Source organism: Convolutriloba macropyga, chromosome 12 (genome assembly GCF_964194025.1).
Source record: "Convolutriloba macropyga chromosome 12, txConMacr16.3, whole genome shotgun sequence".
NCBI lineage: Eukaryota > Metazoa > Xenacoelomorpha > Acoela > Convolutidae > Convolutriloba > Convolutriloba macropyga.
In genome coordinates this window covers 21598610-21670698 of record NC_134479.1, presented here as the reverse complement: position 1 = coordinate 21670698, position 72089 = coordinate 21598610, and the positions used below count along the sequence as shown (strand labels likewise).

At 34.6% G+C, this 72089-nt stretch overlaps 6 protein-coding genes across 6 annotated transcripts in view; all 6 read right to left on the bottom strand.

Annotated features, from left to right (window-relative positions):
- The window catches only part of LOC142350420 (uncharacterized), a 14201-nt gene extending 3494 nt beyond the window's left edge, over positions 1-10707 (bottom strand). Inside the window, exons 1-3 of the mRNA XM_075402267.1 lie at positions 10656-10707; positions 7591-7770; positions 7333-7456 (exon numbers count right to left, since the gene is read on the bottom strand). Coding sequence (XP_075258382.1) covers positions 7333-7456; positions 7591-7770; positions 10656-10707 — 356 coding nt within the window. The remainder of the gene's footprint in view (positions 1-7332; positions 7457-7590; positions 7771-10655) is intronic.
- Positions 10708-18512: 7805 nt separating this feature from the next.
- On the bottom strand, positions 18513-21064 carry LOC142350419 (uncharacterized). Its single transcript, XM_075402266.1, has 3 exons — positions 20738-21064; positions 18829-19109; positions 18513-18665 (listed from the first exon to the last, which is right to left on the bottom strand). The coding sequence occupies exons 1-3, from the start codon at positions 20985-20987 to the stop codon at positions 18513-18515; spliced, it is 684 nt and encodes a 227-aa protein (XP_075258381.1). The 5' UTR covers positions 20988-21064.
- A 5863-nt stretch (positions 21065-26927) lies between these two features.
- Positions 26928-33702, bottom strand: LOC142350418 (NDP-glycosyltransferase YjiC-like). Its single transcript, XM_075402265.1, has 3 exons — positions 32362-33702; positions 28456-28799; positions 26928-27053 (listed from the first exon to the last, which is right to left on the bottom strand). Exons 1-3 carry the CDS (start codon positions 33476-33478, stop codon positions 26928-26930), a joined length of 1587 nt encoding a protein of 528 aa, XP_075258380.1. The 5' UTR covers positions 33479-33702.
- An 8970-nt stretch (positions 33703-42672) lies between these two features.
- LOC142350256 (NDP-glycosyltransferase YjiC-like) lies at positions 42673-47519 on the bottom strand. The gene is made up of 2 exons (XM_075402031.1): positions 46089-47519; positions 42673-43309 (listed from the first exon to the last, which is right to left on the bottom strand). Exons 1-2 carry the CDS (start codon positions 47203-47205, stop codon positions 42843-42845), a joined length of 1584 nt encoding a protein of 527 aa, XP_075258146.1. The 5' UTR covers positions 47206-47519; the 3' UTR covers positions 42673-42842.
- Positions 47520-51217: 3698 nt separating this feature from the next.
- Positions 51218-61945, bottom strand: LOC142351081 (putative UDP-glucosyltransferase YojK). The gene is made up of 2 exons (XM_075403167.1): positions 60245-61945; positions 51218-51839 (listed from the first exon to the last, which is right to left on the bottom strand). The coding sequence occupies exons 1-2, from the start codon at positions 61362-61364 to the stop codon at positions 51373-51375; spliced, it is 1587 nt and encodes a 528-aa protein (XP_075259282.1). The 5' UTR covers positions 61365-61945; the 3' UTR covers positions 51218-51372.
- An 8075-nt stretch (positions 61946-70020) lies between these two features.
- The window catches only part of LOC142350346 (uncharacterized), a 21580-nt gene continuing 19511 nt past the window's right edge, over positions 70021-72089 (bottom strand). Inside the window, exon 2 of the mRNA XM_075402183.1 lies at positions 70021-70664. Coding sequence (XP_075258298.1) covers positions 70198-70664 — 467 coding nt within the window. The 3' untranslated portion in view covers positions 70021-70197. The remainder of the gene's footprint in view (positions 70665-72089) is intronic.

Below are 72089 nucleotides of genomic sequence, written 5' to 3'. Positions count from 1 at the left end.
TTCAAAAACATTTTAATAACGTTTTTAGTTTAAATTAACTGTTTCTCGACTTCGATACTTCTTTTACTACGAAATTACACGTCATATTTGTTAGTTATATAAAGTTGTATATTTTAAAGGACTTTTGTTTTCCTTTTAATTATAACGTTTTTCGGTGGGTCCCATTGGTTTTGAAATATTGCGCAATTGAACATTTTAATTGCTCTTGGTGATAAGTTTATGGTTTTAAAGGCTTTACTGCCATTTTGATCAGAATTTCTTTTTGCGGGTGTTTGTTATTTCCAAGACTCCTGACTTAGTCTCAATAATGAGGTGCTCGAATGGTTTTCTAATGTGTTCTATCTTAATTGCTCTCTTTTTGTTGAATTTTTCTGTCTGTTAAGACTTTTGATAAATTTTGGTTTCAAAATTATATTCGGAATTTGAGCTTCGCCATTGTTAATAATTTTTTTTTGGTCAAGTTCTGCCTTATATTCTGTAGAGGCAGGTCACAACCTGTTTCTAGTGAGCAATAATTTAATTAATAACTGTTTTTTTAACCAATTGTTTCTCGGCTTTGTTACTACTGTTACTACGAAATTTCATAACATGCTTGAGATTTGTATAAATTTGCACATTTTAAAGGACTTGTTTTCTTTTTAAATCAGAATGTTAGTGGTAGGTTCCATTGGCTTTGGGATACTGCGAAATTGAACATTTTTTGCTATTAGTGATAAGTTTATGGTTTTAACGACTTCACTGCCCTTTTTGCCCAAAGTTTATATTTTCGGGTATTTGTCCTTTTTTTTGTAGTCGTATGAAGTACACTGGATAATGGCAGGTCTCAATTACTTCCCATGGAGATATAAATGTACACTTTATTGATTTTTTATGTCTAATGGCAATAATCACATTGAAATTAATTGTTTTCACTCTTATTAAAGTTCAGATGAGAACCAGATGATGATTTAGAGCTCTTGCAGATAACATCTTATAAAAATTGTGTCTTGAACACTGTGCTGTCGTAAAACTATTTGTGAAGTTTTGGCTTCCTCCTGTAAATTTTATTTTGTATTCTCGTGAATTAGTTTCAATAATGATAGGTCCAATTAGCTTTCTGAGGTTTTGCATCTCCATCGGTCTCTTTTTGTTGAAATCATTTTGTTCGAAAGTCTGTTTTAACTTTTGAAAAAAAAATGTTTTCAAAAACATATTTATAACGTTTTTTTGTTTAAACCAATTGCTTCTCGACTTTGATGCTTCTGTTACTATGAAATTACATAACATGTTTGAGACTTTTACAAATTTGCAATTTTTATTGTACGTTTGTTTTCTTTTTAACTATAACTTTATTGGTGGGTCCCATTGGTTTTGAAATATTGCGCAATTGAAACTTTTTATTGCTCTTAGTAACAATTTAGGGTTTAACGGCTTCACTGCCATTTCGAGCAAAGATTCATTTTGGGGATATTTGTTATTTCCTAGACTCGTGACCTAGTGTCAGCAATGACATGCCCAATTGGTTTTCTAATGTGTTGTATCTTAATCGGTCTTTTTCTGTTGAAATCTTATGTCCCTTGATAATCTTTTTTCAAAAACATATTTGCATTTTGAGCTTCGCCATTGTTTTAAATTTTTTTGGTCGAGTGATTGCTTATTTTCTGTAGAGGCAGGTCACAACCTGTTTCTAGTGAGCATTAATTTAATTAATAACTGTTCTTTTAACAAATTTTTTTGCGGCTTTGTTACTACTGTTACTACGAAATTTCATAACATGCTTGAGATTTGTATATATTTGCACATTTTAAAGGACTTGTTTTCTTTTTAAATCAGAATGTTATTGGTAGGTTCATTTTGCTTCGAGATATTGCGAAAATGAACATTTTTTTGCTATTAATGACAAGTTTATGGTTTTAACAACTTCACTGCCCTTTTTGCCCAACGTTTATATTTGCGAGTATTGGTCCTTCTTTTTGTAGTCGTATGACGTAAACTGGATAATGGCAGGTCTCAATTACTTCCCATAAAGATATAAATGAACACTTTATTGATTTTTTTTATATCAAATGACAATAATCACTTAGAAATTAACAGTTTTCACCCTTATTAATGTTCAGATGAGAACCAGATGATGATTTAGAGCTCCTGCAGATAACATTTTAAGAAAATAGTGTCTTGAACACTGTGGTGTCGTAAAATTATTTGTGAAGTTTCGGCTTCTTCCTGTATTTGCTATTTAGTAGTCGCGTGACTTAGTTTCATTAATGACAAGTCCAATTAGCTTTCTGAGGTGTTGCATCCTAATCGGTCTCTTTTTGTTGAAATCAGATTTCTGTTTTTGTCTTTTGAAAAAAAAACAATTATTTTCAAAAACATATTTATAACGTTTTTGTTCAAACTAATTGCTTCTCGACTTTGATGCTTCTGTTACTATGAAATTACATAACATGTTCGAGAGTTTTACAAATTTGTTCATTTTATTGTACGTTTGTTTTCTTTTTACTTATAACATTATTGAGAGGTCCCATTGGTTTTGAAATATTGCGCAATTGAACATTTAATTTGCTCTTAGTAACAATTTATGGTTTTAACGGCTTCACTGCCATTTCGAGCAAAGATTCATTTTGAGATATTTGTTGTTTCCTAGACTCATGACCTAGTCTCAGTAAAGTCATGCACAATTGGTTTTCTAATGTTTTCTATCTTAATTGGTCTCTTTTTGTTGAAATCTTACGTTTGTTAAGACTTTTGATATATTTTGTTTTCAAAAACATATTTGGAATTTGAGCTTCGCCATTGTTTATGAAAATTTTTTGGTCGCGTTGTGGCTTATATTTCGTAGAGGCAGGACACAACCTGCTTCTAGTGAGCAATAATTTAATTAATAACTTTTTTTTAACCAATTGTTTCTCGGCTTTTTTACTACGAAATTTCATAACATGCTTGAGATTTGTATAAATTTGCACATTTTAAAGGACTTGTTTTCTTTTTAAATCAGAATGTCATGGTAGGTTCCATTGGAAAATTGAACATTTTTTTGCTATTACTGACAAGTTTATGGTTTTTACAACTTCACTGCCCTTTTTGCCCAAAGTTTTTTTTTTGCTGGTATTTGCCCTTCTTTTTGTAATCGTATGACGTACGCTGGATATTGGCCCTCTCAATTACTTCTCATGGAGATATAAATGAACACTTTATTGATTTTTTATATCAAATGACAATAATCACTTTGAAATTAACTGTTTTCACACTTATTAATGTTCAGATGAGAACTAGATGATGATTTAAAGCTCTTGCAGATAACATATTATAAAAATAGTGTCTTGAACACTGTGGTGTCGTAAAAATATTTGTGAAGTTTCGGCTTCCTCCTGTAAATTTTATTTTGTATTCGCGTGAATTAGTTTCAATACTGATAGGTCCAATTAGCTTTCTGAGGTTTTGCATCTCAATCGGTCTCTTTTTGTTGAAATCATTTTGTTCACAAGTCTGTTTTAACTTTTGAAAAAAAAAAGTTTTCAAAAACATATTTAAAACGTTTTTTGTTTAAACCAATTGCTTCTCGACTTTGATGCTTCTGTTACTATGAAATTACAAAACACGTTTGCGAATTTTACAAGTTTGCAAATTTTAATGTACGTTTGTTTTCTTTTTAACTATAACTTTATTGGTATGTCCCGTTGGTTTTGAAATATTGCGCAATTGAAAATTTTAATTGCTCTTAGTAACAATTTAGGGTTTAACGGCGTCACTGCCATTTCGAGCACAGATTCCTTTTGCTGATAATTGTTCTTTTCTAGACTCGTGACCTAGTCTCAGTAATGACATGCCCAATTGGTTTTCTAATGTGTTCTATCTTAATCAGTCTCTTTTTGTTGAAATCTTATGTCTGTTAAGACCTTTGATAAATTTGTTTTCAAAATCATATTTGGAATTTGAGCTTCGCCATTGTTTTTAAATATTTTTTTGGTTGAGTTGTATCTTATATTCTGTAGAGACAGGTCACAACCTGTTTCTAGTGTGCATTAATTTAATTAATAACTGTTCTTTTAACAAATTTTTTTGCGGCTTTGTTACTACTGTTACTACGAAATTTTGATAACATGCTTGAGATTTGTATATATTAGCACATTTTAACGGACTTGTTTTCTTTTTAAATCAGAATGTTATTGGTAGGTTCCATTGGCTTCCAGATGTTGCGAAATTGAACATTGTTTGCTATTAGTGACAAGCTTATGGTTTTAACAATGTCACTGCCCTTTTTGCCCAAAGTTTATTTTTGCGGGTAATTGTACTTCTTTTTGTAGTTGTATGACGTACACTTCATAATGGCAGGTCTCAATTACTTCCCATGGAGATATAAATGATCACTTTTTTGATTTTGTTTATATCTAATGACAATAATCACTATGAAAATTGAAAACTGTTTTCACGAATACGCAGTTTTTTGCTCCTTTTTGCCGAACTGTTACCCAGTCGCATTGAATCAACAATTCAGGTCTCATATCTTTTCTTTTGAAGTATAAGTTGAATTTGTTTTGTTTAGGTCGGTGCAAAGTTGTTTTTGTTATGATGTTTTTTTAATATAGTCATCGAGTTTTGGTCGTAATTAATGTTTGTTATTTGATTTTTTGTCTTTTCCAGTTGTCTTATTAAGGAAAAGTTTCGTCGGCCCTCTAGCGTGGTCTTATTGTATTCCATTAGTGGTTTTTTGAACGATATGTATGTTTTTGAAAATGTTCTATCGGTTCATCATTTGGTAGCCGGTTAAGACAAGAATGTGGATGAGCGGGGTCGGAACATTATTTGCGTACGCACCTTATCGAGCCCCCTTGTTTCATTTTGGTCTATTTGACACTATTTTGGTTGTAAGATACAGTATGTGCCAAAGAATTATTCTTCTTGGTAATTAGTTCCAGATATAACCAAACTTGATCAAATATTAAACAAGTTCGGTTGCTGTAGTTAGTTAATTCCATACACGCACCTTACATGGTCATTGTCCAAAAAATCAAGTATCTATGCCTGATTTTGGACGAGCATTTGCGCCAACCGTATTTTGAGGTTAGATTTATGATCGTGTGTCAAAACGAATTGAACTAGGTTTTTTTAGTTTCAATTTGCTTCAAATTGGATTTACGTGCATCCTAATTTTTATAAAGCGTGTTTTTGGGAATAGCTTCATAATTTATTGTGTCAATTAGACCGAAATGAAGAAAAAAACATGTAGTGATTAATTTCAAAAAAATTCCGGCTAAGATTCCGACAAATAGCAGCTTTGCGATTATACATATAATTGTTCACAAGAACAATTAATCATTCGGTTTGGATGTCAAATGTTTGTAAATAAAATTTGGGTATGATATAATTTCAGGCAAAATTTTTGTTCAAAGTTGTGCAAATTTTTGTATTTATCCGTAAGGACTTGCAACAAAATATAAATGGCTTCCACGATAAGAGTAACTCAATTCCACGTTTTGTGTAACTATATTCCTACACATAGAATGATATTTGAATTGTAAAAATTGCGGACAGAGCTTTTTTCACTCGAGTCCTCAAAACACAAAGTTTATAGAAACTGCTTTTTTCAGACATATTTGTCAAGAAATGGCACGTGGTCGTCGAAAATAGCTTACAAATTGAAAGAAATTAGTCGAGAAATCCGGCATTAAGCACGTCATTGTAACCCACACACACACACACACACACACACACTACTGTTTATCAAGTGCGACAGAAATGTGCTACTTTTACGTACATTTCCCTGTAGTTGTCAACAGGCTCTGTACACTATTAAGCGAAAATGTTATACTTCCATAGATCAAATTTTAATGACTTTTCGGCATATGAATTGATGGTTACAGTTTTGATTTTTTAAAGCATTCTTTCCTCTACAATTAATATTCCTTCTTTTTTGTATAGAAAAAGGTTTAGTACAGTTTGAAATTTTGAAAGTTTTATTTCATGGTAAATTTTCAAAATGAACAAAATATTTTTCGGTTTGAAATTTAGTTCAGGTTGAAAATTTTTTTACAGTTCTTTATATGATTGTGGGTTGTATTCTTTTTAACAAAACACGCTTGTTTTTTGTTAAATTTTGAAATAATTTATTTGATTTGAACCTCCTTTTACGAGCATTCTACGCTCCTGATTTTTATGCCTTCGTCAGTTTTTGCGGATAGATTTTAATTTTAATTTTGATCCGTTTTATAAAAAATATCTATAAACTCAATGCCTCAATTTAGAGTCCCGTGTTATCCAATTCCACGAGTACTTAGAAACTCTCGTTGTTCAGTCAGTATCAGTTGTCTTTAGCTTGTTTGAGATGATAAGTGGCTGCTCAAGTTGAAGTCCTCGTTCAAAATGACTTTTGAAAATACCAAGACGTGTTTAATTATGAAATTATCTAAGCAGACCGAAGTCACCTCTGATCCAGACGTTGGATTGCTTGCGCTTCGAGAAAAACCGATCTTTAAGCCTATGAGGCAAACTTTGAAAGATTTAATGATGGCTTTCTTCTTCGCTTCCAAATAACAACATTAAATTGCTAGTCTTTGATGAATTATGACTCTGCTTCACTGATTCCAATCGTTCTAAAAAAATTGCGAAAAATTTAGTTTTACCATATTTTTTGCGCATTTTCATTCATTTTGATAGGCATTCCAATTTTTGTTTTTGTATCAGAAATTTTACTTCTCTTTCGATTATAAAAATTGTTGTGACGTAATTTTTTATATTCAAAATAAGTTCATTTTCTAGAGGCGGAGTATTTGATTTTAGAACAGGCGCCATTTCCGAATAAAAAATTTTGACCCGAAGCGCACGGCCATGATAAGCAAATCCAAAAAAAAATAATTGAGACGAATTCTATAAAAAAACTGCTATTTATGCGTGAAAATATTGAGTTTAAATAAAAATAATGTCAAGAAAACTTCCTAAAGAGGAACTTTGTTTTTGTCAAAGGTCGGACATCTCAAAGAATTCCCCAGCGGCCAGCCCAGCCTTGCCAAGCAGGGGTCCCAGACCGAAATTCGTTATGTTCAGACCAAAGTGAACGCAACAGGGTCATCGTGCGTTCATTATTACACGGTCTTGAAACATTAATGAACGCTGGAAAATCGGGGCATAGGGAATCCACAAAAGTCTGGTCTGAACTTTTTTTCTGGGATTTCAGGCTGGGTGTTGTTATTTATTTTACATTACATAATTTCGAAAGCAAGGCAAGTTTTAGTATGTTTTCGTGTGTATCAGGTTACTATAAGTTTTTTGAGGAAAGTTTTCACTAAAGTCAGCCAAATTTCCCTTAAAGTCTGATCAAAAAAATTTAGCAGAAAACATATTTAGTGACGTCACCGGTCGCATGGTAGGAGCTTTGTTGCGTCGGCTTTCCAAGTTAAACAATCGTCATCGCTCGCACAGGTCTCCGGAATGTTGTATTCCTCAAGTCTTGGAATTGCGTTTACACTCTCATCCAAAACTAAACAAACAAATTAATGAAAATGTATAATTTTCTAGAGATCAATCCCTGTTTAGCAACCGAAAAAAAAAACAAAAAGAAAATTGTACATAGGTTCGGAGTATATCTTACTAATATATTGAAATATATCTTACTTCTTTCTAGTTCTTCGTGTGAACGTAGAATTCCCCCAACTGTTGTTGACTGACTCAAAAAATCCAAATCAGAGGGAACATCTGGCTCAAATGTGAGAGCCGCACCCACATCTTTAAAACCCAGACGTGCGGCATCCTCGTAAAGATGGTACGTCCAAATGTACTGAACAAAGCCTCCAACTTCAAAAAGGGTGCAATCTTGTTAGAGCAGTAAAAAATTTTGACCGTTGTTTTGTCTTCCGTGATCAATATTTTTTTTGAGTCAATTGCAATAATCATAAGCCAGTATAGAATAAAGAAAGAAAGAAAGAAAGAAAGAAAAAAGAAAGAAAGAAAAAAGAAAGCAAGAAAGAAAGAAAGAAAGAAAGAAAGAAAGAAAGAAAGAAAAAAGAAAGAAAGAAAGAAAAGAAAGAAAGAAAGAAAGAAAAAGAAAGAAAGAAAGAAAGAAAGAAAGAAATAAAGAAAGAAAGAAAGGAAAGAAAGAAAGAAGGAAAAAAAGAAAACAGATAGATTTTATGTCAAAAATAAATTTTGACTTCAACCAATTTTTCGTTTTTGCTATCATGATGAATAATTTTTAACACGAATTCTGTATTTGAAAATATTAAATCACCTAATTAACGAGATTATTTGAAGTTCTGATGGACAAATTTTAGACCCAAAGAAAAAGATTTGTGGCAGTGTCGCATCTGATTTTAGCAGAACAATCCCCAATGCCCAAATTTTAATTGTTTGTTACTTCTATCATCAAAAAAGGATGGTTGGGTCTGAAAAATAACGCCGCATTCCAGTTGAGTCATGACTAGTGACTCCAAAAATATTTCTTTTTAAACGAATCATTGAAATACGCAAAAAAATTTTGCATTTAATGCTTCCAGCATCAAACGCACTGGAGGTTTTTGAGGCACCAACTAATGCCTCAATAAGTTTCAGCACAAAATTCCATTAAACAAAAATCGTTTGGTAGATTTGTATTCGATTCTTTGAAATAGGAACACCCTTATGTTAGAACACTTCATTTGAACTGTTCATTTTGTAGAGAATCATGAAAACTGAAAAAAGTAAAATAATTAAGCAGTCGAGTTGTATTTTTTCTGTTGCTCATGACTAATGTTTAAAAATATGTTTGAAGTTTGTGTGGTTATATGGAGTTTTGCCGGAAAAAAAATTTGTTTCTAGACGACTGTAGGAATGGAAAGTTAAACTTAAGCGTTTTTCGGAAGAGAACCAAATTAATACTCACCTTGAATTATTCCCATCACAAAAGCGAATTCTAAATTTAAAAATAATAATGGTGAAGAAATTTGAACTGATGAGAACGGTTGAATAAGTAAATATTGATTCTGATAAAGATTATATCATAGATTGAACACTAAATTCTCAACCACGTAATATTGGATTAGAAACCCAAAATAGGGGCCTAGGTTATCAAAGTAATGAATGACCTTCTCAAAACTTTTCTCAAAAAGGTATTTTTCACACAAAGATTCAGAACATTTGGTAGAAATAGGACTAAACTATCATAACCAAACATAGATAAGCAGTATATATACGGCTCAATCTTAGCCAATTTTTGTAACCAAAATCAGTCTGAAAATAATTATATTTTCGTGATAATCGAAATTGCAGAGTAAATTTGATTCGACGAATAAGTTAACAGATCTCTGTCGTGGTACTGAAAATTGTAATAAGTGTTTGAACTAGTATACTCTGGTAACAATAATTTTCGTTAAATTAACTTAGCAAATTTTCCACTTTTTTCTCTTTTTAGACCTCTTCTTATAACTTATTACAGCTTAAACTGGTATCTAGTAGGTATTTGGTAAACGCTTCGATACTCTGCACTCATAGGCTTTTGTAACTAGTTGTTCTATAGGAACAATAGCCTTAAAAAAATTAAGATTGGTTAAAACCTATTCGTTTCTTTCGGTTTTCTCTTAATCAACAGTGTAACTGTACAACATTAGTAACTTCACAATACTTCTCTAAGGATCTGAAATCATAATCAATCTAGCTTCAAGTAACTGAATTTAAATTAGTTTGGTGACTAGTGAAGAAGTGATCAACCAAACAATGATTAGGTTAACTTAGGTTAACGTAATGGAGGACAGCATCGAATCCCGGACAAAATCAAGACGATTGAATTCTGAGAGTATTAATCGGCCAAGCTCCTTTTAGGAGACTTCATAGTGAAGCCACTCTGTGGGTAGGCCTGCCTGCTCGTAGAAGACTTGGCAAGATAAGTTAACCCATGTACTACGGAATGGTGAACCAAGTAGACAATTAAAACGGTCTGCAGTAACCTGAAGTACCTGATGGGCAATGTCTTAACGTTCTATCAAGTTGGTTAATATTCTTCTGTTTGGGTTGTGGAGTGGACACCGACGAGCTTTTCACGTCATCTACTATTTGTTTTAAGTATATTGGTTGATTGATTAATTGGAAATTGAATTGAGGACCTGATATAATTCTCAATCTTAGAGTCACCAATTTATTTCATTTGGTAAAACACTTCCTAGAAACTAAAATATCATAAAACATAGAGAGGCATTACAAACATATTCTAATATCATCATTATTATTGGCAATTGACTACAGTTCAATAGCGCCTGAAAATAATTTCTTCAGGAATTGAAAGGAGGGCCTGTTATAACCCTTTAGTCTAGTTAAGAGTAGTAGGTTTGTGAAGTTACTATCCCGTCAAGTAGTTTTCTTTAAAACTAGATTCTAGGAACAATTGTGGAATTGTGAATAGGGTAAAACCTCAACCCTAGATATTCAAATTCTATATTGGCGACCACAGAGGGAATCTTCGGATTGGAAGGCGGTTTTGCTTTTTCCAACAAAAAAACGCAAAATTAGAATTTGAGAGAACCGATTAATTATATCTTTGGATTACGTTCCAAAGGCAAAACTCATCTATATTTTTTTCCGTGTCATTTGGTTTTGCATCGAAAATTACTTCAATTACCAAAAATGAACAACGCACCAAACAACCAGCAACAGCAACAACAGAACCAGGCGAACAATCAGCAGCAAATAGTCGTAGCACCACCCCTTCTCACCCCTCTCCGATACCCCCGCCGCGACTTCGAGAGTTTGACACTTCGAATCCATGTCAAATGCCAATAATTGAGATGACCAGAGACAACGCGAGGTCCTACCCACGTGTTTGAACAATTATGCGTTAGATGAGTATTACATCTCCCGATCATTACTTTCAACAAGTGCAAGGACAACCAGCCCGGACCATAGAGAGACTTCTGAACGTTCTTAACAACAGAATCGGCGACTTTCCGAACGCAAGGAGTGCCTGCACCGAATTCAAAAATCTTCAATCAGAATCAGAGTCAATCCAAGAGTTCTCAAGGCGAGTTAGTAAGTTAGAAGAGGCCACCAATGCTCATCTTGATGTTGCGGGACGACAGGAAGCTAACAAAGACGCCTTTATGGACGGACTGTTGGACAGCGAAATCAGATATACACTCCTGAAGGAAGAACCGGGAAGCTTCAATGCAGCTACACAACGGGCCATTGCTCTAGATGCCATCAGTAAAGCGGAATCCAGTTGACTGCGAGGACGAAGAAACGAACATGTGAGACGGACAAAGGGTGAACAAGATCATGATGAGTCAGTAACAGCTGACTTTAGAGCACTCAACACCAGTCTGTCATCGGGTTTCAATCAAATGATCTAGTTTCAGACCAGAAGGTCAATAGGATGCTAGAGCAGCAAGAGCGGCATACACATATCATGGAGAATATTCTTGAGACCCAAACAAGGTTTCTATCCAAATCAAATCAGCCCAGATTTCAGAGTAGAACTCCGGGAAGAACGGAAGGCTTTCGACGCAGAACGTCTGCAATGCAGTGCTATAATTGCCGCAAGTTTGGGCACCTGTTAAATCAGTGTCCACAGAAAGGAACAATACAACCGGGTATATCCACAAAGGTGGACATCGATAGACAACCAATCGTAAAAAGCATTTTACAGAGAGCGAACCCAGAGCAATTGAGCAGTATCAACAAAGTTCAAGCCGAAGCAGTCTTTGGACCTACAGTCTACGTGATAGTTGATCTTCACGAACAAAAACACAAAGCGTTAGTGGATACTGGGAGCAATGTCAACATTCTATCAGAAAAAGGATACTCACAGTACGAACAGCGTTCCAAACTCAGACGTTTCCGAGAACAAGTTCTTTCGGCCACCAACGATCCTTTCGAAATACTTGGCGTTTTTACTGGCGAAATAACGTTCGACATCGGGGTTAAAGTGAAAGCCGATCTCTTGGTGACCCCAAACACAGACGTGCCTTCGATACTTGGAACCCAGGCGATGGAGGAGAATAAAGTATCAATCAACTTCCATTCTATGCAGCTGATGATGAAGAAAGAAAGCAATGGTGTAAATTAGCAATTTGCCTATAAAACTGAAATCCCCAGACACGTACATCTTTCGGACACGGAAGCAGAATCTGATCTTGATGAAACTGAAACAACGGAAGAAACACAGCACGGGTTAACTGCAGCAACAAACCTAACCCTGTCATGCAATGAAGAGTTAGAACAAATTTGTTCTTTAGCAACTCCAGACAGAATCCAACAAACAGACGACAGAAGAACACTGCTAAGAGAGTCCAGAGATGTGTTTGCAGGAACGACAACGAACTTGGACAGGCACATTTGGTTCAGCATGAAATTGACCCAGGTGATACGCTGCCCATCAAGCTCGCGCCCCATAGACTTGCACCTGGAATGATCAATGTGGTTAAGATGGAGATTGAGGACATGCTGGCACGAAATATTATCCGACCATCAGAACAGCCCCTACAGTGCACCAATCGTTCTCGTTACCAAAAAGGATGGGAGCAATCGAATGTGCACAGACTTCAGACGACTAAACGAAATAACAAAGAAAGACTCTTTTCCCCTCCCGCGAATTGACCAGATAGTGGATCATCTTCACGGAGCAACGATTTTCTCAAGCCCCGATCTGGCCTCTGGATTGTCGCAAGTCCCATTAGCTGAGAGTGCTATACCTAAAACTGCGTTTCTCACTCTCGATGGTGGACACTACGAGCACCTCAGACTTCCACTTGGACTTTGCAATGCACCGGGAACCTTCCGACAACTTATGACAAGCATCTCCAATGAATATCTCTTCTCATTTGTCCTCATCTTCTTGGACGACATTCTGGTGTTTAGTAAGAATGTGGAGGAACACGAAAAACACATGCGCATCGCTTTTCACGCTCTTTGCCAGGCCAATCTTAAACTCAAACCCAAGGAATGCCGCCTCTTTCAAGAATCCGTAACCTATCTAGGATACAAACTGAGCCCAGAGGGAATTGAACATGATGACAACAAACTCATTGAAGCACGGAAATGGAAATGACCAGAAAACGTTACCGAAGTGTGGTCTTTTATTGGATTTTGAAGTTACTACAGACGTTTCATCAAAGACTTTGCTGGGATATTGAAACCTCTTCACCAGATAACAAAAAAGAACAGCCGTTTCACTTCGAACCCTGAATGCCATAATGCGTTCGAGAAACTGAAAGAGGCTTTGATTGATAGCTCAGTACTCAAGCATCCAGACTACAACTATCCCTTTATCGTGGACACGGATGCAAGTGACAACAGTCTAGGGGCAGTACTCTCGAATATTGTCGATAGTGTAGAATACCAAGTGGATTTCGCGAATAGAGTTTTGACGCCAGCAGAACGTCGATACTCAACAACAAAAAAAGAAGCATTAGCAGTCATTCAGGCGATGAAATGGTTTAAGCCTTACATTTGGGGAACTCAATTTGTGCTCAGAACAGATCACGCATCGCTGCAGTGGTTTTTTAGACAAAACAATGACGAGATGATATTCAGGATGCTTAAGACTGCAAGAATTTGATTTTCAAGTAGTACATAGATCAGGAGACAAGCACGGGAATGCAGATGGACTGTCAAGACAGTGCAGCATCACACTTGAGCTAACTGAAGCTGAGAGACTGGTTATGTTTAGAAGTTGCCCATCAGCTAACTCTTTGGAAGACGCCCTCGGAAGAATTAACTTAGTTACAGCCGAGGACGCGAACGAACCAATGAGTATCCAATTTCAAGAAGACGTAAACTCATTTAGGCTGGCTCAAAGAAACGATACCTGCTTACGTCTCATCTTGCAATGGGCAAACGCTGAGAAACATCCAGACCAAAATCCGCTGATAGACTTAAAAATTAAGAAGGCAAACGCAATAGCACAAAGAGAAGATGCAGTAGCGATATGGGGCCTCTGGGACTCAATAGACTGGAACTGACTGATGGCGTGCTGTTTAGGAAGTGGCATGTGGAAGGAAGCAATACAACACAAAAACAACTTGTAGTACCGCAGGGACTCAGAGAGACAGTTTTGGAACAACTTCACAATTCAAAACTCAACGGAGGCCATTTTGCTTTCGAAAAGACCTTGGGCAGGGCAAGACAGAGGTTTTGGTGGCCAAATATGAGAAAAGACGTTGAGCGAAAAAGTGAGAACTGCACCCCGTGTCAAGCACGAAGTACCGCTGGAAAGAAAAGAATAGCCCCTCTGCAGACAATCAACGTTGGGATCCGATTCAGTGGCAGCAGATATCCTGGGAGCTGTTACCCGAGCAAAGACAAGCGGCGCAAAATAAATTCTCGTTTTGACGGACTATTTCGCGAAATACGTGGTTTGCGTTCCCATAGAAAGAACTACGGCCGAAGATGTTGCTAGAGCAATTGTGGAGAACTGGGTATTGACGTTTGGAGAACTTGATTGCCTTCACACCGACCAAGGGTTAAAGGTCTGCAGCTAAAAAATACTAGAAGTGTGCAAAAGTTTTGGAATAGAGAAGACAAGAACATCTCCATATCACCCGCAGGGAAATGGTATGGTAGAACGTAACAACAGAGTTGTTGCGGATGTTGTTTCCAAATATTGCTCAAACAATCCAAGTAGCTGGGATCAAATGACTCCATATCTCAACTTCGTCTATAATACGACAGTACACAAAACAACAGGACAGACTCCATTCTCACTTGTGTTTGGACAAGAATGCAAACACCCGATTGACCTGCTACTCCCAAAAGCAACTGGTCACGAAATTGCCAACTACGAATTCACAAGATGGCTCAATGAACAGTTCAGGCAAGCACAAATGAATGCCAGAGAGACACTTGGCTACAAACCAGAAACACAAAAAAATTTGTACCAGAAAAACGTTTTTGGAGAGGAACTAAAGCCAGGAGAGAAAGTTTGGCTTTTTGCGCCCGAAAAAGCAAAATCAAGGAAGTGTTTTCTTCCCTGGGTCGGACCATATAACATCATCGAAAGGACCTCAGAAGTCAACTATAAAATCTCAAAAAACAAAAACTCCAAGAAATGGCAGATAGTCCACTCCAATCGATTGAAGCCTGTGAAGGAGGAAGACGAGTTACCCAGAATGGAAACAAGATCATCTCATCAGGAGAAATGGCCCAGCCGCCAAAGTACGTATGACCAGGAAGTTCACATTGACAAAAACAATCAAACGTTCATCCCAAAAGTTATATCAAGACGACCTAAACAAGAGAGTCCCTTCAAACGGATGGACGAGGATAAAGAATTTTTCTACGATCTCTTTGCAGAGCGAGAACATTCAACTAAAAGGCCCACTAAGACTAACATACCAACAGAACCGATCACTCCGGAACAAGAGAAAACCCAAGAGAACCAGACCCCTTTTGTAACCCGAGCCAAAGAGATTGACTCTACACCACTGCCCCAACGACCACACAAGCCAAAAAATGTCTTAAGGGACGTCAGTGAAGTACAGTCAACACCTGCTAGCGCCAAGAGGGAAACGTGCAAACCAAAAACATCTGCAGAAATTTTGGGAACCAAAACTGACGAAACAGTAAACTTCATCGCTAAAACACGAGAAAGACGCGCAGTGAAGTACCCTAAACGAATCGGAATTGACGACGAATAAAAGAAAAAGATATATATATATATATATATATATATATATATATATATATGTTTTAAAAACATAATAAAAAGGGAACCTGATTAAGTTTTTCTATATAGCATTGCCTAAAAAAATTGTAAAGATCAAAAGATGAGCTGAAATTTTTATTAAAGATGGGGACGATCGTACAACATATTTAAATAGCTCCTATTTAAAAAAGAGCTAATTAGTTCAAATAAATTTCAGCAAATTTGGGGGGAATTATTACAGAATGTCGCACTAATTCTAATACAGAAAAAAAAGCTATCTAGGTTTAGCGCAGTAATTAACCAAAATAGTGTTTAGATGTAGAACTTTGTGATATTTATTTTAATACTTGCGGTACGACAGCAAACAGTGGAGAGTGCAAGAACTACTGCGCATGTTCTCTTTCAACCTCAAACTCCCGTTTAATTGGCCGACTCATATCTGACTGTGGATATCGCTGTCCCAATTCCAAAGCTGTTGAGCGTGGATCTCCGATCAATTTATAAATTCTCTTCAATACTTCAGCAATTGGAACAGAAAACGTGGAAGAGCTCCGAGTTTTGCAACAACCCAGAAATAAGCGCACTATCACAGCACCACTTCTACGGAATAATCTCATCTATTAAGATAGAAAACGAAAGAGCAGAGAAATAGAGGACAAAGCTTGTCAAAGAAGTAGCATCTTTTGTAAACCAGACTATCACTCTTCAGCGACAGAGAAGATCACCACTGCTGTTTGCAATGGGAGGTGCGACGGCGATAACTTTAGAACCCTTACTGGAAAAAGCAGTCTGTAGACTACTCTCAAATTTTGTTCTGTGCGAAAGTTCTAAGCGAAAGATGGAACAATTGGAAGGACGATTGTACTAATTGGAATCAAGAATGGTTCACCTGCACAACGAAGAAAGAGAGTCTATTCATGTCATGCCCAGCAATAGTTTGAAGCTTCATGATGACACACAAAAGTGCTAAACTACTCAGAGAATAACTTTGAGATTCTGCAAAAAAACCTGGAGGTGCTTCAAAAAACAATGGAAGAAATATAACCAGAGCAAGCCTGTGATCATCGAAGGTCTGATGTTTTTATGCATGCCTTTGGCGCCCAAATCGCAATTAACAACGTATCAAAGACTCTCAATGCTATGCACAGCGAGTTGCAAGTACATAAACTATATTTGAAGGAACAGAGAAACATATTTTTTTCAAGCATTGGAGTGCTATCCAAGGGGATACTGCCAGCTGCACTAGTACCCTACGACGATTTTCGGAAAAAAATTACAACTCTGAAGCTGGGAGATAAAAAGTGTTCAATTCCATACGACCACTCAAGTTTACTTTACAGCCTGCCCTTAATGAGAAATGTTTTTTCCAATCCACACGGACTGTTAATCACAATGGAGGTGCCAGTATACAGTGGTGAACCAATTCGCGATGCCTACAAAGCAATCCCTCTGCCACAACCAATCAAAAACACAACGACGGTCGCAACTCTAAAACTAGAAAAGAACTATTTGATCGTATCAAGGCGAGAAGAAAGCTATGCCGAAATGAAGAGTGAGGAATATCAGTCATGGGGACAAAATTGCCGATACTTTGCACCAAGCCAGTAGCGATGGTGAGCGCGCAAGATCAACTCTGCTTGAGGCACTATACAATCACGAGGTAGCTGTTTTGAAGACTTGCACACTAGAAGCAACCGAATTGACAATTTTACCGACAGCAATCTACCTTGGGAACTCTATGTGCCTCCTCAACGCGGCAGACGATCAACAATTTCTTTATAACATAACGTACAGTGGGGGCAGAAAGTTTTCAAACAGTGTACCAGCCTGTAAAAGTTGACTAGTACATCCCCCCTGCAATAGTAAACTGGTTCACCCGAAGAAAGGACTGGTCATGTTGCCCGATCCAGTATATTGTCTTCAACACAGTGGACTGATAACAACAATCACAACTCCCGAACAACTGGACACCGCTTTCAACATCCCGAGCATTCCATCGGTCACTCCTACAGAAGAGAGTCGGAATTTGGTGTTGCATAAGATCAGATCGGCACTCAAGGATGTCCCTACGCTTGATGTCACGCCTGAATTAGTCAGTGAGATGGCAGACAAAATCCATCAACAACATTCTGAGGAAAACAACTTCAAATCCTTTTGCCAGGGGTCAACACTGCATACATTTAAAGAGCTGGCTGGTCTGCTTGGTTTCTCCTTATGGTGTCTTGCATTTGTCCGTTTGGCTGTATGGGCAGCGAAAAAGTGTTATAAGTCCAAAAACACTACAAAACATATTCACAATTTGTCCAACGATGATCAACGAGATATCGGAACTGACATGCAATTTGAAGAGAGACTAAATTTAGTTGAGAGAATGCGAAATGAGGAGACGAACGCTTATTAAAAAAAGCTCTCGTACCAAAATATGGTGATGGTGCTTTTATATACTTTTACGTTATACTAATTTTACTGTATTGTACTATTCAAGAGAATAGTTTAGTCCGGATGGGTGGGATGTAGGACTGGAAAGTTAAAAAACTTAAGCGTTTTTCGGAAAAGAGCCAAATTAATACTGACCTTGAATTATTCCCAACACAAAAGAATAAAAATGGTGAAGAAATTTAAACCGATGAGAACGGTTGAATAAGTAAATATTGACCTTAATATTGCCCTTAAAGTGAATATGTAAATAAGTTTTGGGTATTTTTGAAGCCTCCCGAAACCAATATACTTCAAATAGGGACACTGGCTAGCAGTAAAGATATATTTTTTGTGATCTACTAGATGTCTCTAATCAGACATTGATGCGTTTGAAAAACTGTGTAATCAGACTTTCGTGCATGCGAAGCAGTCTCAGACAAAAGTGCACTTGAAACCACACCTATGATCAGACTGATCGGGCCGTTGAAATCTCTTATTACCAACCATTCGTGCGCTACTTTGACAAAACATTTGTGCACTCGAAACCTACTATGATCAAATCTTGCGCGTTAAAAGCCTTTAGCAGACCGTATAATTCGAGTACGATGTGGTATGCGCTCGAAGATGGTCTGATCAGAGGTCGAAACCCAGATCTCGAAACCTTGATCTGGGTTTTATCTTCTATTCATTGAAACATTGAAATACGAACAAGTTTTTGGTATAAATCCACTTGAGCTTTTTGTTCTACATAACCTGTAAGTAATAAAAAAACGTTTTGTATGATTATAGTAGTGATTTTCAAGACGTAATGATTTTTTCCTTCGATTAACAAGATCGTTTTTTCCTCGTCGTCTGTAAAAATTTCTCATTTCTCGTACTTTCGGAGATCCACTGTCATCATTGGTATCAGAATCGGAACCAGGATCAGATTCCTCTCCGGAAACTGGACGGGTTTCCAGCAGAGTGCTGGTCACTATTATTTGTGGGTAATAGAACAATTGGTTGCGTGTCTCGAATACAATACCACGACCTCGATGCTGCTCAAATTCCCTCTCTCCAATTATTGATGTCCTCACATTTCGCTGAAGAGTGTCAACAGCAGCCGTGTTCTCTGATAAAAGAGGATTACAGAATTTTTACACCCCCAAGGAATCCGGGCATTGTAGTCGAAAATCAAAGAAGTCCCAATTTTATGTCCAGACAGTAAACTGGCTAAGATTCTGGCTGGTGTTGTCGGCAAAAACTACCCCATTTCTTAATGGGACAAAAAAGATAATACATTTAATGTCCAGATCAGTTTGAATATAAAAGTCCGGGTTATCGATTTTATGATGTACAGAAAAAAGGCTTTTGGCACAGACTGTTCCGAAATGTATGTGTTTACATACAATTCATTCAATCAATGCATTCAAAAGTATTTCCGTTATAAATTTTTGTTTAAAAAGTTGTATTTAGAAAAAGTTGTATGTAAAAGAAAGCAGAAAAAAATAAACTTTCAAAACAGATAGCATAGAAGTGATTGAACTTGCTGTTGAAGCCCCCTCCAAAAAAAAAATTACCTATATTCTTGAAAATTACAGTTAGAAACTGGTTCACTAATAAAAAGTTTCTCACACAAACAAAAATGAAAAAAATGCCCGTCATGCCATTCGATGCGTTACATCATTCATCCTAACCTTGCTCGTCGCTTTCGCCTGAGTTTTGAAAATTGTAGTGATCAAAAGCTGACTTTTATTGGTTATCTAAAAACATATAAATCACGCCCACATAAACACACAAACGCACTTACACACTTAAACACATGTACATTCATGCACACCCACGCACAAAATCTCTTTAACACACATATACATACACATGCACTTACGCAAACACGCGCACAAATATTCTCACATACAAACACACACACAAATAGACATACAAGCACATTCACACACACACATATATACACACATGGACACATACAAACACACGCATACACACACACGCATATATATGTATATATATATATATATATATATATATATATATGTATATATATATGTATAAACGTAATAAGTCCGGTACTGTATATATATATATATATATATATATATATATAAATATATATATATATATATATATATATATATATATAAATATATATACATATATATGAGTATCTGTGTATGTGTGTTTGTTTGTGTGTGTGTGTGCGTGTGTGTGTGTGTGTGTGTGTGTGTGGGAATGTGCATGTATGTCTATCTGTGTGTGTTTGCATGTGAGAATATTTTTGCGCGTGTTTGCTTGAGAGCATGTGTATGTATGTATATGTGTGTTAATGAGATTTTGTGCGTGGGTGTGCATGAATGTGCATGTGTTTAAGTGTGCAAATGCGTTTGTGTGTTTGTGTGGGGGGGTCATTTAGATGTTTTTATATAACCAATAAAAATCAGCTTTTAATCAGTACATTTTTTAAAACACAGGCGAAAGCGAAGAGCAAGGTTAGGATGAATGATGTAACGCATCGAATGGCATGACGGGCATTATTTTTCATTTTTGTTGGTGTGAGAAACTTTTTATTAGTGAACCAGTTTCTAACTGTAATTTTCAAGAATCGGTTGCGTCGGTTCCGAAGTGAACAGCATATCTAGAATGATAAATTTTTGCAAAATTTTTATGATTTTATGATTTTACTTTTATAATTTTACAAATTTTTACACTGTTATGCTTTGTGAGGTATTCATTGTTTTTCAGTACCTTCGGCAGATGAAGTTGAAGGTTGTTGTTGGTGTGTTTCAGCCACCAATCGGTTCACATTCTCTTCACAACTCACACCCTGTCCGGTACTGTATACCAATGTCTCTGCATTTTGGAACATATCAGGATTTTCAGGGTCAAAATTGACTTCGATCAGCTCGATTGCCATGTGGGAACCAAATATAACAATAAGCCAGAGAAAAGTAATGAACCAGGTCTTCGCTGATCGAGTGGACGAGAAGCTCATCATTATCGCAACTTTGCTTCTATAAGACAACTGTTTCTGCAACTCAACTGTTTATTCATATGGGAAGATGCCGAACTATAACGCTTATCTTCAAAAGATCAATTCCGATTCGAACTCCTTCGCATCAAATACAGAACTCAATTTGGAATCGTGATTTTGGATTAATGACACTGAAAACTTTTCGATTGCTTTGGAACAATTTTTGTTAACCTCATTTCCTTAATAAATCAAATTTGGGACAATTCGAATGAAGTGACAGTTTTTAAACTGTTTGAGGATCAAAAAAGAACAAAAGTTGTTCGTGTAAAGAGATTTTAGTGGTCATGATTCGATACCCTTAGTGCTATTAAAACCATTAATCAAAAATACACTTTTTCCCTAGTCCAGAACATCGAACATAAAACGACGTTGGTATTTTCGATTTCAAACATAAAAGCGCTTCAGTATCTTCGCTATCGTCGGTACCATCGCTTTTAAACGCAAAAGAGATTCGGTATGTTTGGTTTTAGAAGATTCGCAAAATTTTTCTGTATCGTCGTTTTTGGACACAGGATAGATTCAGTATCTTCGTTTTTGATGCAAGAGAGAGTTCGTATAGTTTTTGGATGTAAAAGAGAATAGATATTGTCAATTTTGGACGCAAAAAGAAATTCGTTATGTCAGGTAAGAAATTTCGGTTATGGACGTAAGAAATTTTCCCATAGAAAAATTTGTGTAGGAATCTCAAACGTACTCCTTAGATAAATAATCTGCAAGAATATGCGAAATTAAAGGAAATTATTTGTTAGCTCTTTGACAAAACGAATTGAGCATAATTTTTTTTGTTGGGTAAAGTTTAAAAATATAGCATAGTTGTTGTGCAAGGATTGATGTAAATGTTGTTGATTAATTCTCATTAACCGAGTTCTGACATGCTTTAACAGTTCGTTGTTTTTGTCATGTTTTATGATAATTTTTAAAGGGTAATAATAGCTTGCATAAACAAATGATAAGAAAATGATATATGTCTTGGTCCAGACTGAGAGAGACAATTGTTGAACAAAAATTACTACATTTAACGATTGTTTATTGCTTTTATTTTTGCTGCTTCACTATATTTTATCGTTCGAGCTGGCGTGCCTACTCAATGCATGATACCGTGGGCATAAAAAGTAAACTTAATTGCAGTAACGAAAAAAATGTACTCAGAATGGGTTCAATGTGTGAAGAAATGTAAATTTGGTGTCTAAGATGACATAAATACAGCCCCAATTGCCATAAATATAGAGTAATGGCGGGAGGGGTGGGGGAGCTAAAATTTTGGGTGTAAGTGTGTGTGTGTGTGTGTGTGTGTGTGTGTCTGTGTGTCCGCGTGTGCTTGTGTATGTAAGTGTGTGTGTGTGTGTGTGTGTGTGTGTAAGTGTGTGTGTGTGTGTGTGTGTGTGTGTGTGTGTGTGTGTGTGTGTGTGTGTGTGGTGGGGGGGTTGTTAAGTTGTTGCTGCCTATAACGAGAACGACGCCCTAGTTTGATGCACTTTCAGGGCGAAGTAAGCTAAGTCCATTTTTGTGACGAACAATAACTTTTACATAAAAATTAAATTTAAACTGTGAAAAGTTGAGCACCTCGACCTCTTGTGTTAATTGTTCTTATATCATCTTAATTATAAATACATATCAATTTTTCTTATAGCTAGAAAAAATACTCCAGAGAGAAAGCACAATAGTAGATTCCACAAAGAGCAATTTGTTTGTTTAGCGTTCTCTAGAAAATTTTGGAAATCTTAAAGTGCTCAGTTATAATGAATTAACATGGGAAGCAAAAACATACAAATTTCTCTTGGTAAATTCAATACATATTTAAGCAAAAAACCAAACGTCTCCAACTGGTTAAAAAAATTCGATGATTGGAAGGAAAGAGTTTTAGGTATCACAAGGCATATATTACCTTAAAAATTAGATAAAAATTAAATAAATATTGAATTAGAATTCATTAGTAATATTAACAATGTAATGGCGGGAGGGGTGGGGGAGCTAAAATTTTGGGTGTAAGTGTGTGTGTGTGTGTCTGTGTGTCCGCGTGTGCTTGTGTATGTAAGTGTGTGTGTGTGTGTGTGTGTGTAAGTGTGTGTGTGTGGGGGGGGGGGGTGTTGTTAAGTTGTTGCTGCCTATAACGAGAACGACGCCCTAGTTTGATTCACTTTCAGGGCGAAGTAAGCTAAGTCCATTTTTGTGACGAACAATAACTTTTACATAAAAATTAAATTTAAACTGTGAAAAGTTGAGCACCTCGACCTCTTGTGTTAATTGTTCTTATATCATCTTATTTATAAATACATATCAATTTTTCTTATAGCTAGAAAAAATACTCCAGAGAGAAAGCACAATAGTAGATTCCACAAAGAGCAATTTGTTTGTTTAGCGTTCTCTAGAAAATTTTGGAAATCTTAAAGTGCTCAGTTTTAATGAATTAACATGGGAAACAAAAACAAACAAATTTCTCTTGGTAAATTCAATACATATTTAAGCAAAAAACCAAACGTCTCCAACTGGTTAAAAAATTCGATGATTGGAAGGAAAGAGTTTTAGGTATCACAAGGCATATGTTACCTTAAAAATTAGATAAAAATTAAATAAATATTGAACTAGAATTCATTAGTAATATTAACAATTAGAACAGACCAAGTACGTTCAATTGAGATATGTGATGTTAGAAAAAATTATATCGCATATCTTATTTTCCGAAATGTCATTGAAAGTCCAGTAAGAGTAAAAATTTATCCGTATTATCTTCTTTTGTTTTCTGCAGTTTTTCATTTCAAACCACCTAAATATAACAAAAGCATCACATTGTACCTTCACTCGGTAATTGGTATCGTAATTAGATGCAAAAGAGACTCGGTGTCTCCGTTTTTGGATGTAAGAGAAATTGGGTATTGTCGTTTTTGGATGCAAAAAGAAAAAAATTCATTATGATAGGTAAGAAATTTTGGCTATGGACGTAGGAAATTTTTTCATACACAAATTTGAGTTTTCTCTTTATAAAGTAGTCAAATGTTTCCAAGCATTTTTTGCAGGAAATTCAAATTAACTCCTTAGAGAAATATTCTGCAAGAATATGCCAAATTAAAGGAATTTTTTTGACAAGTGTTACCTTAAAAGTTAGTTAAAAAAATAAATAAATATTGCATTAGAATTCATGAGTATTATTAACATATAGAACAGAGCAAGTACGTTCAGTTGAGATACGTGATGTTAAAAAAAGTAAATAACAAATTTTATATTCTGAAATGTCATTGATAGTTCAGTAAGAGTAAAAAATCATCCGTAAAATCTTTTTTTTTTTGTTTTCTTCAGTCTTTTTTAAACCATCCCAGTATAACAGAAGCAACACCTTGTACCTTCACACTAATATAAAAATGTTAGTTTTATGTTGGATCTGAAAGCATCAAATGCCGCTTCCATTTTCTGAAGCGTCTCTCAGTAAATCGGTTGGTTCTTGGCTTCAGACTACGAGCAATTTCAGTTTCCCTTTTGGTTCAACATTCATCACCAACGTGAGACACATTTTTTCTTAGTAACTCTGATTTACGCCACAAGTTTTGTTGCTTAGAATCCCTCTCTTCCTCGAAAAGAAGTCAATTTTTGTGCAGCATGAACTCCTGTCATTAAATGCATGTCTTCAACTTTTTATTTCACTGCACCAACAGTCACTTACTTCTATGATATTTCTTGTGAAATAATGCGGTGAATTTTGCGGTGAAAATCGGGCAACTAATTTTTCCAACGCATTTCTTACATTAATTTGCCACAAAATTGATGCGGTGAGTTCTTGCAACAAATGCGTTGAAAATGCACCGCATTCATTGCATTTTTTTTTACAAATATTCACCCAAAACCTTGACCCGGGTAACATAGCACTTCTTTTGAAAAGTTATTTTGTGGCCGCATTAAAAATTTTTTTGCCTTCGGTCAGACCTGTTGATTGCAATTTATTCAAAAAAATTTTCTAGTCACTTGTTGTGGTGACCCATCTTGCTTAAATTTAAACTGATGCTTCACTTGCATTTTGCTCAACATGCGTTATGATACCTAGGGTAACATAGAACCCGGGTAACATAGAAACGTTTACCAGCACGTCTTTTGAAAAGTTAGCTTGTGGCCGTAGATCAACTTTTTTTGCCTTCGATCAGACCTGTTGATTGAAGAAATTGTAAATTTCCTTACAAAATTTTTCTAGTCACTTTTTTTGGTGCCCCATCATGATTAAATTTAAACTGATGCATCACTTCCATTGTGCTCAACATACGTCCAATATGTTTCCTATGGAATTTGATGGAGATATAATTTTTCACGGTGGAATGAAGGAGACAGTGCCTCCTAAGTTTATCCCAATACAGGTGGTTGGTTTTGTTGTTTTATTCTAAGCTTTTTTTATCCCTGTAAAGCTTTCCTCTATTGGCCGTAGACAATATTTTATGTAAAAAAATTGTTTGTTTTAGCTCCCTTCTGTTAATTTTTTTCTCACCACAATCACTCTGAATTACCTAAGGAATGTTATCTGCAAAGCACTCGCAATCTCTGAATGTAATGATATCAACACAATCTATTTAGCTTCGAAAAATAGTATATAGCCAGTGAGCACTTCGATGTTGAATTGGAAACCACCATGGCATTAACCATTTTTTGTAGTTGTTGCCAAAAAATTATTGAGTTTTTTTTGTTCGTAGCGGAGAAGCACGTGAGCGGCCGTCATTGTGATATTGACCAGTCGTTAAGATAAAGTATGTTTGAAAAGGAATATGTCAATACTCTCACCAACGCAACAAACGCGTTTTAGATGCTATTCATTCAAATATATATTAGTTGTTATCATCAAAATCTACTCGGCTTCAAAATGGGAAAGCCAGTTTTTTCACCCCGTGAGCCCTTGAACTGAAGTTTATCTAGGGTTTTCGGTTTTGAGCTCAGAAGCAGCTGATTGGTTGGTGATCACTCTGAATTTGAAACAAAGTTTTCCTAGTTTAAACATTTTAACAGACACACAGATAGACATGCTTCACCTTGATGGCTTATAGTGAGCGAACTCCCCGGATTTGAGTCGCTGAGCATTTCACTGCTGAACCAGCACATTTCAAGAGTAAAAAATTATTTCAGTTCTTAAACATTGCATCTACAGAATATTCTAAATTTCTTTATGAGCGGTTTTTCCTCATTATGACCAGTTTTAGGTCATAGAGTTAGCCCAGGCTAGACTTATCCTGTATAGTCCGGTAAATACTCAAACCCAAAAATTAAATCTGAGCAGAATAATTCAATACTTTTGTAGCTTACAACTGCTAATTAATTTAGCAGTATACGCACTAATTATGAATTAGCCAGTTCGTAGGCAATTACCACAAAGCCAATTTAGCTTAGTGGTTACGATTTGCTACGCAAATTAAATATTACAAAAACCCACGCGAAATTTCGAATCGCATATAAAGCAAATCTTGTTGGCAGGAGTTAAACTGAACATATTAATTTTCATGCAGTGAATTTTAGTCAAAAGTGAAGACTAGCCAGAGTAAATTGTGACATGAACAGAGTACTGGCTATCCTAAAAGACAGATTGTCTATAGACTGATTCAGCGCTGATTTGTTCTGCCATCAACCTCCGGGGCATCTAACAGCTTCATCGAATAAAAAATTGTGGTTTTCATCTTCCCGAGGCCGAACGCCAGTAGTGAAAAAAAACTGTTGTACGACTTCAATTGTTTTTGATATAACACTGACGTTAACATTAATTTTTTTCGCAGATTTTCTAGCCCGATTATTTTTTCAAGTTTTTGTATTTTGAATGGTAATTCTTCATCTTCTCTAGCCAACGTGTCGGCAATTTTGAGCAGTTCTCTCTTTAAAAATTTTCTAGTTGACTCTTCACTGTGAATTTGGTTTTCTTGAGTTGTTCCCTGGTTGCCCTACAGATCAAATATAATCTTGGAATCTCACAAGAACATTGATTTTTGCGTGCTGAATTGATACAAACTTGGGAAAATGACTTCTTAGAACCAGAAATGTTACGCACATTGAATAGTCCTTAGGTTTTGTTGGCTGTGTACAATCAACAGAGTCGCTTTCAAAAAATAGTTCGGAAGCAAGCTGCCCTTAATGTGCTTATGAAAAAATAACGAGTGCAAACTACTACCTCAGAGGGACGTCATTACGCCGATTGGTCATGGTTTCCCTGATTGAACCTCTGGATGATTTTTTGGGGCCAAGGTTTTTTCTCTCATTTCAAGTTTACATTAAATTTATATATTGAAATCTGCGTTTTAACGAAAATTTTTAGCGAAAAACATAATCAATCTGATAATTGTCACATGATCAGATTTCTTGCATTCAAAACCTTTTTAATAAAGTTTTGCTCATCATTATTGACGCTTGTTGCAATTTTATGCAATTTATTGTTTTCCTGGTTGAAGAATCACCGCTGTATTGAACAGAAAATGTTCTGTGGCAGCGGCTGCAAAAAGACGCGACACTCTTCTTACCTCGTGAGGCAACCCGAGTTTGAAACAAAAGTTAATCTTGCAATGTTCTTGCAAGACGACGTTAAGTCTCGTAAGATTCTTGAAAGATTCTTACAAGCTCTTGCAGCATGAGTTTTTCTTTACACAATCTCGCAAGAATCTTGGCAGAATTAGCTGTCTTTACAGATCATGTAAGATTAACTGCGTCTTGCAAAATCTCTTTTTTGCAAGAATCATGCAAGATTAGCTTTTGTTCTCGGGAAAAAACAGACTTTTTGCAAAAAAAGACCAACGTTTGAATCCTCTGAGAATAAGGAAATTTCCTATCCGGCGCCATGAATTTGGTCAAGTTGCACAAAATTAATTTATGCTCAAAAATATGCAAAAAAAGCCTTGTGTAAAAAATTTGAATTTAATTCAAAAATTTGGCAGCAGATTCTCAATAACCCTATCTATCAAATGACAAATAAAAGAGTTAATGAAGTGAATAGAAAATTATGCAGTTATCGGAGAGAAAGAACTGTGAAAGACTGTGATAACTCGGTACTCGGTATAAAAATGCAAAGTTAAATTTTGCAGCTTGAGTTCTACTAGTTGATCTTGGTCTGGAAAATATGTGAACAATGGAAAGAAAAGCTCTAGGAAAACAGTGCAAGATATGTCAAAAATGGTACGTAGGAAAAGAAATTCCAGATTTAAAATGAAACGAAGGAAACTAGATTTAGTTCAATAGCGTTTTTATGACAGCTTTTTTTTTACAACGGTTCAAATTATTCCCGACTATCATGTGTCTTTTAAATTCTGCAATTTCAGTTCGTTTGTTGTCGGAATTAAATAAGGATTAGCGATCTCGCATTTTTTCATTCTCGTTTTTCTTGACTTTTCGCTTTTCTGTTCGAATCACAAAAAAATTGGCGACATAACACGTACAGCAAATATATCAGTACACAGAGAGTAACCATGAAAATTGTCAGATAATATACCAATCGTCGATTGTAAACTTGTTCCATATTTAGCAGTTTCGGCGCATCGACAACTTTTATTTCCCCGCTGGCTACTTTTTCAACGATGTCTGCCGCTTTTTCATATCCTCCCATTGACGTCATGTGTTCTTTGCTCTTTTTCAGTCGTTTCTTGCAGTCAGGATAAACTTCAGGTGAAAGAAGGAGTGCCAATTTGGAGGATATTTCGGGTTGAGTCAATTCGGCTAACGGAAGCGCCATTTTCTCTCTGATTAAATGGTCCGCGTTTGCTGGTTGATCAGCAAAGAAAGGAAACACCAACATCGGGGTTTCCGAATAAACCGCCTCGGCAACTGAATTTCCACCTAAACACACTCCGTATGAAGAAGCAGACTAATTTAAAAATTTTCAAAGCTTTATTTTTTCCAAATGAATTTCACATCCAAGCAATCATCAAAACAGTTAAATATATATATATATATATATATATATATATGTATAATATATATACATATATATATATATATATATATATATATATATATATTGTGCATTATAGTACCAAAAAGCTATGTATATCACAATTTGAACTCTTTTATGATTTTTGCTCACATCGTTTGAACAGTTATAGGGGGTGTAAAACGTGCAAATTCGACATTTTAAACAACATTTCTTTCTCATTTTTGCCTTGAAAAGGTGGTTAAGTTGTCGTGTTCATTTACTGTTGCAAGCTGTTAAAAATCAAATTAACCCATTCTGATAAACAAAAACAAAAGCAACGCAAACTAAAATCATGATCGAATATCAGATTTCTCATTAAAACCGCAAACAATTAGAGCAAGCAGATGAAGGGAAACTGCTTCTAGATGACTAAACCAGCTAAATTTTCTTAATTACTCAAAAAATTTTACTGAATTGCAACAAAAATAGCATTTTCAATGCCTTAATTGTCACCAGGACCATATGCAGCCATCGCTTTAAAGAAAAATAGCAAGAGGTACTGGAACAGTCAGCTAATAGTCCCGAATTTAATCAAATTGAATATTTGATGGCAACCTCGAAGCAATAGTTTTCAAAAACGTGAATTCTATGGGGAAATTTAGACACAAACTGCAGGAAATCTTACTCAGATGTCAAAAATTTGTGTGAAAACTTTAAAAAGTGGTTTGTGAAAAATACCTCAGGTCTACGTTGATTTTGGTATCATAGTGTAATTCAGTTGAGTGTGCCGTTCTTATTTGACGTTTGTCAATTTCTTACATTATTCACGTGTTCAGAGCTGTGTGAATTTTTACTAGAAAGAGTTCGTCGTCTTCCCTCTGATTTTCTGTAACCCACAAAACAAAAAAATTCTGCTGCTTCGTGCAATCTGTTCGTTTTCATTTTTTTTCAAAAATTTGTCGTTTCTGGCATTTTTTTGTTATTTCTGGTGCATAGGAAATTGCTCTTTTGCTGTTTTCATAATGACCAATTGCTGTTTGCTTAAATTTAGTCATTTCCAAGTTAGAGAAAGCGTTATCTGATAGGTTTAAATAACTGAAATAACTGCTTTGCATGCAAAGAACTATATTTCAGTACTTTAAGTTGCACTTTTTGGCGATGTGTTGCAAAAAGTAATGAATAAATTCCATAATAAAATTCAAACGCATAAAAAAATTTATCTCATGAATTAAAGTTTATGTGAGATGACCTAAACGCGGCAGTATTGGCCAATTTTTGGCAGTTTTCAACACTTTTTCTGCGCTGTTAAGGACTTTCGCTTTAATCAAAAGGGAACTAATTTGAGTGTTACCTAACTTAAGAGTTTTTCATTTGAACTACTTCTAGAAAAAATAAAAAAGTAAAGAGGATGTCTCAACAAAAAATTTGATATCCTAAACTACTAAAAATTCAAGAATGGACAATTAACATTTAATAGTGACTCAGAGGGATTTTTATTTTCAGTTTTAAATTTTTTTAATGGTTTTAGAAGCAAAATCTTTTTGCTCTACTATTGATTTCTTCTAAGTTTTTGAACAATTTTACAAAAAACGTCGTTATTTTTGGTTGTACCACTGTGAAAGAATTCGATATGGGAAAGAATCAAGTTGTTCTAGTTTACGGGTACTAAATAAACTTATTGCAAGATTTTTTCCCGTTTATAACTCTGCAATCTTTTCTCGGACCATTCAAAATGCTTTTTTTTTTGATAATTTTTGGAGAAAAATGTTTTGCTTCGATAGAGATAACTTCGGAAAAATAATGTTTAAAAGGGAGTATTTTTTCTTGCTTATCATTAAACTATATCAAACCGTTTCTTGACTAGTAAATTGTTTATTGCTCAAAAAAATCTCATAAAAATGACATTTCTGGACACAAAGTTGATGGGAGATATCTATTTGAAGGTTTAATTTCTGAAGTTTTTGCTGTTTATTTTCTGATGTAATTCAATATTATGACAATAAATTTTGGATTTTTGGACTACATGTTGCAACAATTTTCTTAAGTTCTCATTCAATTCAATGGTTAATTCTTTCCGCTAAAAAGAGAAAGGTGGCAGCAACAAGCTATATCAATGTCTTTTCTTTTCTACTTTTCTTTCAACGGTGCATATAAGGAGAGTTTGGGAATTAAAAAAATATAGTGACTAACAAACTGCTGTTGCGCCAAGTTATGCAAAAGCCACTTGTTGAGTTGGACGATAAACAGAAAACTTATGAATACTTTTTGATTTCAAATTTAAGTGGGAACAAAAAGTCAACACCAAATATCCCTACAAAAAATAGAAAAGGCACTCTTTTTGTCCAGAAAAATGTCATATTTCGGCTTTCTCGAGCTTTTTACCTATGTCTGTGATGAAATATTTTAGGATTATTTATTTTTAGATTTCGTTATTAATTTCACAAGTCAAGAAATTACATATAATAAAAGCTGTGGAGTGGGACAGCTCTTAGGAAAAAGTGATCTAAAAACCTACTCTAATAATAATGCTTCTGCCAAATATATATGCATTAGCTGCAGCTTTTAGTAAAACCTGTCAATTAATCAATTCTGTTGACGCGAAGATACGTCAGTTTTAAAGAGAATTTAAAGAAACAAACAATAACTAAATATATGTTCCTCAATTGACAGTTTTAGCCTTAAATCTTTATAGATTGCCGATATATGGAAAAAATTTCAGGTCTCAAAAGAGTACAGTATATAAATAATTGCGATGCCACTATGTTCTTACTTCCTTTAATTTTCAAAGGCGCGTTTCAAAACTTATTTAGTTTAAAAAAAAGAATTATTCATATTTTTAGAATTTGTATTTGATTTTATTAATCATTTATAAATTTCAAAAGAAGGTAGGTAAACTTCAGCAAATTTTGAGTCACAATTTGGGTGAACATAAGCGTTTTTCACAGGAGTCTTGCATGAAGAGAGAGAGAGAGAGAGAGAGAGAGAGAGATAGAGGGAGAGAGAGAGAGAAATAGAGAATGACTGAAACTGAACTGTTTAAGTTGTCATCTATCATAGAAAATGATATAAACAACGCTGAACAGAGAATGAACAACTTAAAACGGTTTCAAATGTTAAAATTTTTTCATTTTTTACAATTTTTTGTTTACTCAAATTCAAATCCATGAGATTTTGATCATCAATAGATTTAGTTGATGTTTTGAGACAAAATATAGTCCTTCATCGGCATTTTGACAAATTAACAAAGCTTTTTTTCCACCATAAAAAGTTCTAATGGTGATTGCTTAGTGAGAGAAAAAATTAAAAACTCAACATTCAATTTGTTTTCTGGGCGTTTTTATTAAAATTGTTTCAATTTTCATCTCAAAAAAGATGATCTCAGCAATAATTGACTTGCCAATGTTAAGGAGTTCACATGAGACTCGTGAGTTCTGGGAAGTAAAATAACAAAGCAACTCTTCAAGAAAAAGATTAAAAATACTTTACCTGCATGAGACAAAAAAGCCAAAACCTTCTCTTCCATCAGTAAAGTTAATTGCGCTACATTGTTAACGATTATCAAGTTGTTTTCGGGTAATTCCAAGGACTTCAGTTTTTCAAAACAAAAATCAGAAGCTGACCAGATAAATGAAAACTCTCGTTGGATTGATAAATCACTGACAATCTTCTCAAGTTTCGAAACTTCCGTTTTAAATAGTGTTCCCAATGAAATATAAATAACTGGAGTTTTCGAATTTTTGACAAAATGTTCAACTTTTTTATCAAGTTTTTGGTAAAAGTCTTTCTCCGGGAAATAACCAACATGATGAACGTTCGTCTTTTCAGTCATAAAAATTGTACTGGGCGTGAATACATTAGGGGGGCCAAAGTGAATTAAGTTTGAAAATGCGTAAAAATACGAGCTTGGCAGCAGAAACGTAAGACCATAATTTTGAATTTTGGGTTCCATATTAAATTTTTTGTTAATTTCAACAACGATATTGAAAGCAGGGCCTGAGGCTGTTTTATGGTAGACATACGCTATTAAAAATTCCACAAAATCTCCAAAAAACTTGAATGGTTCAGGAACGTAGCTAAGTCTAGGTTGAATATTTGGATCATCTTGCAGCGCCAAAAACAATGTTCCGATATAGCTCGTAACAACTGGAATTTTATGCAACTCTGAAGCTATTGTAGCTCCCAAGAGAGCCCAATCGGCTATCATTACGTCATACGTTCCTGGTTTACTACTCAAACGTTTGTTCACTTCTTGGAAAGCTAAGCCAGTTCCATTTTCAGCCGCGATTTCTCGAAATTGCTTTATGGCTTGTATAGGGTCGTTCACGTCAACTTCCTCCAAAAATATGATCCCGCGATCCAAGCAATCAACTCTGTTTGGTAGCCCATTCTGGATTTTAGCCTGGCAACAATGGCCACTCGTTAAAAAATCCGCAGTATGTCCTCGTGAGAAAAGTTTCCGAATGATGGCTAATGTTGGGGTTAAATGGCCAGTATAACATGTAGATACCACGAGAATATTAAGGGTGTAACTAATCTGTGTTAGAACGAAAAGCATAAAAAGCAGTTGGTACAACAATCGATTGTTTATGAACAGAATAGCCATGTTGTGTACTAATAATGTTCGATGCAAAGTGTTTGAAAGTTTGCTTAAAAGCAAATCTGAAAATCATTAAATGAGATACAATAATAAAATTATGTGGCCTTCAAATTTTGCACTCAAAAGACTTCAAGACAGAAGAAAAACGTATATATGCGACTATTATAGACGCCAAAATGTTTATTGTTCACGGCGACCAAAGTTTAAGAAATTACCATTGATTACGTAAACTCAATACTTAAGCCCTATTAGATTACCTTAATCTATTATGGATTTGTACTTATTGACATGAGTAGCATGGATTTGAAAACGCTCATTTCGAGGCTTCGTTTTGAATTGCATTCAATTTTTTGACGACGCCTAAGATCAAGAAAGTACTACTGTGCTTAATATTTGAGGTTCCAATTTGGTTTGCTGAAACAGCATTTCATTAGAAATCCCCCATTATAAATTACCGATACAATCATGTTCAGAATTTTGAGATCTGAAATTTCTAAAGGAAGCAAGTTCTTCGTATATGCTCAATTGGAGCCAAAGCAAGGGAAAACTATTTAATAAGTGAATCATATAAAACAAAATGCAAAACATGAACACACAAAAATGCAAAACAAACCATAAACCAGCGTTGAAAAAAGTGCGGTAGAGCAAGGAAATTATTGATTTTATAATGTTGAAGCAATATATTCCAAAATTTTACACTTGTTTAAAAATCATCTATAGAAAATAGTTGCAATACTTTTCACATTAATTTTTGGGGACCATGGTACAAAAACTAATGAAGAGTATTATATATTATATTCAGTTCAGGTATACTGTAGCACTGGCGCCAGTCCAAATGAAAGCTCGAGATTGCGAAAAAAATCAAATCATACAAGCACGCACGCACGCTATATTTAGCAGCAATTCTTCATAGCAGAGTCAATTATCTTCATATTGCTTGCTTTATTTATGACGTATAAGATTTAAAAAAATCAAACGTGCAAATTGTGCCGCTTATATAGCCTTCAAAGGCATCGGAAAAATTTAATCTCATATTTGCTGATCATCAAATGGTTTAGATTACAACGGAATTTTTCCAGCCGAAATTATAATTGCACTCAAAAGAAGAAACCCAAAATTTTTCCTCTACAATTCGGTTATCTACAATTCTAGTAGGTAATTTCGCCTGTAATCTACCTAGAAATTGCAGTGATACTCTCCTAGAATTTTGCCAACAAAAAGTTCTCTAGGTAGTTCTACCTGCAAATTGCATGCAAAAATAGCAGAGAGAATTACCTTAGAAATTTCGCCTTGCAGGTGGTTTCTTTTCGGTGCAATACTTTTCAAATTACTTTTGAAGACCGTAGTACAAAATCTAATGAAGAGTATTATATTTTATGTTCAGTTCATGTACACTGCAGTAAGTAAGTCGCAGGCAAACGTACCTAGAACTTTACCTGCAAAAATTTTTGTAGTCAATTCTACCTTCAAACCATTCATGCGATTTGCGCGTTGAATTGCCTAGAAAAATTTTTGCAGGTGAAATTCTTGGTAAATGTGCGTACAAAGTGTCTAGAAATTGAAGGTATTTTCACCGGTATTTCACCTAGAAAAAATTAGCTGCAAAAAAATTTCCAGCTATCTCTATCTGCAATTTTTACATGGAATTTGCAGGTAGCACTACTTAGAACCTCTATTGTAGGTAAAATTCTAGGAAGGTAACTCTGCAATTTCTTGATAAATTGCAGGCAAATTCACATAGAATTGCTGGTAGTTGAGGTTGTTTGCAGGCAGTTTCTAGGTAAACTCCATTGCAGAACAACTTCCTTGCAAATTTTAGTTAAATTTACCGGCAAGTTATAATCAATTGATATGCAAATTCTGATTAGGTATAATTGAGAAACTTTTGTCCGGTGTTCACAGAAAAAAAATCCAAGTCGAACCTTGTTGACCAGAGGACCATTCCAAAGGACCATATAGGACCATGCATAGTACCATGCAAGGGTAATACAGCTGATAGGGCATAATAATTTACGCTGAAGTTTTCTAGTTTTTTGCTCGATCTTAGATTGTAACATTCTAATCATCCATTGAGAAATATTGCCTACCCTTTAATGCATTTTTTGATTATGTTTTCACGTCAAAATCTACGTACCTAATATAATATTTTTTTGAGTTTCCAGGTAACTTCTAGAAAATGTATTCTAGGTAAATTGCACGTATCGTTCTTTGCAAGCAAAGTTGCAAATAATGTTACCTGAAATTTGGTTTACCATCATAAATTGCAGTTAAATTTACCCAGACAATTGTTTAGAGTGTATGCACAAAAAATCATCAAAATAGTCTTACTCTTTGAGTCGAATGGTTTTTACCGCTTGATTTTTTAACAAATCCTTACGTTGTATCAAAACTGTGATCTGTTTATTGTATCTCGTGCAACACTAATCAAAGTCAAAGAAAAAAGAAAACACACACTCACGCACACGCCTACAAAAATTTGCTGAATATTTGCGACGGATGCGTTTAAACATTGTAAGAAATGCTCCGATAAAGGTGCCAAAAATTATGAAAGAAATGCAATAAAAATGCCGTAAAATTATTGGATAAAATTATAGGAATTTCGTTGGAGGCGCTGAAACCCTCAATTTTTTTAGAAATCGCTGACACTTTAATATTACTGCGTATCTGCACCGCATTCTCACATTTTCTGCAAATTTACTTCATAACTTTTAGCAGCTATTTCAACGCATTTCTTACATAATCTAAACTTTAAATGAGCTATATCTGTCTCGCAGCGCATGGTCTTAACTCTAAATTCTCTATGGATAGAACTGATAAAAATTAGTTCAAAAAATGTCAATTCTAGACATTGTAAAAGAAAGAGCAATAGGCTCAAGGATGGGCTGTCTTCTTGAGCATTGGTTTTTTTCCAAAACAGTCAATTGTCATCATCTCATATCTAGGCAAAACGTTTTTAGTCGTTTGCCGAATATGCAGTTTTTTAGGGGCTAGCATATAAATCGTGGTTTTTCAAGTTTGGCTTGTTAATGGCTGACTTGAAATAGTTCAAAGTACTGTTCAGTAGAAAGTACTGTTTTTACTGTACTTTTTCAATAAGAACGGGTAGTAGAATTTTGATGCCGTTTTTCTGTTGAATCAATTAAATTGCGCAAATTTTTCCTGCATTATATGCACTATTTTGACATACAACAGCAAGTTTTTTTTCTAAAATTGGCAATTATCCGCTTTAAATGCAGAGTTGTGATTGATCTAACGATCTTAAAGGTCGAAGCGCTGTTGATAGGCTACATCAAATTTCGATAGTTTAAATAAAGTTTTGAGAGCAGCAAACATTTGATTGATTCAATGCATATTTAAGCGTACACTATATTTTCAGGTAACCACAACTCAGTCAGTTCAGGTAAATAATATCTGAACTACAGTTCAATAAGCTTTCAGGTATCTGTACATCTGAACTTCAAGGGAGCCTGTAATTATAAATAAGAGCCTGTATCTAAATTCTATCTAAGGGAGCCTGTATCTAAATTCAGGCAAATTTACCTGAAATTTTTTATTTTGCATCTGAGGCGAATATCCAACCAGAGCCAATTGTTGTGTTGAGCATAATTGGAGCAAGATGTTGCGGCAAGATCTAGTGACTACCAACGGCAGCGGTGCCGCGGTTAAACCTAGTTAAAAATAGTTCAGCTCAAACTTCAATATCTGCAAAAAGATTTTGAGGAGCATAAAAAACTCAGAACGAAAAAGATTTCAAATTTCAGGCATACCAAGAAGGTTTTTAAATATTGCAGAGGCCAATATTTTCGGAAAACCTTGTGGTTTCATATTCTACTTCTTCTGGAAATCAAATGCTTAATTAACAGAATTTGTTGTGCAGTTCACTTAAACTTAGCTCACTGCGCAATATTTCTTCTTCTTGTGTCGTGTCAATGGACGTTGACTGTTTGAAGGTTCCTCGTGTTAGCCGCTCGTAGTAGAACTTCGGTTTGTTTGATTCCAGTCCACTCCTTGATCTGGTCGAGATGCTGTCTTCTCTGTCTTCCTCGAGATTTTCTGCCAAGAATTTTGGCAGTCATTGCAAGATTCTCCAATCCTTGTTTCCTGATGATATGACTAAAGAAGGATGCCTGTCTCTTGGCTATTGAATTTATCATCCATCGTTTGGTCCCAGCACGCTGCAAAACTTCTTCATTTGTTACCTCGTCTGTCCATATGATTTCAAGATTTCTTCTCAAAAACCACATCTCCATTGCCATCAGGGTTTTATTGTCTGCTGTCGTCAGAGTCCATGTTTAACTGCCGTAGAGGAGAATGGGTTCAATATATCATCTAAGGATTCGTAGTCTCAGTTTCATGTGCATCTTCAGATTCGCTAATACGCTTTTCATATCAGAAAAAGCTTTCTTCGCCTCTGCTATCTTTTGCTGGATGTCACATCTGCTTTTGCAATCACACGTCAGGAGTGATCCAAGGTAATTGACACGGTCAACTGTTTCGAGTGGCAGGCCGAAACAGATGGATAGTTACCTTCTGATCAGTGTCTTTGCTGAAAATCATAAATTTTGTCTTCTTGCAGTTGATTTCCATCCCAAATTTAATCAGATCCAAAAGATTCTTCATTGGTTTTTCGGAGGCAGCCGTCAAGACAATGTCGTCCGCAAATTGGAGGTTGTCACTTTTCTTGTTCCTACTCTTTACTTCGACAGTAGCTTGATGTCGACTGGGGGTGTCCTGTCTACCAACACCTTTCCTGCCGGGCGCGGCATCCTTCTGGATTCTTTTTACGCCGTTTCTCGCTTGACTTTTAAGGCCATTTAAACTTCTTGGCATTTTACTGAAGTAGGTTGCCATTACTTTCCTCAGCCAGAGCCTCGTTAGCTCAACCTGCCTAGAGAGACCAAGCGTACCATTCCAAATGAACGGCGTTCAAAAAAACAGATCAAATACTTATCAAGTGATTTTTTCTCCGACAAATATTTATCAACTGATTTTCTCTTGGACGCGATCAATTGATTGAGCTTCTCAGAGTTTGTACTAAAATGCTGTCAATTTTTGTATCTTTTTGTAGTCACCAAAAAATTAAAAATTTTGTGGATTATTAAACTTTATCTTGCTGCATAAAAAATTTTAAGCCCAAAGCCAACTCTTTAAAACAATGAGGTTATTTAAATTATATAAAACCATTATAGTATTTATAAATATTTTTATAGCAAATATAAGGGATGTCATCGGCCCAGGAGGTTCAAAATATATGCAAATGTATATAAATTGAGTGCATGCAAATACTGTCTACTTTAAAGGGAGATCATCTTCTTCTTTATAGCAGTCACCTTTTGCAATCTACTCTCGTGAATTTCAGACCAACCTCTTGAAATTGTTGTTTTATTTGTGAGACAGATTCTTGAGCCCGTATTTGGTATTCCATGACATTGCCTGTGTTAGGCTTTGCTGTTTGTTTTAAGAAAAATGCTGTCAATTTCATCGGACCAATAAAATAGTAAACACCACCACTATACAGTATTCATTGACCTGTAGTTTTGGTTGCTAGTCATCGATGCCGTATTGTAAGCAACAAAAATACACTGCTGAAAAAAAATCCGCGAACTCAATAAAAAAGTCTAAAACCATTTTTAGAGAATTAATCATTAAAAAAACCCAGGTTATTTTAAAATCGTATGTCTTCATTTTTTCCTCAATTAACGCATATGATAAAAAAGCTGAGTTTTTCTCAAAAATAAGCATTTTTGGCGTAAATTAATTGAAATTGTTTTTTACATCTACTGCAGTGCAGCAATGATTTATTATCATATAAGCAGTCAAATATTTAGGAAAGAAAATTATTATCACACAAACAAGAAGTTAAGTACTTTGAACACGTCACTTCTTTTTGTTTCCTTGAAGGAATTAAAAACCCTGCATTTTATAATTGGTAACAGAGCAATAATGAAGATATTGGGGACACTCAGTGGTTCATTATTTATGAATTTGAACTCCTAGTCCAAATTTGACAATATTCTGACGAACTCTTGCAAGACCGTTAATAAATTATACATAATCAATCTTGCTGCTAGAAAACTTCTGCTAGATCTGCTAGGTCCTTTTACAAAACCGTATATTAAATTTTATACTAAGGTCTTGTAACGAGTGGGCGAGAAGAACGAGCTCGTCTGATCATTACTGATTGTTGTCTGCGTTTGTCTGGGCCACCTTATCAACGAGGTAAAAGGGGATAAAAGAGTCATAGTCTGCTGATGGTTGATTATTGACTGGATAAGGTCTAATGATTACATAGGTTTGTACATGACATATGTTGTCGCCAACTTAACCAGACACCGATCATCGGCATAGCTTTGTTGGTTCTAAATGTGTTCAGTTGTCGTGTGTACCTGAAACAGAATAGAGTGCTTTTTATGTGTTTTCAAATAGAATTAAATATGAGATTTTGTGTTACACTTAAAAATACATCATATTTGTTAACTGACACTTCCGCATACTTTCCCAACTTTTTAATTTTATAACATAACAAGTTACGTTAAATGGTGATATTGTTGTGCAAAACATTTTTTTTTGGTTATTATATAGCAGAACGTTACGAAAAAAATAATGAAAATTAAGGTAAGGATCTTTTCGACAATTGGCCCCCCTTTTGCAAAAGGGGTGCTTATTCTTGAATAGAATTTAAGCGAGCCATTTATTAACCAATCAGAGATGACTAATAACTTTCCACGCATGCATGCACATACTGTGTTAAATTGAATAGAATAAAATACGCCATGGTACGGCAACTAGCCGAACCAAATTACAAAGCGAAAAGAATTTCCGACTGGCGGGTCGGTGGGCGCGCTTCACGCGCGTCGCGGCTTTGCCGCAATAACCGACCCGCGATTTCCGGATTACATCCCACAGCGCATGAGAGGCATGGCCTTGAACAGTGGTTCGCAATTGTGCTTAAATTATTATTCGGCTACCTAAACTGTAGGCCAAGTAATATCGTGGTAAAGTATAGCACAGAAGGGGTGGCGATTCTCTGCTAGGTACCACTGGGGGGGGCAATTGTTGAAAAGATCCTAAGGTAATTTTACCTTAACAAAGTTAAGTTTAATTTTTACCTTATCTCAAGTAAAGGTAAAGATAAGGTAAACTTTACCTTAACTTTACCTTATCAACTGTTTACCTTAACTCCGTTCAGGTAAATTTACCTTAACTTTATTTATTATGTGTCGATGTAGATATGTATTTAGATTCAGATTGTAGAATGTATTTTGTTCCACGAATTGCATTATCATTAGCACAAAAAAACGTTTTATAATTATCATCACAACAGTTAGTTGTCGAGTGAGATCTTACTCCTTCACTACAGTCGAATCAGCACTAAACTCTATCCGGAAAATCAGAATGTTTGTTTTTGTGCCAATTATCAGACTCAATATAGAGAATTTGAGCCCCTTTTCAAAAATATAATTGTTCAAATCACACTTATATCCTATTTTTATAAATCCAATATCTATAAGTTTTGGCCGCCAACAAGACATACCTACTGAAAACTCACAATGTTGGTACAGCACCTTGATCAGAAAACACCATCAGGTGACACGCAACTTCCCAGGACCAAAATGAAAATGAGAGACAAAAAGAGGATGAAACAATTATTACTTTTTGAGTTGCGCACTGCAGCCCCAGATCGTTTTGAGTCGCGCACGGGGAGTGTGTGACCCACTTCGGTCGCGCACTGAGGGTACCGTGACTGACACTTTTATCTGTTGAAGTAGCGTAGCAGTAATAATTGTTATAATATATTATTGGCAGAAAAATAGTCAACATTCTCATTTTATTTATATTGTTTTCGGGTTCTTCAGCAAATAAAGTTATTCCAAACAATTCATCATCAAAGCTTGGTCCTAAGCGTGGTCTTTGATGCCCATCAACTAAAATTGGGAAGGGCTCCCCAAAAGACAGTCCCTTGGGGTTTAACTATCTCGCTTTTTCTGGAGGGACTGGGCGTTCATCGGTTAGGCCTCTTGGTTCTGAACAGAAATTGTAGACATTGGAAAGGTTTCTGATCGACAATACAAATTGTGGAAAGAGCTCTGTTCAGACTATCCAGACTCTTGGCGGGGCTCTGAAAAGACCGTTCATACCTTAGCTAATGCCCTAATTAGACCGTACAGACTCTGGATGTGGTCTTGATCAGACTATCCAGATCCCAGATAAAATTGCCAGACTCTGTGAAGCGTTCGCGGTTTACACCCCGTGCGCGACACAAGTTGGTCTGATCAGAGCTGGCTGGGGTCACGCATGTCATTCTGGGTCATGGAGGAATTTTATGCTCAAGGTGGTTAACACTTCAGCAATAGAGATTGCTTTGATGGTCAATTTTGCAATTTTAATTATAGAAATCTAATCTTATTTTGCGTAATTTTAATTAAGATCTTGTTTCATCTCATCATAAATATAATAATTGATTGAATGGAAATACTCATGATAGGTTCCGGGTGCATTGGCGAAAGTAATTCATTACGTGGTCAGTGTCGTTTTTTTTTCATTAAATTTACTCGTTTTTGCCACTATTCTCCCAGGTCAAAATTTTTAAGATTCTAAGTTTCACCAGGACTACCTTACATTAATCACGATTGCGTTGAAGAAACATGACGTCTATTCCAAATTCTTTCAAGCCAAGTTTATGCAAAGTTGTCATCTAGTCGACCTGTTAACGTTCCATTGGAAGATTTAATTTTGATCATAAGTAGAAATTTGATCATAATCAGTTGATCATTTTGTTTTTAATTATAGTTTTGAAATACATTTTGAGAATCAAAATTAACGATTATATTGTGTTTTACACATTTGATTGCAAGCTGAAGCCAATCACAAAAAACTGATAACCGAAAAAAAATCAATACAGATCATCTGCAATGAAATTTCTGGCAATTTTAGTTCTTCCATTCTTTATTGAGATCTTTCATGAGAACTTATTGCAAAAATTTTTATCCGGCACCTTAAATTGGGCTAGTATTTACCCCTAGAGCCATCTCAATTTTAACTCAAAAACTCTGTATAAAAAGATTATTTATGTATAACCTTCGAGATTGGTCTTGACTATATGGCAGCAAATTGACCAAAAAGCAGTTAAAATCAGTAGAATAGCATTTCAAAGATAGAATATGATTTAAAAGATTTTAGTTATTTTGTCTGATAACATTCAAATCACAGAATTCAATGAAAAAATTTCAATATATGTCAGAAAAAATCGGGCAGAAACCATTGTAGAAGTCTAATGAAACTCGAAAGTTTTTGTTTACAGCGAAATACTGATTCACAGTCTGATGTAAATAATCATTTTGATAATCATTTCGTTTGTTCTCGAATTTGTTCAATCTTGTTTTTCTTGACTTTTCACATTCATTTTTGATGCAAAGCAGATACGTCGACAACACAAGTAAAGCAACCATATAAGTAAACAAATAGTGGCCATGAATATTGTCGAGTAATAAACCAATTGTCCTTTGTAAACTTGTTCCATATTTAGAAGTTTCGGCGCATCGACAACTTTTATTTCCCCGCTGGCTACTTTTTCAACGATGTCTGCCGCTTTTTCGTACCCTCCCAATGACATCATAAATTCTTTGCTCTTTTTCAATCGTTTCTTGCAATCAGAGTAAATTTCGGGAGAGAGAAGCTGAGCTAATTTTGAAGTTATCTCGTCATGTGTCAGTTTGGCCAACGGCAGTGCCATTTTCTCCCGGACTAAATGGTCAGCGTTCGCTGGTTGGTCAGCGAAACCAGGAAAGACCAGCATCGGGGTCTCAGCGTGAACGGCCTCGGCAACAGAGTTTCCACCTAAATGCAGCGTATATGAAATAGTAGACTGACCTGAACGGTGTCTAAGCTTGGAATGTTTTCCAAAACAATTATATATCTAAACGATCATTAACTTATTTAATTAAATATTGTAGTTCAGTTGAAACGTGTCGTTCCTAATTCAAAATCGGAAAAGCTTGGACTTCAATAACTATAGTCATTGCGAAACCTATTTCCCATAATGAAAAATATTTTCGTGCGGATGTTTGTCAACTTTCTCTTCTTTGTTTTCCTAAACAAATAAAAAAGTGTACTGTTGTGTACAATATGATCGAACTTTTCTATTTTTAGGTCGCTTATGGAAATATTTCGTCAATTCTGATTCCTATGAAATTGCTTTTTCAAGTTTTGAAGACAAAATTGAAGCTCGCGTCGTTTTTAGTTGTTTGCTTGTAAGAGAAAATATTGCCAGATCAACAATTAATAACAACTGCTTTAAAAGAAATGAGCAGTTGTTTAATAATTTGATGTACATTCTCCTATTCTTTAGTGTTGCAATAATTAAAGAAAAAGTACCCATTGAAATTCAAGATTGAAAAATTTTGATGTTCCTTACAAGTTAACGTGACATAAATTATCATCCAATTTCGGAACTTTTGACAAAATTTGGCATCGCCCCGTTGAAAAATTTTACGTAGGATTTCAAAATTAAAAATTGAACAAGTTTGGGCCCTATCTAGATCTACACGCTTTTAAATTAAAAAACTCTGAGCGGCAGTCTTAAAATAGAAAATATGTCGCAAAAATTTTAAAACCCTCTAATAATTTTATTTTTTTTTTGAAAAATTGTGGTCCACAGGAAGCCAAAGTTCAAGGCAAACAAATAGAATTTAAAATTAAATAACAAAACTCTTTTTGCCATTAGGTTTTTGTACCCATTTAAAGGCAAATTGTTTTGCTCTATAATGATTTCCTCAAAACTTTTGAACAACTGCTGTTTGTGAAGACAAACTCTTTCTTTTGAGAGGAAAATATGTGTTTTTCTCGCTACCGAGTTTAGGAATAATCTTGCTGCCAATCTTTTTTTTCAAATTAACATCATATCTGGGACCTCTGCTCATCCAGGTAGAGGGAAAATTCGTTTCCACTTCAAGTTGTTTTCCATCCTAAAAGTGTTTCCATCTTCTTTCTAACGTAAGAAAATTGAGATGGCTTCCAGGAAAAAATTATCAAGAGGAGATAATTTTATTATTAGCATATTATTCAACTATGTAAAAATGTTTCTTGAATCGTAATTTGGGTTGTTTCTTAAAAAACTCAATTATGAAAATGACTGTTCTGATACAGTGTTGCAGTTGGGATAGTTTTGTGACAGTTCAGTTTTTACGATATATTTTCGAATAAAATTCAATATTATCCAGGTTAAGTTAATCTGGAAAATTTTGTTTATTTATTCGACTTGTTATGTTTGTGCTTTTTGGATAACAGATTACATTTTTCTACGTGCTCATTAAATTGTTAAAAAAACCTTTTCAGTAAAAATTTACAAAATTTTATGTTCATATTCATGTGTCAAATTATTTGACGCAAAAAACGACGCGAAAGTTGTAATTTTAAGTAAGAGAACAAAAATGACGAGAACGTATAATGTTATCTATTTTTTATCAAAAGATTGTCCATGTAAGCATATTTCGAGCTTGAGACGATCAATTTAAAAAATTGTTGCCAAATATGCCTTTAGTAGCTATTTATTTCTGTAGAACTAAGAGGAAAAATATAGTCTAAACAGGAGGTTTAATTAAGGTAATATTTATCTCAAGTATCATATTCCAGCTGATAGTACTAAACATGAAATGAACATGGAAAACCGAAAACTTCCGATCTCACATTGAAACAGACATACCCGTGTTGATGACACTATATACATACATATATATATATATATATATATATATATATATATATATAAATATATATATATATATATATATATATATATATATGTATATATATATGTATATATATATATATATATATATATATATATATGTATATATATATACATATATATATATATATATATATATATATATAGATATATATATATATATATATATATATATATATATTTAATTATATATAAATATATAATTTGATGAAGTTTTATGCTCTTGTTTTAATTGTTTTATCAGCTGGCAGACAATTTGCTCAGAGTTTCACAATTTTGCGTTTACAATGGAATTAAACGTATCTTAAAACGTTCGTCGAAATGATTTTCTTATCGTTCAGGTGCAATTTTTGAGAGCATTCAGTCAAAATTTATTCCGACAAGAGGTTTCTAATTTATTGGATTGAGAGAAAAAATTGAAGAACATTTGAAAATCAACAGAATCCCATAGAGTTTTAATTCGACCGATAGTAATCGAATAGGAACTGTTTCATTATTTTGAAAATTTTCACATTTTTTTGCTTCAGCTAACTCAAGTACATAGGATTTTAGTAATTTTGGGAGTTGTTTATTGTCTCGACGAAAAAAGCACCTCATGAGCTTGACAGCACAGTACGTATCGTAACAATTTGTTTCCGACCTAAAATTTTTCTTTTTTGACTGCTTGTAGAGAAAAAAATTTAACATCTCTAAATTAAATTTTGTTGTTTCTGAAGATTTTCATTTAATTAGTTTCAATCTCTATCTGCAAAATTGGTCAGCGATAAAAGAATTGCCATAAAACAGTCATTTCGGAACTCATTTTTCTATAAATTTAAGTGGTTGCACAACGATTCCACAATATGATAGAAAAAGAATAAAGAACGTTACCTGCATGCGACAAAAATGCTACAACCTTCTCGTTCATCAGTAACGTTAATTGCGCTACATTGTTAACTATTATCAATTTGTTTTCGGGTAAACCCAACGACTTCAATTTTTCAAAGTAAAAATCAGAAGCTGACCAGATAAACGAGAACTCTCTATGGATTGATAAATCACGGACAACTTTCTCGAGTTTTGAAAGTTCCATTTGAAATAATGTTCCCATTGCAATATAAATAACAGGAGATTTTGAATTTTCAACAAACAATTGAACTTTTTTGTCAAGTTTTCGGTAAAATTCTGCCTCTGGTAAATAACCAACTTGATGAACATTTGTCTTTTCATTCATAAAAATTTTACTGGGCGTGAAAACATTCGGAGGACCAAAGTGAATTAAATTCGAAAATGCGTGATAATACGTGCTGGGCAGCAGAAACGTGAGTCCATAATTTTGAATTTTGGGCTGCATATTGAATTTTCTGTTAATATCGACAACGATATCAAAAGCAGGACCCGAAGCGGCTCTATGATAAACATAAGCTGTGAAAAATTCAACAAAGTTCTCGAAAAATTTGAAGGGTTCTGGTACATAAGACAGTCTAGGTTGAATACTTGGATCATCGTCCAACGCGAAAAACAAAGTTCCGATGTAGCTAGTAACAACGGGAATGTTATGCAATTCTGCAGCTATCGTTGCACCCAAAAGAGCCCAATCGGCCATCATTACGTCATACTTCCTCCGATTACTGTTCAAAAAGTCGTTCACTTCTTTGAAAGCTATGCCTGTGCCATTTTCAGCTGAGATCTGCCGAACTTGCATTATGGCTTCAATAGGGTTGTTCACATCAACTCCATCCAAGGTAATAAATCCGCGATCCGAACAGTCAACATTGGTTGCCAGCCCATTCTGAATTTTAGTCTGGCAACAATGTCCACTCGTTAAAAAATCCGCAGTATGTCCTCGTGAGAAAAGTTTCCGAATGATGGCCAATGTTGGGGTTAAATGGCCAGTATAACATGTAGATACCACGAGAATATTGAGGGCGTAATTCAACCGAGTTAACACGAAAAGTAATAAAATTAGTTGATACAACCAGCAACTTTTTAGCAGCAAAACAGCCATATTGTGTACTGTTGTTGTTCGCAAAACTTTTTGACAGTATGTAAAACGAAAAACATGCAAATCAGTTTTATAAATAAATCAGTATTATTTAATGCCAAAATTATTTGTCCTTCAGATATTGGACTGAAAAACACTTTGAGTACCACCAAAATAAAACAAGAATGCAGAAGCCACAAATATAAACTGTTGGTTCTCGGCGAACAGCTAAGAAATTACCAAAACTGACTATAGAAACTGAAATATGAATACAAGCTGAATTGAGAATGCACATTTTGCTAGAGCTTCGATCCGAATTGTATCAATTTTCCGACGCTTTGAGCTGAAGAATGGACTATGCGCTAAAAGTACGAAGTTCGTAGTCTATTTGCTTAAATTAAACATTGCTCAATTAAAAATATGATGATCTCGTTACAAATCTTTTGAATTTCTAAATAAGGCCAGCAGTTTGTAAAAAAGTTAACCTAGAAGCCAAAAAGAGCTAGGAATTGGATAGGGGCATCAAATAAAATTAATATGAAGAAAACGTAGAAAACAAAAAAGAAACAAATCCTCCAAAATAGGCCGACGAATACACACACACACACGCACGCACACACACACACACACACACACACACACACACACACACACACACACACACATACACACACACACATACACACACACACATATATATTTATGAGGTAGAGGAAAAGATTTTAATGTATTTAGCACAAGAAAGTCCCGTGAGACAAGCTTAGAGTTTTGAGAACTTTGTCTCCTATGAGAGCTGTGGCTGTCTCTCTAGTCTCGATGTTCAAAATCGATATGCAGGCGATTATGCCGTGCGCAACGAAACTACTCCAGAAAATCCTGATCGGCAGCCCAACAAGCAGCAAGAGCTCCAGGATAGGGGCTCCACATTGCAGGGAGGGGCCATCGCAAAGATTGTGAAACCATTTTTTCCCTCCAAAAAGACGTGGTGTGCCAATTGATCGGTTTTGGTTGTCTGCGATTCGTTTGCCCGAGACAAGTGGCATCCTTGTGGTCGGAGGTGGAGCCCTCGTTGAATTTAAAATTACCAATGAGTAATGAAATGATCCATGTCTTTGTCTTCGTGATTGGCGTTCTGGAAATGCTATTCTTGTTTAGTATCATTGGAAGCGTGTTTTGATTATATTTTGAGTATGCATTGGAGGTATCTCCGATGGTTTTGTTGGTTTACCCTATGTTCACGAAGATTTTGTGTTTCAGCGTTGTGTTCACTGTAGGTGATGAGAACAATGTCCCGTCGTCGAGGAGAGTAAAAATGAAATCAAAACTCACTGTATTGCTTGCATTGGTATCCATTGGTTGAGGGTGTACTTTAGAATCTAGGTTTATCTGTTGGTCGGGAGGAAACATTTTAAAAGATTTGTTTGGTACTGCTCTACTATTCATCATGAAAGGGTGATTCTCTGCATCAAGATTTGTTAACGTAATGTTTGGTTCATTTCTTCGGGTTTTGAAAAATTCTGAGAAACGTATGTTGCAAATACATAGACATGGGTAAACCAATCTGGATATATATCTGACCTTTGGCCAAATTTTTCTAAACTAAGTTAAAAAAAAATCTGTGTTCCTAACGTCTCTGCTTCAGTAATTCTGTTTCAGTGACTAATCTTGAAACCTCTAATTCCTTCACAAACTATTTATGTGCACTCTCAGCTTTAGAATTGATAGTGATCATGTTACGGGAGATTGTCAAACGTTTAAGAAAGAATCGAAATAAGATTTTAAAATTGGTCGTTTGGATTGGCAATATGATATCCATTTTTTGTTGCTGATTGAATTTTTGTTAAATTTTGGAAAATAGTCATTATAGAGTTTTCTATACAAAAAAGTGCGGGTTACCTAGAGAGTGGGGAAGAAAAATAATCGTTAGGGTTGCGCCTAAAATTTTAACTAAATAGCTTGTAAAAGCAATTCAAGCGATAAAGGCAATTTTTCTGCAATAGAAATAAAGTTGTTTTTCCTGCCTACAGTAGTGGCATTTTAATTGTTATACTGCCTTTATTAGTTAACCGAATTTTTTCGCCTGCAAAACTTTGGCCATTGAGAATGGCTGCTTTTCCTCATGAAGTGTTGATTCTTTTGTGATAAGTAGTGCAAATCTTTTTTTTGCAAATAACCTGGGGGAAAAAGATTCTTTTGAAGTTTTGTACGTGAAGTAGAGTGGGCGTTTTATTTTGTTATAACTTTTGGATTCATCTATACCTGTTTTAGAGGACTGTGCCCATTACCTTTGAGTCCGTTTTTATAATTGAGATTTCAATAAGATCCTATCCTTTTATTTATACCTACTTCCGAGTCTTTTTATGGTTAGACTTTGCAAATCATTGGTCAAACTTGTTAAGGTAGACCCTCAATATGAAGAATTTTTACAACCTTAAAGACTCGACAGAGAGCGCTACTTGTTTCTGCCTGCAAAGTAGACTTATATAGCTCTAAAGCAGTTATCGGCTCTTGGAAAGAATGTAGGTAAACTAGATTTATAACGACGAAAAAAATTATGCTGCCGAAATCCTTTACAGATGGTATAAATTTATTTGAGATTGACTGAATAGTAAAAGCATATGAAATTTTATGGAATAGAGTACTCTTGGTCTGTGATTGGTTGAGAAATCACCAAATGGACTCCTTCCTTGGGATAAGCTGAATTTCTGATTTAAAGCTTTGATGATCTCCATCCAGCTCCTTCTCCCGTGAAAAGAAATCTTGAAAAATCCCGCCCTATGCTTAGGCAAGCAAAGATAGATTCTGAAAGGAAATGATTTTCAGAAGAAACAAAAAAAACTGCTGTAAATTCGGAATTAATTTTTTTGTTTTGTCTGATTAAGGCATATACATTAATCTTGCTATGTCAGTTATGAGTAGATAGATCTTGACTATTTCTCTGTTTGGTTGGGCTTATTGAATCTTGGATACCAGTTTATGCTAAAGAGCTGCAAACAATTAAATTTGAGGTAATGGTGTTTAAGGCGATAGTGTACGTTCTGCGGACAACAATACTTCAGATTGTGATTTTTCGAAAATTTCGATAATAAACTAGCTTCATCACGCTCTCTGAGCATGTCGATATTTTCGTAAAATGGAGAATGTCGATTTTCTCGGGAAAATTTTAATTCGTTCTCTGATCTTAAAATTAAATGTATTAATAGAGATAAAAAGAAATGCGGTGCAATCTACTTTATGATAAAGGTAGAAGGATAGGGAAATATCTTTTTTGAGTATATTTTCTTTGTATTATTTAGTTTGAGCTGTTTTCATTCTTCGGTACCCTTTTTATACCTTCCTTGTCAACTCAAAATCAGATTTGAAAGTCGGTGAAAAGTTTTTTATTCAACAGAAGTGAAGACAGAATGCTTAAAATTATCCTGGCAGAAAAGCCAAACAATCTTTAAGGGCTATCGAAGTGACTCGGTCTATTATAGAACAATCGGCATATAGCATGATAGCTCAAAAACAGAAAAAAAAGCTGAACATTGATTAGTCGGTAATCTTCGAACATAAAATAATCAGGGATGCATTCACTTCGAAATTTCAGTTACAATAACTCTGGTGCTGCTACTATGGAACGCTGAAACTACATGCAAATTCAAATCACATTTTTGCAAAAAAAAATATGGAAATTAATGAATTCGGGGTTTATAAACACGAACAACCAAATACCTCAGTTGTCTCCTCAAATACCCCAAATTTCTGACAACGTAAATTTAATTACCATTCAGCAATCTAAGCTATACCCCAGCTAGATTACAGTTTGTTACACCAGTGCTAAGAGAAAACTCAATTACGTGACAAACATTTTATAGAGGCTTTTATATTGGAGCTCGTGAAAACTTGGGCAACAGAAATTGTTCGGATCAATTTAGAAAGTTTTGGTAATTCACATTAAAGACCACTTTCTAATACCTTCATAGCAGAACTTTTAATCTGGCACCTTGAAATATATTATTTCAAGATTTGCCAAAATTAGTAGGGTTGAAAGAAATCCAGAAAATAGTTCATATTGAGGAAGTATAATGAAAGTCAAAAGTTTTTGCTAAAAGCTGAAAACATTGGTCCCCAGTCTCAAGTAATCAATGAGGCAGTTCTGTTCCTTCGTTTGTCGTCATCAGCGAAAATTGAATATTAAACTCAAAATTTTCATTCTTGTTTTTCCTGACTTTTCGCCTTCATTCTTGATGCACTGCACATTCGTCGAATACACGAGGAAAGCAACCATATCAGCACGCAAAATGTAATTATAAAAATTGTCAGGTAATAAACCAACTGCCGATTGTAAAGCCGTTCCAAATTTAAAAGTGTAGGCGCGTTAACAACTTTTATTTCACCACTGGCTACTTTTTCAACAATGTCAGTCGCTTTTTCATACCCTCCCAATGACGTCATGAATTCTTTGCTCTTTTTCAGCCGCTTTTTGCAATCAGAATAAAATTTGGGAGAGAGAAGCTGTGTTAATTTTGAGGTTATTTCATGATGTGTCAGTTCGTCCAAGGGCAACGCCATTTTCTCACGGACTAAGTGGTCTGCGTTTGCTGGTTGATCGGCGAAACCAGGAAACACGAGCATTGGGGTCTGAGAGTAGACAGCCTCCGCAACTGAGTTTCCACCTAAATGCAGTCAGTTCGAAAACATTTGGATTCGAATAGAGTTCATGAGCATTGTTTGTTTGCAAAACTTTGTATGTTAAAAGAAAAGTGTGTAGCAGAGGCTGAGATTTGGCTATTTTAAGTCTATTTGTGTTTGAGAAAAGCGTTATTCGTGTCTCAAATTAATCGTTGCTTCAAAATCTGATGCAGCCCCACAACAAGTTAAACACAACGATATAAAAAAATCTCAAATTATTTCAAAACTATAAATATTAATTAATTCTAAAAAATCATAGGGCAAACGATCGAGACATCAAAGTATTTTGTCTATTTCAATTGTTTGTATAAATTACAGGATGATCAAAAACAAAAATATTATAGTGCCACAGGTTTAAAAAGTTTCTGTCGACTGGTAAATGCAACGATTTTTGGAAAAAAACACCTGGATCACTGTTTAGCATAGAAAGAAAGTATGATTTGAAGTAAAGAGAAGAGTAGCGTTGAAAGTTAATATTTTAGATCAAAAAGACCAACTTTTTAGTGGTGACTGTGGTTTGTTTTGTCCAGTTTAAATTACGTACAAATAGCAGTTTCAGGCAAAAAAACTCTAGCGGCAATTTTTAATTTTTTTGTAAAATATCTAAAATTAACATTGGGCGGTTTAAATCAATAACAAGAGTTTTGTTAAATGAAATAGGAACATTTGCCATTTTCCATATCCTAAATTGCAGCACTTTTAACTGAACTTTGAAAAAGTTAAGCTTAATATTCTTCATACAAAATTTATATAAGCTCAAAATTATGTTTTGAATTAGGCAAGATATTTAATCTTAGGTCAGTGAAGTGTATGTTTTTAATCATTATAGGTTTCACCTCCTCGAGGTTTTGATCACAATTTGTCGATATCGTAAGAAACACTAATTTCAAAAAATGACATATAAATAAAAAATTTACCATTTATTGATTTTTATTTTAGTTAGTGTTTTCTTAACAAAAAGTTAAAATCAAAACAAAATGGGCTTCATATATCCGTTTTTCTTCCTGAAACAGAAAATTAAAGGGATAGGAGGAATATTTATGCTTCTATATAATTATATATTCATATACATATATGTATATATATATATATTTATATATATATATATATATATATATATATGTATTTATATATATATATATATATATATATATATATATATATATACATATATATATATATATATATATAAACATTTAATATACTTATTTACATATATCTTAAAAGAATACACAGTACAATTAATGAACATATATTTATCATACTTATAGAATCTGAATATTTGGAGTGGATGTTTAACCCTATTTACAATTCCACAATTGTTCCTAGAATCTATCTTTAGAGAAAACTAATGGGCTGGATAGTAACTTCACAAACCTACTAATCTTAATTAGACTAATGGCTTATAACAGGCGCTCCGTTCAAGCCCTAAAGAAAGTATTTTGACGTGTAGAGCTCGTCAGTGTTCACTCCACAACCCAACCAGACGAGTTTTAACCAACTTGATAGAACGTTAAGACATTGCCCATCAGGTAATTCAGGTTACTGCAGACCGTTTTAATTGTCTACTTGATTCACCATTCCATACAACATGGGTTGACTTAACTTGCCAAGCCTTCTACGAGCAGGCAGGCCTACCCTCAGAGTGACTTCACAGTGCGGTCTCCTGGAAGGAGCTTGGCCGATTAATACTCTCAGAAATCAATCGTCTGGATGTTGTCCTGGACTCGGTGCTGTCCTCCATTTCGTTAACCTAACTTAACTTAATTATTGATTGGCTGATCACTACTTTAATAGTCACCAAACTAATTTAAATCCAAAAAATTGAAGCTAGACTGAGTATGATTTCAGATCCTTACAGATGTATTGTGAAGTTACTAAAGTTGTACAATTACGCTGTTGGTTAACAGAAAATCGAAAGAAACGATTAAGTTTTATCCTGTCTTAATTATTACAAGGCTATGATGCCTTTAGAACAACTAGTTACAAATGCCTATGATTGCCAAGTATTGAAGTGTTTAGCAAATACCTACTAGATACCAGTTTAAGCTCTACTAAGTTATAAGAAAAGGTCTAAAAAGAGAAAGTAGTTGAAAATTTGCTGAGTTAATTTAACGACATTATAGTTACCAGAGTATACCAGTTTCAATCAAAATCTACAATTCTATTACAGCGACAGAGATCTGTTAACTCACTCGTCGAATCAAATTACTACACGAAATTCACTATAACAACAATATAGTTAATTTCCGAATAGTTTTGTTACACAACACGCAACACAACAATTATTCGCAAACATTGTTCTCCTCGAATTGGCTAAAATCGAGCCATATATATACTGCCTATCTATGTTTGGTTAAGATAGTTTAGTCCTATTCTTACCAAAAGCTCCTAATCTTTGTGTGAAAAATACCTTTTTGGGAAAAGTCTTCAGAAGGTCATTCATGACTTTGATAACCTAGGCCCCTAATTTGGGTTTCTAATCCAATATTACGTGGGTGAGAATTTTGGTGTTCAATCTATGATATAATCTTTATCAGAGCCAATATTTACTTATTGAACCGTTCTCATCAGTTTAAATTTCTTCACCATTATTATCTTTGTACAGTTTCAAATTTAGAAATCGCTTTTGTGTTGGGAATAATTCAAGGTCAAATTTAATTTGGTTCTTTTCCGAAAAACGCTTAAGTTTAACTTTCCATTCCTACAATACTTATATATAGATAAAAATTGGACAATTCTTCCTTAAATAGTGGAATGGAGTATGTCCTATTTAAGGCCGATGTTTCATATAGAAAAGTTCAATGATTATATAAACTGGAAACAGATTCTGGCTTTAGCACATATGGTAGTGTCTTAAGAATTACGATTGAGTCTTTTTCTTTGGCTTAGGAGAATCCAGTCGTGCTTCTGCCGAGACAACCAAAACTTTATCGAAGTGAGAAACTTTCTGCAAAACCTTGCAAATTTTAATATTATTATGTCGTCTGATTACAAAATTCTGAGACTTCACTTCAGTTCTTATGTTTTTTTTGATAATGTATCAGATCTCACGCAATAAAAAGTTCCTTCTGAAAAATATCACCAGCTAAAATTTCATGCTTCTCAACTAATTTCATCGTGTTTGATCTCATAAGCAAGTAATAACTAAATTTGCAGCCTTCAAAAGTGTTTCACAGACAAAGATCAAAAACAGAAACTTAGATTGTATACAATGAAGTTCATTAGTGCAAAGCAACAGGGCTTCTAAGAATAGTGAATAACCGCTACATAGAATTTCCGAAAACAAAATCAAAACTAATAGTTCTTGATATCTTAGTAGATAAAAACATATCAGGACAAGTCCTAAAATAGAATTCAAACAATTGAATGAAAAATTCAAAATTACTGTAGCTGACCAAGAAATCAATGAACCAAGCCAGCCAAAACACAAACAAAATCATCTCAAAAAATTGAGAAACTAAAACAATCAAACAAACTAAACAGAAATACACTCATTACTAAAACTCTTGAAGCTTCTTTTCCCTTAGGCAAAATTTCACCCCTTTAAAAAACATGTTTCAAAATATGTTCAAGACCGTTTTTTAAATCGATCCAGTATTATATCTGCATGACCTGAAAAAATTCATTGGCCCTTGAAGATCGATTAACTCAAAAATGACCGAAAAAATAAAAAAAAAATGAAATCAATTACAAAATTTAATAAAATTTTGCTAAAAACTGCGATATTAATATCTTCAGAATCATTTCTGTGTCTCTAGAGGCTATCCGATAACCCAATTTCAAGCATTGAAAAATTCATTTGGCTCAAAGATCGATAAGCAATAATTTTTAGAAAAATTCCCAAATTTCAAAAAATAGAAATTCGTTCTATTAAAACGTTGAAAACCGTTCAATTGCCCACTAGCAGTTATCTTATAACATAATATTAAACCATGGATGAGATTAGCTGGCTACTGAGGCAAGAAAAATTGAATATAAGACAATTGTAGCTAATTTGGAATACAAGCGAATTTTATCAAAAAAATTCAAAAATTCGAAAAACTAAATTGTTGATAACAAATCCAACGAAGCTAACAATCATGTAGTAAGTTATTATCAGACCGTGGAATAGGTTTTCTGGCACTTGAGAATGGACAAATATCAAAAATTGACAAAATTTTAGGAAACCTTTAAAAATTGCAAATTTTATATAAAAGAATGCCAAATTTCGAGACATTAAAATGTGAAAAACCAATCCATTATTACTAGAAACCATGCCGTACTCTATTATCAAACCACAAAAAAGGAAAATTCCTGGCCTGGATAAACTCAAAAAAATGACAAAAATTTTCAAAAAACTTGAAAAAAACTGCAAATATATTATCATTTTGAATGTTTGTATTTGTAGTACCAAAACATATAGCTCATAAAATGGTCATAACAAGTTATTTTGTCTCGCAAAAGGCCTTCAACATTTCTTCAACGTAAGACTTCAACACTTCAACGCAAGACTAAAACAAAAAAATAAAAAAAAACAAAAAAACATGAAAAATTGCAACATTTTGTGCTCAAAAACTCCTATACATAACCGACTAACGTCCGGCGGATTGCTCTCAAACAACAGACGAACAGTTGGCTTCGTCAATAGCTAGCCAAGGTTTAGTGAGCCTAGCTTTAGCTTAATTCGACTCTGCAACTTTTAGTTTTCTAGCTTTGTTAATAAATAAATAAAAAAAACTGATATTATAAAAAATTTGCAAAATTTTGCAAAAATAAAAATAAAAGCTTCCGGATTTCGCAGTGACATTGTTCAGAATTAATTTTTGTCCTGGAGTTATGTCATGTAACCCATCTGCAAGACGAAAAACTTCGTTGGCCACTAATGATCGTTAAACTCAGAAAAGCACAAAATTATTCACAAATTTCAAAAACAATAGCAAAAAATCTTGCTGAAATTCAAGATATTAAAATCTTCAAATCCATTTCATTGTCTCAGGATTTAATCCAGTATCCCTATTCCCAGTTTTAAATAGTGTCACTGGATCATTAATATACATAAACTTGGAACATGATAACATCCAAAAATTTGAAAAAAATTAAATTTTATCAAAATTGCTAAAAGCTGGGGTGTTTAAAATATTGATATCCATTCCATTAACTCTAGAAACTATGCGACAGCTTATCATCAAGCCTTGAGGAGGTCCACATGACCCTTGTGCCGGAAAAAATGATAAAAAATTCAAAAAGATTCAAAAACTTGAAAAATTGCGAATATTTTTAAAAATGGCTGATATTAAATTCTTGAAAAACATTCCGTTACATCTAGAAGCTATGCAGTGACCTATAGTCAAACCCTGGAGGAGGTTATGTGGCTTTTGAGTTTGAAAAAACCTAAAAACCGACAAAAATGCAAGTTTTATCAAAAAAAAAATTGATAAAATTTGTCATATTAAAAAATTGAAAGCTATTCCATGGCAGGTGAAATTTTTTCAATAACTTATCATCAAACACCTAAAGACGTTTTTTGGGCTCTGCGTCCGGAAAGAGACGGATAATGAAAAATCAATGTCTAAAAAATTGAAAAAACTTGCACGTTTTGTCAAAGGATGCTAAAATTCGTGATGTTAAAAATTGAAAAACATTTCATTACATTTAAAAACTATACAGTAACGCATTTTCAAACCCGAGATGAGATTTTTTGGATCTTGAGGCTGGAGAAACCTAAAAACCGACAAAAATTTTCAAAAAACTTGAAAAAATGCAAGTTTCATCAAAAATATTGATAAAATTTGCTATATTAAAAAATTGAAAGCTAATCCGTAGCAAACGCTTTTTTTTCAGTAACTTTTAATCAAACCTCTAAGGACGTTTTCTGGCCTCCGCGTCTGAAAAAACGCGGATAATAAAAAATAAATGTCCGAAAAATTGAAAAAAGTTTGCACGTTTTGACAAAAATTGCTAAAATTTGTGATGTTAAAATGTTCAAACCATTCCACTACCGCTAGAAACTATGCAGTAAAGTATAATAAAAGCATAGAGGAGGCTCCTCGACATTTAGGGCTACAAAAACTCAAAAAATGACAAAAACTGTCAAAAAGTTGAAAAAAACTGTGAAAATTAATATAAAAGTGCGAGTTTTTAACGATCGGTTGTTCGTCAGTACCCACGGGGGCGGGGGATGGGGATGAGTGGTGCACTGGGGGGCTGATGGGGAGGGAGGGGGGCATCGGTGGGGTGGGGGCGCAGCAGCTTGGTGGGGGTTGGGGTGGAGGCAATAGTGGGGGGTCAACAGAGGGGGTGTCTTTAAACTCTAAGAACCGCCCTTCACACCATAAGTATAAGTCTCTAAAACAGTGTGAGCTGAAACAGAGCTAAAATGCTCTCAGAGCACTTAATGCCCGCTGGGGGCTACATGTTTATACAGTTTTTGAGGACGAAAAATCAAAAGCGTCAGTCGAAAAATCGGTCAAGCGAAAAATCGCATAAAAAAACGTAGCCGGTAGAATACCGGAAACAACTCCAATCATCGTGCATTATAATCTCTAACCTAACCTTACCGAAATCAGAACATCGAAATAGACAAGAGAAAAAACAAAAGTAGCCCAACAAACCACATCAAAGTGTTTTTAAAATGCCGACAATTTTTTAGGTGCGGGGGGAGCTAGGTGGGGTGGGTGGGTAGATAGGTTGGGGAGGTGGGCAGTGCTTGGGTAGTTGGGGGGGGGGGGGGGATAGGTGGGGGTAGTTAGGTGAAGGGAAGGTGTAGTTTGGGGAGTACGGTTAGGTGGGGTAGTACGTTGGGCGGGGAGGGGGTAGTTAGGTGGTGGGGGGTAGATAGGTGGGTGGGTGGATAGATAGGTCGGGGAGGTGGGTAGTGCTGGGGTAGTCTGGGGGGGGGGGGGGGGGGTGAGGGTAGGTGGGGGGTGCTAGGTGAAGGGAGGGGGTAGGGGTAGGTGTGGAATAAGTTGGAGGGTTGCGGGGGCAGTGGGGGGAGAGGGGTAGGTAGGTGTTGGGGGGAGAGGGGGGGTTGTGCGGTGTAGTTTAGATAATTAGGGGTGACTTATATAGGAACAAAAAAAATCTCAAAATGACCTCTTCACCTTAAACATTACCAGCAGTTCCTAATTACTATACATTACAAACGAAGCTACTGTTAAAGTCCAATGTTCGAAAACAGAAGTCAACAATCAAAAGCGGAGGTAAATGCTCGAACAGAGAGAAGTCAAAATTCTAGTCATGAACAAACTTGCTTTCTGATAAAAAAAAACCTGGAGAATCTCAATACTCCTCTTCCAGTCGTAAAAAGACCGACATTGCTACAAACTTCGTTTGAGAGCAATTAAAAATGACCTTTTAACCTTTAATTAAGGCCATCCCACTAGCTGCAGCACTTTAAGCCTCTGGAGGAAGCTCACTTTGGGCCTCTAATGAAACTTAGTGCCCGCTGCGCTTTACCTATTTATCCCGTTTGGAAAAATCAAGCTCATTGAAAAATGTGTGAACACATCTTAAAAAAGCACAGCGCCCCAATACATTTCAAATTCTTTGAATTGTAATAATTCGTATTTTTTTCGGGAAAAAAAGAACATGATTGTTATTTATTTCAAACAAAACTGCCAGATAAGATGGTACAAGGTTTTTTATTCAAGGAGATTCCCCAATAAGTTTTCTCTAAGATTATAGAAGTCCTGATAAACTTTTGATGAGCAAATGATTCAGAAAGAATGAAAAATTGTTCAATAAGAATTGAGGACGATTTTGTCAGGAGGTTGCTGAAAATATTAAGTAAAATGGTGTTCATAGCGCTTTAATTTTATCAGGCTTATCAAAATTCCTGAATCACTGGGGACTGCATCTTTATTTTCATCGGTTTTGTTTTAAACAAAATCTTTAAAAATTTACTAAAATTTGAGCACGAAACATTTTTCTGCAATCGCAAACATTATTAACTTTATGAGGAGTTTTGTAATAAGAAAGTTCAAAATTATAATTGACTCAAAATTGAATGAAACTGATGTTTATATCAAAATCTTAAATGATGAGCCCTACAGTACGATAAGATTTTGGAGAAACTTCAAAAATTCGGCCGAGAAATTACCAAAAACATATTGAAGGACTTCCAAGAAAGCTTAATCTACGTCGAAAAAGAAAAATCTTTAAAATTTGATTGCCTATGTTGATGTGAAGCATGTGACTTTTAATTTTGTATATTTTCTACAGCTTTAGCTTTAAAAAGTTCATCTATCTTTCTTGAAGATAATTGGCTAATTGAAAATAGTGGTACAATTCCGTTTCTTAGGAAAAAAATGAGAAACCTTCTGATCAAAGGAAAATAAAGAGCGAAAAAAATTCTAAAGACCGAAACTCTTTGAGAAAACGCTATGAAATTTTTGAATTTCAGCCCAACCTGCATGAGTAACAAAAGCCGCTACATCTTCGTTCATGAGTAATGTAAATTGCGCTACATTGTTTACCACTATCAAATTATCCTCGGGTAACCCAATAGATTTCAATTTGTCAAAATAAACGTCAGAAGCAGACCAAATAAACGCGTATTCGTTCTGATTTGATAAACCTTCAATAACTTTTGCCAGTTTTGAAATGTCAATTTGGATTACAGTACCCATGGAAATATAAACAACAGGGACTTTGGAATTTTTGACAAAATTGTAAACTTTATTATCGAGTTTTCGGGAAAATTCCGGCTCTGGTAAATAGCCAACGTGATGAACGTTTGTCTTTTTGTTCATAAAGTTAATATTCGATGTAAAGACATCAGGGGGGCCAATATGAATTAGGTTTGAAAAAGCGTGGTAGTAAGTTGAAGGTAGAAGAAAAGTTAATCCGTAGTTTTCAATTTGGGGTTCCATGTTGAACTTCTTGTTGATATCAACTATGATGTCATAAGCAGGAGCCGACGCTGCTTTTTGATACAGATATCCTGTTATAAACTCGACAAAGTCACTCAAAAGGCTATACGGTTGCGGAACGTACGCGAGTTTGAGGCGGTTACTTCCATCTTCTTCGAGTGCGAAAAAAATAGTTCCGACGTAATTTGTAACGACTGGAATTTTATGCAATTGCGCGGCAATAGTAGCACCCAAAATAGCCCAGTCGGCCATTACTACGTCATACTTTTTTGGACTTTTGCTCAAAAAGTCTCGCACTTCTTCAAAAGCCATACCGGTACCGTTCTCAGCTGCAACTGTTCGAACTTGCATTATAGCTTCGACAGGGTTGTTCGTGTCGACTCCGACTATGGTAATAATCTCACGGTCCCAACATACAATTTCTTTCGGCAACGATTTTTGAATTTTATTCTCGCAGCAAATGTTAGCTGTTAAAAAATCAACTGTGTGTCCGCGTGATAAAAGTTTCCGAACAATTGTTAATGTTGGGGTTAAATGACCCGTATAACAGGTACTTACCACTAAAACATTAAGGGCATAGGTCATTCGAGTTAGAACGACCAGTAAGAAAATTAGTTGATAAAAAGAGAGCAAATTTTTTACGACCAAGATAGCCATGTTTTGTGAATGTTCATTGATGTACTGCTTTTTGAAAACAAAACGTACAAATTAAAAGTATAAATTGTACTAAAATTGTAAAGCCTTCAAACATTGCACTCAAAAATTGTTTGAGTACTAGCAAGCTAAGCAACAATAAAGCAAAAGTGACATTTATAGACGCAATACCTATGTTTTTCACAGCAAACAATATTGAGAAATTTCCAAGGCAATGATTATAGAAACTCAAATTTGAACTTGTGCTTAATTAAGTAGCAGCGTTCGTTTAAACACGCAAATTTGGTTAAAACTCGTTCTACTTTTCCGAGGCCTTGTGTTTGAGAAGGGACTTTGTGCTTACTGTTTGAAGTTCATATTTCGATCTGCTAAAGTTAAACGTTTTATTATAAATATTGCGCCTCATAATTGCCGTCTGAATTTGAGTTCTGAATAACAACGGCCGCTGATGGTTTTCTAAATGATGATATATGATGCAAAAAATGTAGATTCTGTTGATAAACAAACATGCAATCCAAGAATATTAAGTTTGTTGATAGCATTTGGCGCAAGTAAATTTTATCACTGAATCAATTTGCGTACCAGCGAGGCAGATCGTTAATTTAAAAGCCATGAATGTAAGCACAGTTCTCAAAATCCAAGAATTACGAAAGTACAAATAACGAATACAAACGCAAAACTTTTTGTACACGGCGCACAAAATTCATATTTTACCAAATGACTAAGCAGTCTAGAATTTGTGTTTATGCAAAGATTATGTTATAACGAGAAGCATTTTATAGTTTGTTGCAAAAACTCGTTTTATGCACAACACCAATGTATTCATAGGAATTGCATCTTTATGATGTACTGATTCTGAATTTTATGTTCATAGGAAAATTAATCTCCTTTTTTCAGCAAAATCTTCTGAGAATACTCATTTATTTTGGAACTTGCGGGGGGGGGGGGGGGGTTATAAGTTTCAATGTACAGACGTTATGTAATTCCCAACACAACTTATTGAAAAATGGTACCCAAATTTTGCTTCCATATAAAAGTTGTTTTTATTTAATTATTTGTCTGGTTGGAAAAAGATTGAAATATTGAAAATATAGGTGTTCTTAAAAACAGCGCAAAAAATAAAAATTTTCTTTTGTTGGCTGTGAAAAGAAAAAAAGACTATCATCGACAAATGGCCGTGACTAGCTTGGATAGTTAACGAATGGACTTGCACGGGTTCGTGGAAAGAAGGGTTGATTTGTATTATTTTTGCAGAATTTTTATGACGACGGTTTTTTGCAGCAACTTGTTTTCATATCAAATGGTTAAATTTCAGATTTCCTGCAAATTCTTGCAGTTAAAAGTTAATAGTTTGAACGTTAATAAAAATGTGTTCCTCAAAAAATGGCTCTTAAAACCTTGCAAGTCAAGTAAAATTATAGTAAATATCAATTTAGAGAGCAAATTTATACATCGTATTGATTTGCTTTTGATATCATTCTATACATTTGGTTAACTAATTATTATTAACTAAAAACTATACAAAAATGCGTGATGAAACTCTAAGGGTTCCATTCTGAAATAATTTGCAAAATTGAGAAAAAAATATATCTAATCTCTGCCATTTGGCAGTATTCTCTGCATAAATCCCATTGTCATAATTTAGTGTCTCAATGATAGAAAGTTCGTATTATTTATTTTATTACATTTTACACTTTTAGCGATTGCCGAAATTTAAATTTTCGTGATGAATAATTTCACGGCTATTAACAGCTTATTTCTGAACACTTTTTTATCAGCCGGTTTTTCCCGGTAAATTACAGCATATAGAAATGTTGCAATAGTTATACTTTTCTCTTGTTCACCTCAGGAAGAAGCTTATCTGTTAAAATTTGCAAATTAGAATCCGAAATGTGAAAAAATTAATACGCCATACTCAAAGACAGGCCACCTTGTATAACATTTCTGTGCCTCCATTGGTAAGGAGACAATTCTTAAGAGCTCGGATGTTAAAAACTTAACTTGACAGAAATCCCAGCTTTTCCTTTTAACGTCGAAGAAGTTCCATGTTGAATCTTTTTTTAGACAAACTTGAAGGACTTTAAGTAAATAGAACCAGATGGCTAAAAACTTAGATGTTTTTTCGTAAATTGACTGCTGCATCAAACATCTAAGATTGTAATAGTTTATTTGATATTTTGAAAATTTGGTTGGATCTCAATATAGGTAAAAGTAGGGCCTGAAGAATTCTGCTGGTTGTTTATTAATTTTCTACTGGTCGTTTTTTAATATTGAACTTTTGGTTGTTTATCCGAAATTACAAGGTACGTTGTTCCTTTTTCTGAAATTTATTTAAAACCTTGGTCTGATACCCATTTTCTAAGTTTTTGTTTCTGTAATACCGTTAATCCGATTTTCTTTTATGTCAAATTTGTAATTGCTCTGCTGATTTAATCAAAAGTTTCGACATCCCCCATTGCCTTAGTTGTCTGTAAAAGTTCAATGAATTATTTTTTCAATTTAATAATGTTGCTGGAGGAATATGTAATTGCTTTAGTAGAAAAGCAATAGAATTGGAACGAATAGTAAACGTTCACATGATTAAACGGCACGAAAGAGTTTCAACAGACAGACAGGCAGGATTTAAATTCTTTTTTAATAGAATATTTAGAGAAGTCGAAAAGTTGATGTTTGAATCTGAGATAAAATGGCGCTCCATCTGTTGAATTAAACTCGATAACAAGTAGACAGCGTCTATTTAGTAGAATTTTATTTTCAAATGGTAATAGACTTGTAAACTATTCTCCAAAAGAGAACACACATTGTAGACATTTGCCAAATAAACTTATTTCAATAATTATTTTTCAAAAACGTGGCTACTTCTGGGAAAATGTTTGTCAACACAATGAAAAGAGTGAGTTTTTTTCAAATTAACCAAAATTGTACAGGCACCCTTGTGAAGTCATAAGAAAACAAAACTTAGTGCATTTAACGTTTTATTTACTTAAGGATAAACAAATCTGTTCGTAAAAAGTTTTCTAGTCATCAAATATTATTGAAAAATTTGGTTTAACAGGCCATCCTCAAAAAGTGTGTAATACAACACAAATGTGTAGCACAACGCTTAATGTAATACAACACAAAAAATTCAATAATGAGAAAAAAATTGTTGAAATACTATATTTAACAAAAATTGTAACCAACTGCCTCGAAGATTGCCTTTTTAAACAAACAATAGCAGATCAGTGTTCACAAGACTTAAACTGATTAGCAGAAAATCCTAAATTTAATTTCTCTGTTTAACTGTAACCTGAACGGAACTGGCGCTCTGAAAATGGTTCAAGCAGGTGTTGCCATGTTGAATATGATGTGACGGGGAGAAAATTTATCTAAAACTCTATAACGGAACATGGAAGCAAAAGAATTTAGTCGGAGGTACTGAGTGTAGTAGTTTGCCCCACTCAAGATATAAAACGTACCTTATAATAAAATTACAAAAAATAGCAAAAAAGAAAATTTACCGAAGCCAAAATAAATGGCACAAATGATTGAACATGTTTTTCAGCGGAGAAAATCAATGGACAAAAACAAAAGCATTTAGAAACGGAAAGTGTAGCTTTTGTGCAAAACAAAATATTATCAATTTTATAATATTAAATTGAACCAAATCCACCGCGAAAACATTTTTTTAAATTTAAATAGTTGGAAAAAGACGGACGGAAAAATTGATAAAATGACCAAAAGTTGATTACGAAACATTAGCTGTCATTGTTGCAACGGTCTCGTATACATGATTTCAAGAGACAAAATGCATGCAAGAGGTCAGTGGTTTGAGTCCCAAAAAGAGAGGTAGAATTCCGGAAAGAACAAGAGAGCAGCGAAAACTTAGATAGAAAGCAAAACTTTGTAAAATCTACGCCTACAAACGCAAAACTAATAAAGGTCTTCGCTTTAAGAAAACAAAATTATGTGAGATCTAGGCTTAGAAAAGCAAAGTTATGCAGAAACAGTGCTTAAACGCCAATCTATGCAAGAAGAAGCAAGATAAAGCTTAGAAACACAAAATTATGTAAGATCTACGCTCATCAACACAAAATTATGTAAACTAAACGATAACTGGCATTGGCAAGTTAGAGAAATCAGCAAAATTTTTTACATAATTTTGCAGTGAAGCATTGATTTTAAAGAAATAAATTGATTGCAGCCACCATAAAAATATGTAAGAACATTGCAGTGCAAGAACTTGTCAACGCTAGTTACCTTTTATCTTACCTAATTTTGCGTTTATAAGCGTAGATCTTATTTAATTTTGCATTTCAATGCGTAGATCTTACATAATTGCGCGTTTCTTTGTTTAGATTTTAAATCATTTTTTCAAAAAATTCAAGTGTTTGTCGTGCATAATCTTGCTTTTCTAGGCGTAGATCTAACCGAATTTTACGTTTCTAAACGCAGATCATATTAAAATTCAGTGTTTATAAGTGTAAATCTTAAATGATTAGGCTGTTTCGTAGAGTATATCTTAATTATGCGATTTTTTGAGAATGGAGTTCTTAAGACAGCTGAAGTACTTGTGATACAAGAGCCGAAAGCATACATGAGGTCAGTTGTTGGAGTCTCAACAACAGAGTTAAAAGCCTTGAAAAATGAGAACATAATAGAAATGCAAAAATAAATAAGATCTTCGCTTATAAATGCTAAATTAGGCAGGGTAAGTGCCACCTACCGTTGACAAGCTCTTAAACCGCAATCTTCTTACGTATTTTTGCGGTGACTGCGATCAATTTATGTCTTTAAACTCAACGCATTCAGCAAAAAAAAAGAAACTGCTGTGGATTTTCTCTCTTGCCAACGCTAGTTACCGGCTATCTTACATAGTTTTACAAAACCGGGTACATCCACAATGAAGAAATTCAGCAAATTTGAAGACTTCATTGTTAAACAGAAACCCCATTCAACTTGTAAACACAATTTCTTTTAATATAACAAATTTTTCACAAAGAGGAAACGAAGTGCCAAATCACCAAACCTCGAGAACCCTTTAAAGCCAGAACAAACTACCTGCTACAGATGAGGAGGCCATAGGTACAAACCACTCTGACTAATTTGTTCAGACAAACAATGCGTATGAGCTGGTCAATTCGCAAACTTTGCAGAGCAGTAAAGATAGTAATAGGGGTAGTCGTAGAATCAAAATAAAATAAAGCCGCCCTGAGAAAACTCGGTTACCAAAGTAACCCTCGAAGAGTCTGGTGATGCGTGATCTCAGTCACTCAACTGAAGTGGGTAACTTAAGTGCAATATGCAGCCAAAGTCCAATATCTGAGTTCGCGGTATATCGATTAAGTTCATCAAGAAATGGGACGTAATGTTTTCATCCGGACAAACGACAAGTCGAAATGACTGCCAGGCCTCTCCTGGACAAAATTCCGCAAATCTTAAGAGTGCAATCAAAGCCCGATAAAATTTCGAAGGGTCATATTCTCCGACGTAAAACTAGGATAGAGTTGAGCAATTCATTATTGTAGACGACAGGGCAGATTGCCGCCGAGTACTTGGTGCTCATGTCAAAAGAGGTGGCAAAATCATTCGGTCGCTTACAGCAAACGCTTCCCTCGATATCAGTATGGGGGACCAAATTCAATAGAAACCCAGTAGCCCTCGCTGACAACTTTTATGAACCAGGTGAAATCATTGCAACTTCATGAAAGACTGTTTAAATTTTCAATGCCCAGTGTTAAATGGTAAAGGGACATTCAATTATCAATGGATTCCTCTGCAATTACAATGATCCATCGATGGAATTCTTTGGGACTTCAACACGGGTGCCTAGATTGAAAGAAAGCAGGTAAAAATATCATAACACAATTCCCACTGGAACCTATGCCTCAATGAACTGCTTCGTTCTTATGAGAAGCTCTAATATGACTTTGCCGGCCTATTAGTCCTTATTCATTCAAACTACAGAGCACATACCTAGTTTTAGCAATCAATTTTCTTTTCAAATTTCTATCACTGTAAATTGAAATCTTAGAAAGCAGTAAATCATAATGAATTTTGTTTCTCAATAACAATTACATTGGTTTCACAAGTCACTACTCAACAAGAATAAATCTTTTTAAATCACTTGTGTTTTCTCATTTAGACTTTAGCGCGTTTTTTAAATAAAATTTACCATCTTACGCTATCGACAGAATTAGCAAACAGATTAACTGAGGCATAAAATTTTGCTTTCTGAAAACCAAACATGAAACTGTCAGAGATCTACTTCTAGGACTAATATTCTTTCAGCATAACTCCAAATAACAAGAATGTCATTGAATGTGTTTTTCAATATTCTTCCACAAACAAAAAACCGCTCTAAAAACATTTCAGAATTTTAGAAAACGTGCCGATTATTGTAAAAAACAAAACCATAACCTTTTTTTAGATCTGAAATGAAAATCAAAAAGGAGCAATGTCTCAGTGTAGTCAAAATAGAGTAATGGTTCAAAATGGAGTTATGGTAATGTTCGTAATTTTATTCGAAAATGGAAAAAACTTCCAATTAAAATTGGAAAAAAATTGTCGAAAACCAATTCTAAACAAAAAAATTACCGCAGAAACGCTTGAACGACTGAAAGACTTGAAGAGTTCCAAAAGATAGAAGGGTAACAGAATTCATTAACCATTTTTTTAAAATTTTTTTTAAGAAATCTGAACCTTTGTTTGCTATGAATTAGAAAATAAAAATGTTTGATTTGTATATTTCTAATGTGTAAAATTAACCAAGTAGTTAGTTTGATTTACATGTTTCAAATTTTAAAAAAACATATGACTCATTCGACTAATTCAATTGCTATGTAAAAATTGGCACAAATTAGAGGCAGCTAATTGTTGGAGTTATAAGCATGATCCGTTTTATAATCCTAACTCATAGGAGAGAGAATTTTAAATCAGATTTTGCCTACACATTTGTCAGGGGGTATTTTGAGCAATTGTTACAATATAAGAGAAGTGGGATTGTTGCTTGACAACTTTAAATAAAATTTACTGATGCGTGCATTAGTGTAATCAGGAAGCAATAGAAAGCCAAATTTGTAAGCTAAACCCTCAAATTTGTCAAATTGTACATTATAGAAATCACAGGAAAGTTAGGTGGCCCTGAGTTGCTAAGTGTGCCATTAAATCATTGAAATGGTGACAATGACATCTAAATAACTCAGTAAAAATATCCGGACAAATTAATCACTTTGAGGTGAACTTTCCATCTAATTATAAGTTGACTAAAATTATTCGTGATAAGCTACCAATTGTAATCTGAATGTGTCATTGGTCATTGGCTTAGGCCGAGTGCTCTGAATCTGTACTGAAGAAAATGTACATTTTGCCATTTTCATCAGATAAGTTTTATTGGTAGCATAGACTGATTTGGACTTGATATAAATCTTAAATATAATTTTTTGCAGATTGTTCTACGACGGTTTTTTAAACGCATATTTTGCGGCATTTTTTGTGTTCGAGGTTTTTCTCAAAAACTATAGAATGAATCAGTTGAATATTAGTAATTGTCCAAAGTGCGTTTATACAAATGGAAAAGCGAGTCAGATTATTCGTGCAAGTAACTTTTCAATTGGTTTTAATTGAATTCTAAAGTTTTTAGGGTTTTTTCAAGTGAATTGAAAAGTTTGCAAGATACTTGCAAGCATCTTATTATGCGTATGTTTTAAATTGCAAAATTGCTTCCGAAACGCTTGCAAGTTTTCTAATTTATTGAACAACCGACTGAAGTCAAATAATATCCAAAACTGAAATTGTGGTTAAAAAATATCATTAAATTAATTTCCCAGAAAAATTTTTCCCAACAAATCATAAATGACAGATCACAACAACATGAGTAAACGTGTTAGTGATGTTAAAATTCTTTCTTATCAAAAAATTTGAGCAAATTGAGCAGAATTTTTTTAAATCAAAAATCATTTCGGGCTGTCAAAACAAATTGTTGGTGGTTGCTAACTTGTAACCAATTTTGGTATTGTGTGGCTTTACTATCAGCCTAACTCGAACAATTATGTTTTGCCCTTCTCAATGCAAAAGTTGCTGCAGTTTGACTTTCTGGCGAACTTATACTCTTTTGGATCAATTCTCCTCTCTTATTTTTGTTCTACTTCTCAGAAATGCGTTTAAGATGCATGAAGATACTTTTTTCGGTTATTTTGTCCTGATCTGGGATAATTTTTCTTCAAAATGCTAAACCCAGGTCGAGGTTTGTGTTGGTCCTAGTTTACGACGCAGGCCATTTTTGACCGCACACAGGGGGTACGGTGTTTTAATACAAACAAAAAGTTTAATGTCAGTTCACTAAATTTTCTAACAGGTTCACCCATACGGCAACAAATTGAAAAACAAAATCTTGTAATTGATATGATTGGTAGTCAGTACGATAGGGCCTGAGAAAAGAACACGACTTTATCTGGTAAGTTGTTTCTATTTTTTGTCCAGGCGAAAGTAGGAATAATTTTTTCCAATCGAAACAAGGAGTTCATTCCTCTGCATGTGGGAGGAAATAAAAATTTTTTCCCTGATAATGACTCATATATCTTAATAAGAGGTGACAGTTTCCATTATAAGTTCTGTGTACCTCTACAATATAAATGTGTGAAATATATTGATTAAACACCCATGTAGTATTGGTGGGTAATGGAAACTGTTCTTATAAGATATAGCAGTATGAGCATAATGACAACTCTGTTCAGTGCTCTAAAAAAGTTTAAGGAATATAGAAGATCTTTGCTGCGATGGCAGTTAAAGTTATAATATTTCTGTGTCATTGCCTATTTTCGCCACCAACTACCGAATTCTCAATCTGGCATTTCATTCATTCTTGCTTAATCTCCTTCTTTACTTTTTTCTTCGAAGTGCAACAAATCTTTCGACAACTCGCGTAAACCATCCATATAAACACAGAGAACATAAGTATAAAAATGGTCAGGTAATAAACCAACTGGCGATTGTAAACTTGTTCCATATTTAGAAGTTTTGGTGCATCAATAACTTTTATTTCACCACTTGCAACTTGTTCAACAACATCTGCCGCTTTGTCATATCCTCCCAATGACGTCATGAGTTCTTTGCTCTTTTTCAGTCGCATTTTACAATCAGAATAAATTTCAGGTGACAATATTTGTGCCAATTTTGAAGATATTTCTGGCTGTGTTAGTTCGACTAAAGGCAAAGCCATTTTCTCTCTGACTAAATGGTCGGCGTTTGCTGGTTGATCCGCAAAACCTGGAAACACGAGCATCGGGGTTTCGGAATAAACAGCTTCGGCAACCGAATTCCCACCTAAAACAGCAAAATGAACGTTGATGGTTGTTTTATAGGAGTAACGTGTATATGGTGACCTCCTCAACTTAGAGCCGAGCTACAGTCAACATATACACACTACTCTATTTCCCTTTGTTTTTTCCACTATATTTCCATTTTTCCGCACAAATAAAAATCAATCATTTTTTTGACTAAATTAACTAAATTTGCTAATATTTTGCGAATCACTCTTTAAGAGCGATTCACTCTTATTCGGTGTGATCCCCTAGTAGAAAGATCGCTCTTTTTCGCTCTTAAAGAGCGATTCCCTCTTTTTTGATATTTTTTTTTATTTTTTTATACTTTTTATTTCAAATTATCTATACTCTTCAATAAATTTATATTTTCTTTTAATTTTTCTATATTTATTCCATTATTAATAAGAAATGATGCAAAATTATAGTATTTACATGAACAACTTTCCTCTGTTTGGACAATAACTAAAGGACTTACAGCTCTAGGATTAATTGTTTTCTCAGTTAAAATTCTACTAAATCCTCTAGTTAATTCTACATCTGGATGTTGTTTCTTTACATGAACCCGTATCCCATCATATCTCACAACAGAAGTACAATAGGGACAATTAACTTTAGCTGAAGTACAACTTCTACATGTATACTTACTCTCATCAAAATCAGTTAGTGGTTTTACATAATTACATTTATTACAACTTCTAATTATGACTTCTGGGTTAAAGTTAAGGTTAGGGTTAAGGTTAGGGTTAAGGTTAGGGTTAAGGTTAGGATCTGAGTTAGAGTTAGAGTCATAGATAGAACCAGAACTAGAACCAGAACCAGAACCAGAACTAGAACTAGAGCTAGAACTAGAACCAGAACCAGAGCTAGAACTAGAACCAGAACTAGAGCTAGAGCTAGAGCTAGAGCCAGAGCTAGAACTAGAACTAGAACTAGATTTATTTTTTAAAGAACAACCCCATGGAGAAAAATTATTAGCACAAATACCACTTAGTATTATATTACCACACATACATTTATCAGTTTTATCTTTATGACATGATTCATAATGTTCTTTTAAAACAGCAATTCTTCCATCTTTATAGTTACACTCTAAACATTTTAAAAGCATTTATAGTAGGGTAAACTTTAATATTTACCTAATCAAAGGACTTTGTCCATCAGTGGAACCGCTTCGCCGGGTAAAATTTAACCATGATTTCAATTAAATCTTTAGTGTTATCTTTATATGTGATACACTCTGCTAAATATTTATTTCCTAACGTATTGAGTGTATTAGTTTTACATCTCTTATCCAAAATCAATCTAATTCTTTTTTATCTCTAACAAAATTTATAATCTCTTCTCTAAATTCTTCATTATTTCCATATAGTCCGGTTAAAAACTTTCCTCCCTTTCTATTTAAAGTCCCATCCTCGTCGTTTATATA

Bases quoted from the DNA above. Each gene is read 5' to 3' on its own strand.
- LOC142350419 (XM_075402266.1), bottom strand. From the start codon at position 20,987: ATGATGAGCTTCTCGTCCACTCGATCAGCGAAGACCTGGTTCATTACT. The intron at 19,110-20,737 runs GTACTGAAAAAC...CTCTTTTATCAG, and splicing joins TTCAACTTCATCTGCCGAAG to AGAACACGGCTGCTGTTGAC. The intron at 18,666-18,828 runs GTTAATCGAAGG...GATAAAACCCAG, and splicing joins GACGAGGAAAAAACGATCTT to ATCAAGGTTTCGAGATCTGG.
- LOC142350418 (XM_075402265.1), bottom strand. From the start codon at position 33,478: ATGGCTATTCTGTTCATAAACAATCGATTGTTGTACCAACTGCTTTTT. The intron at 28,800-32,361 runs GTAAAGTATTTT...GAGTGTGTTTAG, and splicing joins GGCTTTTTTGTCTCATGCAG to GTGGAAATTCAGTTGCCGAG. The intron at 27,054-28,455 runs GTATATTATCTG...GATTGTACACAG, and splicing joins AAGTTTACAATCGACGATTG to CCAACAAAACCTAAGGACTA.
- LOC142351081 (XM_075403167.1), bottom strand. From the start codon at position 61,364: ATGGCTATCTTGGTCGTAAAAAATTTGCTCTCTTTTTATCAACTAATT. The intron at 51,840-60,244 runs GTTGGGCTGAAA...GACTGCATTTAG, and splicing joins GGCTTTTGTTACTCATGCAG to GTGGAAACTCAGTTGCGGAG.
- LOC142350256 (XM_075402031.1), bottom strand. From the start codon at position 47,205: ATGGCTGTTTTGCTGCTAAAAAGTTGCTGGTTGTATCAACTAATTTTA. The intron at 43,310-46,088 runs GTAACGTTCTTT...CGCTGCATTTAG, and splicing joins AGCATTTTTGTCGCATGCAG to GTGGAAACTCTGTTGCCGAG.